Here is a 71,939-nt window from a genome sequence, read left to right as displayed (position 1 = left end):
TGTAATTTAAGAACTCAGACTCCTCCCAGGATGATGCCTGACTATTAATCCCAGGGCAGCCCAGTAACTACAGTCACTATACATTATCTGACACTCTGTTGAAAGAGACCACACTAAGGTTAACACAACTTCCCTTATAATAATAGTACCCAGAAGTTTAGGAGGAACAAGGCAGAAGGGATATTCATTTGAAGAACTTGGCTTCTCTCCAAAGAACTCCAGTTGCTAACTTACTGACAATGAGAAAAGCCACTTGATCTCACAAAATAGCCCAGTAAAACGAATCTCACTCAGAAGGACTAATCTCCTTTGATTTCATTTGTAGTTATGAACTCTGTGAAGTGATCATTTAAAACGTGAAATGTATTTCAATGCCAAAATTTTATTCTGACCTGCATTTTGGGGTCCGCCATTGAAATCTTCAAGCCTTGACTCCAGTGGCCCAATGATTCCTAGAGCAAAAAGGGGCAATGTAAATCACAAATGCGATAGTTAAATTTGTCAGTAGTTAATACTGGACGTCAGCAAAGTCCAACCAAACTTGGAAAGAAGGTCAGTCTTTAAGAATTAAACTATATCTCTTTACCTCAATCTTTTCCTTTATGAACCATAAGCCATCCCCATTTTCTTCCCATATTCAGAGCTGCATGTCTAGACAGAGGCTGGAAACACCAGAGTGTGAACTGCATCTTCTTTGCCCTCTCCCACTCCATCTACAACCTAAGTTTCCACTTTGACATCAGGATGTGAATCACATGATCTATGAAGAATGTTCCAATCTTAACCTTCTATAGATATACACTGACCCATTTTAGCAGCTCAGTGTTAAGCACACTGCCATTATCACCCTACCTTCAAGGGGCTTACCTCAGAAATTCAAGAGAAAAGTACATAAAGGGATATTCACCCAAGTGACTGGTGACACAAACAAGTGACTCTTTCATCATGGTTAATAACCCCTTAGGCATGTCTGGGCTTTACTGCGTACAAAACAATTAAGTAGTCATTACACCTCATTTAATCTCCACATCATCTATCAAGCACACTACCCTCACCTTTTTGGTGGATGCATCTTTCTCCTTTTTTGGGGGCACAGAGCACTGGCTAGGGTTGCTCCCAGGTTCTAGTCTTGTACTGGGCTCAGCTTCCTGGGCAGCATCCCTTTCTACAGAATCACTGTTGCCTGACCTCTTTCTCTTCCTGTGTGTTTCCAGGCCAGGGTTCTTTGTCTCTTCCTCAAACTCTATGATATATGGATAAAGTTCATTCACCAGGTGGAGGACCTGGCCAGGCTGCAGCTTCACCTCTTGGTCTTTCCCAATTATGAGTGAGTCAATGCTGGTGGGATTGACCCCTACCTATGGAATAATCAGAAAATAATTATAATAATAGCAATAACACCATTAGCAATATAGCTACTCCTATGTTCACCACTTACTATGTGCCAGGCACTGTGCTTAATATTCACTTCCGTTACTCTGCCACTTCCACACGTGACAGAGAACCCTTTATTGGCTGGCACAGACATTCTAAAGTCAACAGTGTAAGAAAATCATCAAGTATAACATGGAAATCCAAGTTACAAATAAGACATACCTGCTTTACCTTGACATATCCTTTGTTACACTCCGCTTTCAACTGTACTGAAAGAGATTGAAAAAAGTTAAACCCAAATGCCATGAAGAACCAGGCACTTGCTCCTGTTCTCCTTACAAGACAATGAAGCCTCACTCCAGGAGGCAATGTGACAAGGGTTTCCTCAAAGGCCTAAGAGCAAAATCATCCATTATTCAGGTGGCTAGGGCTCCAGGTCCTTCCATAAAATGCCCAACAGTGTACATACTCCCTTAGCTACTGCTAATATCTTTATAAGGCAGCTACACTGAATCCCCACAAGTCTCCCTATTCCAGAGCCCTTGGCCCACTCAAGATCACAGACTCTGCAGTCAGGAAAGGGGACCCATTTCTCTCACAAGCTCTTATATCTCAGGATTAAATCAAGACTTCCACTATTGTATGAAACCATCAGATGCCTTCAACAGAGAAAAAGGTAAAAGATACGTTCCTGGAAAACTGAAGTTCAGCTGGCCTTGGGTAGGAGGAGTAGAAAGAATATTCTAGAAAAAGGATTGCAGGGACAGAACAGTCTGAGCATGTGTGGGAAGAAGTAACACTAAATACTTGTGTTCAGATACGTGAATAAAAAGCTTCTGGACAGGCTGACATATACATCCCTACAGCTGCTGCTGTGACAAGGCAGACAGAGAGCAAGAAGCAGTGTCGGCTTCTGTATGTTTGGCTTAGCCAGCTCAAGCATGGCATTTTTCTTTTTCCCATTTAGATTAACTCATGTGGGAAAAACCATAATCAGTGCTGCAGACTCCAAGCCTTAGGAACCATGGCAAACACACTGCAGGGGGAGGCCTGGTAGCAGTGAGCATGTCTGGAGTTTACAAGTAAAAAATGAGGTACATGGTAAAGATTTTTCCTAAGGACTTTCATTTCATTAAATCCCACAAAAGACATTTCAAGAGCTAGATGTCATAGTCTTTTAAAGATACCACCCTCTGTGTGTGGCAAAATGTAAAGGACGAAACCATCCCATCACTTCTCAGACATGGTTCCAAACTGGAAATCCCAGAATTCAATTGTCTCACTGCCCAAAGAGGAATCTCCCTGGGCAAAGCAGAGTGCAGAACTCAGTTCCACCAACCCATAGTACAGGATAGAACCTGCCTGCTCCCAACACTGAATATTAACCACTTTCAGAGGGTGGAGTCAGGAGTGCATGGGGCCCTAGCACTGGCTAAAAGAGCTCAGTTCCTGAGTTTTGTTTATGGCACACAAAAGGTTTTCCATCAGTAGCATCCAGGAAATGTACATCTTTGATTATATCACCATCTGAGGGAACCAAACATGGTAATCTCCACAATCCTATGACCAGTTACCTTGCTGTCGAGAACATTTCTTGTCAGTGATCTTGGTCTCGGGGCTGCGCCCAACCATGACTGCTTCCAAATGTGGAAGTTTGATTCGCTGGTGCCGATTGTCCTGTCTCACCAACCAGCACACCCGCATCATTAGTCTGAGAGACAAAACACAAGAGAATCGCTGGAAAAACTAGCACAGGTCCTCCAGGACCACACCCCAGCACCACCACACATGCCATTTACCAGCTGTTCATCTTGAGGCAAGTGACTTCACCTCCCTAGTCTCAATTTCCTCACCTGTAAAATGTGATAATGACAGGACTCATGAAGGTGTTGTGAGGATTAAATAAAACAATATGGGTAAAGTATTTACTTCTGTTCCTCAGTCATGCTATGTAATCAAATATTTGTTATGTTTATTGATATACTCTATGTGCTGGACATTAAGCTACCTGCTGAGGATCAAAGAACGATGAAACATTGTCCCTAGCCTTCAGGGGCCTGGAGTACAATGGGGCAGACTCATATATCAATTATTACAACATAATGTAATATCTACTATAAGAAGGGAGTAGCCAAATATGGCCTTAGCCCAGGGAAAGGAAAGCCTAACTCTTGTAGGGAGCATCAAAAAGGGCTTCACGAGGAAGGGATATTCACACTCAGTTTTAAAGGGTGAGAAGCTTGCCTGGCAGAGAGCTAAGGACATAAGAACAGAGGATGTTCTCCATAGGCATCAAGGTTTCCATTCCTTAACTGTCAAAACATACTGATGTTAGAACAACACATTTTACTGCCATCTGCCAGAAGATAGTCATCATAAATATACAAACCTACAATTTCTAAAGTGTGAATGCAGCACCTTTGTGCAATACACAACCTGCACAACACTACTGGAGGGTCTGATATTCTTTTGTAAAACAACTTTTATGGTCATGTAGGATATCAGTAGAAGAGAAAGAGAAGAAATTCGGGAGAGGGACGAGGCCTGAAGAAAGAGGATGGAGAGGAAAAAGAGCCAGGAGAAACTGTGAAGGTAGACTTATTGCTGACTGCATTTGGGGAATGACAAGGGAGTGAAGGTTTCTAATTCGGAAATACTCATTACCCAAAATGAGGAATACACTGGAGACATAATTTAGGGATAAATGATAAGTGAAGAAGAGATGATTTCAGATTGAAACGCAATTAGATTAAGTTGCCTGCAGAAGATCCTAGAGTCACACTAGGATATATGGGTATGAAGCTCAAGGAGGGGAAGGGACTGAAGGTATATATATATATATATATATATGTGTGTGTGTGTGTGTGTGTGTGTGTGTATTTTTTGAGACTATAAAGTGCATTATTTGGAGTCTTGGGAATTGCAATTCAGGAGACACAGTTTTGAGTAAAACTGAAAGTGTTTCAGGGGAGAGAAAGAATCAGGGGCTTATAAAGGTAAATGCCACAAGGTTGTTAAAGTTGTAAGAATTATGACCAGTTCTGACACAAAACGGAAGTATTTGTCCTTAACTGAATGTATATATATGAGAGGCATCAACATGTCACAGAAGTTAGGGTAAAAAGAGAGGATGAGATCACCTAGGGGCAGAACAGGGAACTGTGGGAGGGACAGACTAGATCTTTGGGACACCTCCCTAGACTCCAGAACCCTACTAATGCTCAAGCCTCTAATACCCTCTCCTTGCGAAACACTCCTTGCAGGCAAGGCAACACTCAATCAGCCGCTCTGCACAAGCTTTGTATCCAAAGGGGAGAGAAAAGAAACCAGATTTTTCAAAATCAGAGTTTCACTACCATCTGCAAAGACAGAATAACACAAAGCAGAGTGAGCAAATGAGTGCTGAAGACGTGCAGTCACAGAAATAGGATCAGTCAGGAAAGGCTTTGGAAACTGCCCAGTAGAAAAAGCCAAGAGCCAAGGGGACTGATAAGAAAGAAAAGGAGTGGGAGTGGACATTCCACTTCAAAAAGCACAAGTGACGGTACAGATTTCAGCAATGACAAGCCATGGGTGAGGGGTGAGAAGCAGACCTTAGTTGGCCAACCCAGAGGAGCTGCCCCAGAGAGTCACCCAAAAAAGGCAAAGGTGTTGAAAGAACACTAGGCCAAAAAGTTGAGATTTAACAATCCATAGGAGACAACTGCCAGGGTCTGAGCTGCAGAGTGAGGTGAAATGATGCTGTATATAGGCAGGCTGGAGTGGAGAAATCTAGAGTCAGAGATGAGTCATTTAATAAATTAAATGTGGGCCAGAGTTAGGTCTAAAAGGCAACTCCTTTGTGAGGGAGCTGATGCAAGAGCATGAAGAGTCAGCTGTAAATCTAAAATCCTAAACCCAGAGCCTCAAATGATGATGGTGCTACAGGCAAGTCCCACTTCTAAACGCTATGTGTTCAGAGGGGCATGTTTGCTCTTGCTGGAAACTGATGAATGAGCAGGTAATGGACTGAGAAATGAAGTATGTCTTCATTAAGCATTGGGAAATAAGTCATCTGGTGACTGACTACTCACAGTAATAATAAAAGAAGCCTGAAGAGAGAACAGTTGGATAGCAGGGACAGGAGGGAATCCAGAGGACAGCTGAGAGCATGGCTGACTTTTGCAGGATAATAGGACCTACCCCTCCTGCCCCACACAAACATACATTCACATGCTTCATTCCCTCTAAAGTTCTGAAGTTGTAATGTTTCTGTTTACTACACCTTGAGAAACTGAAGCAGTGACTACAGGATGCTTATGTAACTAACCTTAAGCAATATCTTCGCCCATTTCAGCCTCCAATTCCAACTTCTAGGAATGAAGCATTTTAGAATATGGGGAGCACATAAGGATGGATGTTCCTGAATCTTTAATATAACTCATCCAGTAAAACTCCATAAACTGCAAGCTCTATGACAGCAGAAGTCAAGGCCATTTTTCCTTCCACTATACCCTTAGCACTTAATATCTAGCATACAGCAAGAATATAATAAATATTTGCAAGTGAATGACCAGATAATAATCCTATCCAGGTTCTCCTCCCTTCCTTCTCTCTCCCCTCCTCTAGCTCCTCTTAAGTGGGGTGCTTTGCTACTCTCTCTGAGCAACCCCATCTCCACATTTATGTGGGTAAATCCTAATTCTCTATTTTTCAGCCCCACACTTTTCACTCCAGAGTTGTAGGGACTGGTCAGAAAGAAATTCTGATTATTTCTTAAGGGACCCAAGGGATCTGATGGGCCGCACAAGGCCAGAAATCTGGTAACCTGGAACACGCTGTCCAGAAGAATGTTCTGCAATGATACAAGTGTTCTAAACACTAACGCAGCCACCATGTGACAATCAAGCAACTGAAATGTAGCTGGTGCAACAGAGGAACTAAATTTCTTACTTAGCTTTTTTAAAATTTACCTTAAAGTTATGATAGCTACACGTGGCTGAGGGCTACCATAATGTCCAGCACAGCCCTGATCAATCCCAAATCCCTCAGGCTTGAAGTTGAGACTCTCATACTTTAACCCCACAGAGGTTACTTATTTCACCTCCCACTTCTTTTCATAAAACTAGTCCCATTTACCCATCCCTCTCTCTCCTTCCTTCCCCTCACATACATCCTTCAGGTATAACGTACTACATCAGGTCTCCCAAGTAAGTCATTATGAGTATGCTCTCCTGGTACTGAATTATACTCTTCCCTTCCTCCTAAAAAAACAAAAAATTCTTTTCAACCTCCAAGTCCCACCTCCTCCCTGAGGCCTTCACAGAGCCTTCTCTCCTCTACATCTCCTCTTCTCTTCTCTACATCTTGTTATTGCGTGTGGTCGGATTTACCTTCTCTGAAAATGAAATATGGATGTAATCCCACTGGCCAAATGAGATTATAATCTCCTTGTAAACAGACTGCATCCATTCAAGGAACTCGGAGGAAGGATCTCTGGAAGTCACTGGCCTAGGCTAGGTCTGGTCTTGTACTTTTGGATCTGCTGGTCTTCAGCATACTTTTATCAAGTGCATACCATGTGCTAGGCACTTGCTAAATGTCTTACTTACATCATCTCATTTAATCTTCACAACTCTCATTCTAAGGAAAATTTAAGTCTTAGAGAAGAAAAGTAACACGTTCAAGTCACACAGCCAATGTGTGCCAGAGATAGGATTTGAATTATTCCAGAGAACGGGTTATTTTGTTGCTGTTGTTGTCTTGTTTTGGGTTTTTTTGACCACACTGCATGGCTTGCAGGATCTCAGTTCCCCGACCAGGGATTGAACCCAGGACACGGCAGTGAAAGGTCAGAATCCTAGTCACTAGACCACCAGGAAACTCCTGAGAATGGGTTCGTAATCACTACATCATATACTTTTTGTCTTCAGTCATTTGATCATTCAATCAAAATTACTGCATGTCTACCATGTACCTTATGCCACCCTGGTGCTGGGAATAAGGAGGTAACACATCTCACTTGTATTGTATGATGCAGGTATTATACATCATACCTGCCTTCAAAAGGCTCAGAGTCTTGTGGAGGAGAGACTCAAAAACAATTGTAACAAATGTGGAAAGTATAATGATTGGTCTATGCAAAGGGTGTTGTGGGAGCACAAAGCTGGAATATCCAACCTAGACTTGGAGAAAGGAGGTGTCAAGGAAGGTTTCCAATAAGAGGTGGGCCTAAAATGAGACCTATACATTAACTGGGTTAATTAGGTGAAAGTGGGCAGCCTAATTAGGTGAGGAGCAGGAAGAAGAGAAAGGAATCAGAGAGAAGATTCCAGTCAAAGGGAACAGCAAGGGCAGTGCACAAAGAAACAGCACAGTGCACATGAAGAAGCAGTTCAGGGCTGCTGCAACCTAAGTATGAGGTAAAAAAAGAGGACGGAGATGCAGGCTGGTCCAGATGAAGCAGAGCCCTGGGTGACCAGCTGCAAAGCTCAAACGTTAGAAGCTCTAATGGATTTTGCAATTTAGTAAACAATAAATATTTGCTGAATGAGAGAAAAGATTGTATGAATGAACAGACAGATCCTCTTAAATATTATTAGCAGGACTTTGACTCAGTCAGATGTGTTTTCAAAGATCATTTGGGGGAGGAGGGTAGGTTGTGTGGAGAACTGATAACGTCGGATACAGGACTAGAGTGGGGGATACCAGTTAGAAGGCCATCATATTTCAGATCAAAGAAGATAAGGTCCAAAGTAAGACAATAATAGAGATGGAAAAAAGAGCACAGATTTGAGAAATATTTAGGGGGCAAAATCAACAAGATTTAGTGATGGATGTGCTAAGAGTAAGTTCAGAGAAGACAGAATTTGAACAGTCTGTGGGACTCGCAGGCAGAGCTGTCCAGGGTAGTCAGAGGTGAGCACGAAACTCAGAGGAGATCTAAGCTGATACTTCGATTTGGGAGCATGCAGGAGGGAGTTAAAACCAAGCTAGTTGATGTGCTCACCTAGGCAGTGTGTACAGAATGAAAAGAACAATGGGCCAAAGTCACAAGCCTTGTAAACACCCAACATTTTAGGAGAGGAGGAAGAAGACTATCCACAGGAGAAATGACTGGTGAGAGAGGCACATGGAAAAACAGCTAGAATGTAAGCTCTTTAAAGGAAGGAGGCACTTTGACTTGTTCATCTCTATATCACAGTACATGTTTGTTGAATAAATCAGCTGAGTGTATTGTCCTGAGAAGCAAAGGAGTAGGGAGTGAAAGGTATCATCAAGTTTCAAAAGCAGCAAAGGAATCCAGTAATGACTGAAGAATGTCTATCTGGTTTGATAATCAATCACTAGTGACTACAGGATAAAATTTCAGGGGAATGACAGATCTGAAAGCTAGACTGCAGAAAGGAACAGGAGGTGGAGTTGGAGACAGAATTTAGAATACTCTTTTAAAAGTTTGGATGAGAGGGGAAGAGAGTTACTGCATGAGAGCGAAAGGAAGATGGATCACTAGGAACTTTTTCTTTCTTTCTGGCTTGGGAGCGTGGGGGGGCGGGGGGATGACACACACATGGATATGAGAAACCTGACCTTGTTTATACATAACTGGGACATAAACAAGGGCACAAAAGACAAATGAAAACAAGGTCTCATAGGTGAAAGTATAAAAGAAAGGTCAGAAGCAAAAATAAAGGAAATTGCTTTGATCAAGAGACAGCTCATTCTCTGATACTGAAGGAAAGGTAAAGATAGGGGTAAAGCTAGATGACTGTATGAAGGGAAGGCAGAGGCAGAAATTTGAGGGAAAGCTCACCTGATGACCTCAATTTTCTCCCTAAAATAGTACACAACAACAGAGTAAGGTGTTTGGGAACTTGATAAACAGTTGAGGAAAATCAATATAAAATAGTGGATAACATCCAAGCCTCTGAAATCCAACTGCTCAAGTTCAAATCTTGCCTCCACCACCTACGGACTGTGTGACTTGTGGCCAGTTATTTAAGCTAAGTCTTTTATTTCTTCAGCTGTAAAACGATATTAATTAGTGCTCTACACCACAGCGTTGTCACAAGGGCTAAATTAAGAAGAAAAAGTTCAGTATCTGGCAAAAAACAAGCATTCAACACTACTATCACTCTTGTTAATAGTAGGTAGGATGAAAGCAGGAGCTAAGGAAATGTAAAAAGATCATCCGAGAGCACTGTGCAACTATGGTGAAAGGGCACAAATCTGTTGTGTCTTCCCACGTGAAGAGTCCTGTCTCAAGTGTTCTAATGACGCTCAATATAAATCAAATTCTCAAAAGGCTCCAAACCTGGACCACATTAATTCCACATAGAAATTATATCCTTGCTTTGTTGAACCGCTATCACCGGTCTGCATGAGAAAAGGCTTGCTTCTTCTGGCCTTCCTGTAAGGCCTGTTGAGGACGCTGTGAAGGGCCCTCAAGTTCCTCTCATGGAGCGTTTCTGGAGAAAACAATGTCCTTCCTGACAGGCTGCGCCGCCTCCTTGGGTTGGACAGTGCCCATTCTCTAATCTTTCCTCTGCTTGTGTTCCAAGCTAGGTACAGGTACCAGGGGCACAGGTGAACGAACGTGAAGTGGGACGGAGGCCAACGTGAGCGCCACCAAAACACGGCAGACGGGAAATGGGCAGCCCAGAGCCCTAGCGCCCTGGAGCCGGAGGATGCTGCAACGCCTGCCGGGAAAGAAGCCGTGAGAGCGTTATTCAGGGCACATCACCTAACAGGCAATAGCGGACCCGGCCTGAGGCCCACTCCCACGGCTCTCAACCCGGCAGGCAGAAGAGGTAGGCCGATAACCGCCTTACCTAGAAACGGCGGAGGCTGACAAGCTCACGTTACTCCTCCACTTCCGGCGCTGTGGGATGACGTCACGAGACAGACTCGCGAGCAACCAGTGATTACCTGCTGACAGGATCTCGCCCGATGCCCGGATCCGGAAGTGCCCGCCCCACTTGGACCTGTATTGGGCCACGGTCCAAGTTTGGATCTTGGCAGTTATCCCAAAGAGGACGAGCTTTCTCAGCATCTGTCTATGCGAGAGCTGCTACCCCGTCACCACCTCTTAGTTTCTGAAATGGGAGAGACTTCAGGCTGCTCTCCTCTCGGTGGCCGTTTCTAGGCAGCCGTCCAGCCTCCGACATTCCCTTCATAAGGAAAAGCTCACTACTTTTAAGGCCACCTTTTGCGCTGTAGACAGTAGCTGCTTGTGGCCGCCCCCTTTCAAAGCTACAATCTGCTTTCTCCTATTCTGGGGTAGAAAGGACTGGAGGGGAGAAACCTTAGCGGAGAAACCTGCTAAGATTTTTTAATGCTGTCTTCACTAAATGAACTGGCTGAGGGGCAGTCAGGGAGGGGAAAAGCAGGATGTTGTAATGAGATGTGTTTACCGATTTTTACTGCAATTCCAAGATGTTCCCTAAGAGTCATATATTGCAATTATTCGAAGGCATTCTGGCAGATGGAAAAACTCCTCTCTCATTTGGAATATTGTTTCCTTCCAAAGAAAATCAGAGACTCAATGGTATGATGGCGATTATCAGAGCTATAAAAACAGAGTGGGAGGATCTTCCAGGAAACACGGAAGGGAGACTTGACAGTTGTTAGCAGAGAAGATGCAGGTTTATATTAGGGTCACACCAGTAAGTGGAGGAGCACAGGAAGCTTCTCAGCAGCCACACAGGCCTCATGGCAGTGGAATGTGGTTCACATTGCTCGAGGTAAAGAGAGGCTATTCTGGTGACCTGACCAGTTATTTCCTCAGAATTAAGCTTCTCTTAGCCTCTACTTCAACCTGACCTGCCTATGTTGTGTCTTGCATTCAAAACTGGACTGGATTATTCTAATTGGATTATTCAACATATATTGTGCAAAATTGGGCAGCCTATTAGGTCTAGTTGGATTATGCAACATATACTGTGCAAAAATGTCCAGCCTATTAGGTCTAGCCATTTCTCTATAGCATACTACCGGCCCAAGAAGCAGGGTCACATGGCATAATGCACGGCTTCGGGGCATGGCAGGCACAAAATTTTCAAGGACTCCAAAACCAAAGATTTATCACAAACACATATATAGAGATTAATAGAGAATAAGCCTGTGGTATTTATCTAATGCAGTAGCCCTCAAAATATAATCCTTAGATCAGTAGGAGTAGCCTCAAAACACTTGGGAACTTGTTAGAAATGCAAATTCTCAGTCCTCACCCCAGGCTTACTGATTCAGAAACTCTGGGGGGCGAGGCCCAGCAATATGTTTAACAAGCCCACCAGGTTATCCTAATATTGTACATGCTTAGATTTGAAATTCACTGATGGAAGGCAAAGGCTTCAAACCACACACTGTGATAAATGTGTTTTGTTAGTATACTCAGAGTTTTGGAGTTTTTTTGTTTGGTTTTTTTCAAATAAAAATTTTTTTTCAATTTTTAATTGTGGCAAAATACAAATAACATAAAACTTACCATCTTAACTGTTTTTAAGTGTATAGTTCAGTAGTGTTAAGAATATTCACATTGTAGTAAAATCTATCTCCAGAACTTTTTTTTTTTTTTTGGCTGCATTGGGTCTTCGTTGCAGCGCACGGGCTTTCTCTAGTTGCCGTGGGTGGGGGCTACTCTTCGTTGCAGTGCACGGGCTTCTTATTGCGGTGCCTTCTCTTTTTGCAGAGCACGGGCTCTAGGCACGCGGGCTCAGCAGTTGTGGAGCACGGGCTTAGTTTCTCCGCGGCATGTGGGATCTTCCCGGACCAGGGCTCGAACCCGTGTACCCTGCACTGGCAGGCGGATTCTTAACCACTGCACCACCAGGGAAGCCTCCCAGAACTTTTTAATCTTGCAAAACCAAAACTCAAACAACTCCCCATTTCCCCGCCCCCAATCCCTGGCAACCACCATTCTACTTTAAGTTACAGTGAGTTTGACCACTCCAGATACCTCATGTAAGTGAAATCATACAGTATTTGTCTCTTTGTGACTGGCTTATTTCACTTAGCATAATGTCCTCAAGGTTAATTCACTTGTAAGTGTCAAAACCTCTCTCCTTTTCAAGGCTAAAAAACATTCCACTGCATGTATACACCACACTATTCCACTGCTTCCACCTTTTGGCTATTATGAATAATGCTGCTGTGAACATCGTTGTACAAGTATCTCTTTGAGATCCTGCCTTCAATTATTTTGTATATATACCCAAACTTGGGATTGCTGATTCATAATTCTGTTTTTAATATTTTAAGGGACCACCTACTGTTTTCCATAGCGGCTGCACCATTTTACATTCACACCAGCAGTGTACAAGGGTTCCAATTTCTCCACATTCTTGCCAACATTTGTTATTTTCTTATTTGGGTTTTTTTTTCTTTTAACAGCAGTCATCCTAATGGGTGTGAGGTAAGGTGATATCTCACTGTGGCTTTGATGTGCATTTCTCTAATGATTAGCGATGTTGAGCATCTTTCCATATGTTTTTTGGCCATTTGTATATCTTCTTCAGAGAAATATCTATTCAAGTCCTTTACCCATTTTTTAATCATGTTATTTTATTGCTGTTGCATTGTAGAAGTTCTTTTAATCTTCTGGATATTAACCCCTTATCAGATATATGACTTGCAAATATTTTTTCCCATTTCATAGGTTGCCTTTTCACTCTGTCAACTGTGCCCTGCACAGAAGTTTTTAATTTATTATTATTTTTTTTTGGCTGCATTGGGTCTTCGTTGCAGTGCGCAGGCTTCTCATTGCGGTGGCTTCTCTTGTTGTGCAGCACAGGCTCTAGAAGGCAAGCTCAGTAGTTCTGGTGCACAGGCTTAGTTGCTCCGCGGCATGTGGGATCCTCCCAGACCAGGGCTCGAACCCGTGTCCCCTGCATTGGCAGGCAGATTCTTAACCACTGCACCACCAGGGAAGCCCCAGAAGTTTTTAATTTTGATGTAGTCCAATTTATCTATATTTACTCTTGCTGCCTATGCTTTTGGTATCATATCCAAGAAATCATTGGACGCTTTTCCCCTATGTGTTACAGTTTTAGGTCTCACATTTAGGTCTTTGATCCATTTTGAGTTTTTTTTTTTTTATATGGTATAAAGTAAGCATCCAACATCATCCTTTTGCATGTGGATATCCAGTTTTCCCAACACAATTTGTTGAAAACACTGTCTTGCCTCCATTGAATGGTCTTGGAATACTTGTTGAAAATCACTTGACTACATATGCAAGGGTTTACTTCTGGGCTTTCTATTCTATTCCATTGGTCCAGTACCACCCTGTTTTGCTTACTGTAGCTTTGTAATAACTTTTTAAATCAGGAGGTGAGAGACCTCCAACTTTGTTGGTTGTTTTTTTTTTTTTCCTTTTTCTAAGATTGTTTTGGCTATTTTGCTCGGGGGGGGTAATTTTTTTTTTAATTATAACAGTTAGAAATTAGAAAATCTTGCATGAAAATCAGGATTCTTGGTCTCTTGGGAAAAAAATCAAGAAATCCAGCAAATTCTGGCAACAAACAGCTGGAACTGGAGTGGCTGCCAAGTGCTCTCTAGTTGCCATTGTCTCCACCCACTCATTTACATAATCTGTCCCGTCCCTTAAAGGCCCTTCTTTCTTTGATACTTTGAGACTCCTGGTCTAAGGGTAAGGCTGTTGGAGCCAGAGGACCAACCTGGGGAGGCTGCAGTGGTCTGGTTCAGAGATTTTCTCAAAAGGAAAAATACAGAGTTCTGAGAGAAAATATAGCTAGGAAATTTTGTTTGTTTGTTGCAGGAGAGAGGGTAGAGTGGGAGGGGTTGGGGAGGGGTGTCAGGAAAGACCTATCTAAGGAAAGGACAATTAAACTGAGTCCAGAAAGATGAAAATGAAACAGATAAGACTTGGTAGAAGAATATTCTAGGTCTATAATCTAGACTGAGGAAAGGGCATGTACAAAAGCCCTACAGTAGGGCTTTTAGCATATTCTTTCAGGCATGACAGAAATCCAATGGAGCTCAAGAGTAGTTTGTAAGAGGAAAACGGTGATATATGAGCGAGGGTCAGATAGTAAACCATTCAGGAACTGTATGTAAGCTCATCCTATAGTCAATGAAAAAACCCTAAAGAGTTAGCCAGGGAGTGACATTATTTGATTCTCATTTTATGAAGATCACTGTGGCTGCTGTGAAGAAGAACGGATTGGAAGGGAGGATGAGAATAGAAAGGCTGAGAGCAGTTAGGAGTTTACTGATGTAGCACAAAGGATATTGGCAGCCTGGACAAGAATACAGAAGTGGACTGATTTAAGAGCTATTCTGGAGGCAGTAGCAACTGGATAAGACAAGACATATTCTTCTCTGTAGGCCAACCTAGGTCAGACGGCAAATAACAAAAGTCACTTAATGAGGATAGGACCAAAACCTAGTGAGCTATACATGTAGTTGCATCCTTCACATATCCAAAAACTTCTCACTGCGAGTACCTACGACTCTGCCTGAAAGCTTCCTCTGGCCCCAAGAGCCTACTCCGACTGCATACAGGCCAGAAGGGATGGGATTTACACTCCTGGGAGCAGTAGTGAAAATGATGTAAAGAAGTGAATGGGTGAACTTGTTTCCACACCCCTGGGGCGAAACAACTTTGAAGCATACACTACTCTGTCTCCCAGAGGCTCTCCAGCCCCAGTTGTCTAGAGGGGTAACCTGTGCATTAACCCACCAGTACTACTTCCCTCCCATCCCTGTCTCACTTCTCCACTCCCCTACTGATGCTTCCTGCTATCATCTCCTAAACAAACTAATTGCACTCAAATCCTTGCCTTGTGTATGCTTCTGGGGGAATACAACCTATACACTCCTGTTGAACATTTTCTTTTTTTTTAATTAATTTGTTTATTTATTTATTTATTTATTTATGGCTGCATTGGGTCTTCATTGCTACGTGCGGGCTTTTCTCTAGTTGCAGCGAGCAGGGGCTACTCTTTGTTGCGGTGCATGGGCTTCTCATTGCAGTGGCTTCTCTTGTTGCAGAGCACAGGCTCTAGGCGCACGGGCTTCAGTAGTTGTGGCACACGGGCTCAGTAGTTGTGGCTCACAGGCTCTAGAGCGCAGGCTCAGTAGTTGTGGTGCACGGGCTTAGTTGCTCCGCAGCATGTGGAATCTTCCCAGACCAGGGCTCGAACCCGTGTCCCCTGCATTGGCAGGTGGATTCTTAACCACTGTGCCACCAGGGAAGTCCCTAGATATTTTCTAATGATATTTTATTTCTCTTTTTTAGGTAAGTTAGTAACTCCTACTGCTTCCCAACTTTTTGATGTCATGGCACAAAGATAAAATTATATATGCAGATCATACTGGGGTCACCTTAAGGTCTATGAGGAACTTGGTTTAAAAAAATCATTATATTTTCTTTATAATTATATGTGATAAAAATTTTAAATAGACCATTTGAGAAAATAACATTGATTCTGGCTAAATATCCAAATAAAATATCTTAAAATTTTTCATAAGAAACTTGACCATGTTTCTGTGAATATTACCTTTTTGACATTAGGTTTCATGGTGAAATAGCTATGTCATTTCTGATTAAGTTTTTAATGATAATCTTTTAAAATTCTTAGAGTCACACCCATAATTGGCGTACCAGTAGAGAAGTTCTGTCCTATACATCCCAGAGTAAACATGCTAATGTATCCATAAACTATACCCTGCAATTTACTTTAAAATTTTCCACCTATAATTTACACTTTATTGTTTTCAACTCCTACTTTCAATACTAGTTAACCTCTCCCACTATGTGTTGATTTCATAGCTTAACTCTCTCAAGAATCTAACTTTGCAAGAGTTTAGGGGATCGTCACTGTAATCCCAAGGACTAACATTCATACCATTGATGGTTCCTGTTAGAACTTTCATTTCAATTAATCAATTCTTATTTGTGTAAATTGCAGATGTTGTGGTGGTCTCTTCTGAAATTTCTTATAAACATACTAATTCTAACTTATCCTGTTTACCTTCTACCATCTCTTCATTGCCAGCCTTGTACGAGCAATGCTGAACTTCTTACCCTTCCATCCCCTCCTCCTCAGTACTCTAGAGAGATAGATGAGCTATCCCTGCTAAGCCCTGGCACAGCTGTAATACTCTATTGCATTCCTTGATGTTCATGCTATTTCCTCTGGAATGTTCTTCCTTATTTTCTCCCTAATTCACTCCAGCCCCCTCCAATCCATTTACATGCAACTAGAGAAAATATTTCAAAACACAAATCTGACTAAACTCAGTAACTTTTAGTCTTACTTTTGAACGAGATGTTATCTATCCCTCTAATCCTATCTACCACTTTTTCCTTGCCTATCCACATACCCAACACAGGGGGTTTCTTTCAATTTATTGAACCCATTCAGTCAAGGTTCTCTGGTTGGAAGCTGGAAAAGTACTCTAGCTAACTTAAAGACTGATGCGGCTGCCCTTGGTACCATTCCCAAACCATATGAATCCTGTACTATCCAGGCCCTCAACCTCACAATTACACAGAGTTAACAGTAACTCCAGAACAGGAGGGCCTGGGCTCCTGGCACTGTCAAGATCAGTTCTTCCCTCTGGTCAAGTAGGAGGGACATGGATTTAGGAGCCCACATGGATACTTGCATCCCACTAGAGGCCAAGATTCTCCAGGGTCTTGGCCTCTAGCCAGATGAAATGAGAGAAGCTCTAGCTTTCCATTGCTTGGTACATTTTTTCATTCATTCAAGTATTTTTGAGCAGCTTCTACATGTCAGGCATTGTTTTAGGTGCCAGGGCCTATACCACAGTGAACAAAACAAAGCTCCTGCTTTCAAGGAGCTTACAATCTAGTGGGGAGAGGCAGACCATAAAAAAGAAATATATGGATAGGGACTTCCCTGGTAGCGCAGTAGTTAAGAATCCGCCTGCCAATGCATGGGACACGGTTCAATCCCTGGTCCAGGAAGATCCCTCAGGCACAGAGTAACTAAGCCCATGTGACACAACTACTGAGCCTGCCCTCTAGAATCCGTAAGCCACAACTACTGAGCCCACGTGCCACAACTACTGAAGCCCGCACACCTACAGCCTGTGTTCCGCAACAAGAGAAGCCACCGCAATGAGAAGCCCGCGCACCGCAACGAAGAGTAGCCCCCTCTCGCTGCAACTAGAGAAAGCCCACGTGCAGCAACGAAGACCCAACGCAGTCAAAAATAAATAAATTGTTTTAAAAAAGAAGAAATATACGGGTCATGTGGGGATAAATGTTATAAAGAAAAAGCAGGATAGAAAGTGATGAGGATACTTTGTTTATTGTTGAAGGCCTTTTTTTGAGTAGACCTGAAAGAAGGAAGGAAGCCATGTAGATATCTAGGTGGGAAGGGAAGCCATCAAAGGATTTTAATCAGAGGAGTGACTTTTTGAGCCCTGCCACCTCCAACCACCACAGAGTGACATTTTTTTTTTTTAATGCAGTACGCGGGCCTCTCACTGTTGTGGCCTCTCCCGCTGCGGAGCACAGGCTCCGGACGCACAGGCTCAGCGGCCATGGCTCACGGGCCTAGCCGCTCCACTGCATGTGGGATCTTGCCGGACCGGGACATGAACCCGTGTCCCCTGCATCGGCAGGCAGACTCTCAACCACTGCGCCACCAGGGAAGCCCTGAGTGACATATTTTTTAAAGGGTACATATTTTTTAAAGAGTCATTCTAATTATTTTATGGCACCAGGATCTTAAAGAGAGAGAATGGTTTACAACCTGCAGTTTCTTCAAACCTCAATGTCTATATCCATTCAACAACCGCTTAGAGTGCCTCCTCTGTATTTGGCAGTGAGCTAGGTGTTGAGGACAGAGAAGGCAACAAGCCAGACCCAGCCCCTCCCTTTAAGGAACTTTCAGTGCTGGGAGCTCAGTTCCAGCACACACTCAGCTTTCACAGACTCACTTTTGAGCTCTTCTACTCTCCTGAACTTGTCAGTGCCATTCAGATACTGACCTACCTGTGATTTCTCCCATTTGTCTTTCTCACTATACTTCAGACTGGATGCCCAGTGGCATTTTCCTGACCGTGGTTTGGCTCCTCTTGACAACCAATTTGTATGTCTATACTTTTACACTATTCAGACAACCCTGGGACCCTCCTACTTTGTCACTCTTTTCACTAGCAAAGATCCAGCTCTGCATATCAAATTAACACAGTTAAATTAAATTTACTTTCTTTCTTCACCATACTTTCAATGAGTAAAACATCTACTTAACACAGAATAATATTGGCCTAAATTATATGGCCTGTAACAGAAGTTTTTAACCACTCTCCAAAGGACTTTCGATACAGAAGAAACCTCACTTCCCACATATGTGGCTTCTCCCTGACATCTCAGAGATAGGGGATATGGCATATGTGATTAAGGAGAAAAAAGGACAAAAAAATTTTTTAGAAAATATAGATTTAGTCTTTCTCTCTATGGTAGTCTATTACTTTTCTAGACCCTATTGATTCTCCCCTCTCAGAATTCTTGCCCTTGTATAGTCCCCTCCCACACTGACTCTGGTCTTGGCCAAGGAACTGGCTTTGGCCAAAGGGACATTAAGAAGTAGGATGTGAGCAGAGCCTTGATAAGTGCTTGCACATTGTGGCCTATCTTTTCGGGGTGCTTCTCTTCAGAACCCAGCTGCCAGGCTGTGAGAAGCCCAACTTAGCCACATGAAGAGATCTTATGAAGGAGTACTGGGGTCCTGGTCAACAGCCCCAGATAAGCTCCCAGCCAACAGACAGTATGTGAGTGATCCAGCTTGGATGGACCCTCCAGCCCTAGCTGAGCAATCTCAGTAGTCACCACACAGAACAAACATGAGCTATCTCTGATGAACCTTGCTCTAACTGCAGAATTTTGAGCAAATAAATTACTGTTGTTATTTTAAGCCACCAATGTGGGGGGCATTTTCTCATACAGCATGGGATAACAAGAACACTCTTTTTTTAAAAAAAAAAAAAAAGAGGTGCTGTTTCTACTGTATGTTGGAATTCTTAAGACTAAAATGCTTGAACCCTGGGTCAAGGTTCAACTTCCGTAATAAGAGAGATGCCGGTGTACAATTATACTGGTGTAATTGTCAGTTTAACGTCTGTGGCCCCATTCATCTGTAAGCTCCATGAGGGTTATGTCTATCATGGTCAGCATTGTTTCAATGACCTAGAAAAGACCCTACCACATAGTAGGCACTCAATCAATATTTTAGTAAGTCAATATTATGTTGATTTACTAGCTATATTAGTTCTTCTGTTTGAATAGGACAGTAATACTTGTTATTTTATTATTATTATGAGCAAACATTATTATATAATGTTTACTATATGTAGACACTGTTCTAAGCAATTTATATGTATCATCAAATTTAGTCCTCACAATAACCCTATGAGCTTGGTACCATTATTATCCTTTTTTACAGATGAGGAAACTGAGGCACAGAAAGAATAAGTAACTTGTTTGTCACGAGGCCAGGATTCAAACCCAGGGAGTCAGCTTCCAGAGCCCATATTCTTTGCCACTGCACTGCCCCTCCCAGTTTCCTGTTCTAGGCCTGGCAGTGCCATTGCTGTTGGAGCAAGAACAAGGAAAGGTTTCACACCAGAAGATGAAGAGTTCCCTCATCATGATGAAGACACCCCTGTGATTATGCAGGTGGAAAGCTGCACAGAGGGACTGCGTTCCTGCCCTAAAACACCTTTACAACGTCAATGACAACAAGAAGATGACAGACAGGAATGAGAGATGGTGACACACACCAGGAAGAAAAACCCTTATACCTGGGCCTAACCCAAGCCTCTAACTCTGCCAGCTAAAGTGACTGAACTCCAACCCGTGAGCTCAGCTCAACCCCAGTCACCCTACAGGACTATAAGGAGCCCTGAGTCAGGAGCTGCTAACTCAGCGCTGAGTCTCTTTTAATGCCAGTGCCCCTGTGACTTGTTACTGGGTCTTCCTTATGCTCAGCACACAGACCAATGAGGCCCAATGTGGCACCATCACCAACTCTGCCTCTGCTCTGAAGAACAGCCTGGATGTGGGAGTCTGGATCTAAGCCAGTAGCACTGTGAAGGTCACTAGCAAACTGACCTCCCAGTCTGATGAGTACTTTCTTGACCCAAAACTACCACTACCACCACCAGCAAGGGTGTACACCCACACACAAATGGCCCAGCCTCACTCCCATATTTGGAGAAGACATGATAAGTTTAATATTAAAATTGAAATGGCAATTTACCCCAATAGTAGAAGAACTATTTCATAACTGTATCGCTTGATAGCTAAAAAGGGGTGCAGAGTTGGGGAGCAGGACGTTAGGTCTTGGTAATCAGTGGGGTCTTTTAGAGGGAGCCTTTGAACTATGTCTTCTCCATTTGACATTCACTCAACAAATACTTTTTGACACCTGCTATATGCCAATAACTGTACTAGGTGTGAGAAATAAAATGTTGTGAAGCCATGATCACCGAGAGTGCTCCACCTCAGAAACAGTGCTTTAGCCCATGAATCCCTTTTTGGTGTGCTGCCACCAGGCTGTAAGAGGCATCCTTGTGAACTAGACACCCTGTCAGGGATGCTGTCAAGGGCACTGCTCCTCATATAACACAATGTTCTCTTCATAAGCATCCCTGGGAGACAGTCCAATCTGATCTCAATTCTGGGAATAGTTTTCTCCAGAGTAACAGGTTTGTTTTTTACCTATGGACACCACGAATTGTAGGACCAATGAGGCTGTCAGCTTAGAGACAAATTCATGGCCCAGCTGTAGCAAATGTGAAAGTCATTCCTATCTGCATTTTTAGCTTTGTCCCTGGCTCTATTTTGTCTTTAGCCATGTTTTTATTTCTTCATTCTCTGCACTTTTAATTTATGGCAGCGTGTGTGTGTGTGTGTGTGTGTGTGTGAGTGTGTGTGTGTGTGATTTTTTTTGTTTCAGAGATTTTTCTTGTATCCTTGGAAATGTCTATGAACACTTTCTAAAAGAAGACATTGGCATCAATGTTTATAATACATTATATACATTTACATAAATGCTATGATAGAAGTGTATCTACAGGGTGATGTTAGCACACAAGAGGGCTTATAAATCAGTCAAAAGCATTAGAGGAGGGCTTCCCTGGTGGCGCAGTGGTTGAGAGTCCGCCTGCCGATGCTGGGGACATGGGTTCGTGCCCTGGACCGGCAAGATCCCACATGCCATGGAGCGGCTGGGCCCGTGAGCCATGGCCGCTGAGCCTGCGCGTCCGGAGCCTGTGCTCCGCAATGGGAGAGGCAATTGTTAAACAAAGTTAAGTTGTTATCTAGTGCAAGACAATAATAAAAATCTGGCAGAGTAAATTTTTTACATCATATCATGGGTTCATGGAACACCACAGAAATTTTTTACAATAGATTGAGGCTACTTCCACAAGAGTTTCATTTCATCTATTTTTTTCTGACAAAAAGATCATGGGCAAAAATAATTCATATCTACATCAGAATTTACATGCAGAGAAAGAAATTAAGGTGGAATATCAAACTTAAGTTAGAATATATTTGATAGCAAAGTGAGGTGAAGAAGTAAAATAGTTATTTAGAAGACATATATACACAAAATGTTATCAACTGGATTTTATTCAAATAAATGAGGACAAACAGGATTTGGGAGTTTAAGTTATCAAGATCAATAGTCTCCATGTGGAAGGGATATCAAAAATCATTTAGTTCAGTTCCATACCTGTGCAGCAGTGTTATTCCTTAATTCTTTATTCCATCTTGCAGGTATGCCCCCCAGCCTTGGACGGTCCATGGATTGTGCAGTTGCCTGTATGAGAACAGAGTGAGAGAAAGAATAGCTGCTGACACATTGTTTTATGTGTGCTGGGTGAGCAGATTATTTTTAAATACACTCAATTTGAGCTCTTTTTTCCCCTCTTTTCTTAAAAAAGAGTTCTAGCAATATAAAAACTCATATTGACCAACTGCATATAGAGGACCTGAAGAAATAGGTCAAGATCTCATGGATGAAGCATTTCACAATTTACAAAAAGACAGCAATAAACATGTTTACTGCACATCTTTTCATTTTCAATGGCATGAAAAATTACAACCATCTTTCTTCAGGTTAAAAAGAAAGAAAGAACGAAAAAGTAAACTAGCTACACTCCATGACCTCTTTCAACAATCTATAAGGCCCAGCGCTTTAAAGAGGATACTGTTCTGCCTTGCATTGGGGAAAATTGTTGACTTTTAACTTAGAATGACTAAAGAAAATGCATTGCTATTCCCCCCCCCTTCCTTTCTATCAGAATTTTTTTTAAGACTTAAAAGCAAAATTATCTGAAAATTGCTCACTGCTGAGCAGAAAGGCTACTCTGAACTCAGCAATTAGTCACTGACATTTCCTGCAGGAGGGCAGCACAAGCAGGCAGAAAAACCACTACAGTGCTAGGCTGGATGTTCCATGAGGGCAGGAACCATCTCTGCTTCTTCACAACTATCTACCTGGTGCCTGGCTTAAAGTCTGGCACAATGCATATTCATTCATTCACTCATTCCATAAACTTGTAGTGAGTACCTACTCTGTACCAGGCAGTGTTCTATATGCCTGGGATACATCATAAAACAAAACAGACAAAAATCTCTATCTAAATGAAATTTTACTTCTATTGGGAAGAGGGTATAGTGGGAAGAGACAATAGGTAAGTAATTTGTTATGTCATGAGTGTGAAGTTATATAAAAAAGTTAAGGGGGATTGGGAGTGCTAAAGAGGAAGAGCAGATTGTGATTTTGAATAGGGTAGACATTGTAGGCTTCATTGAGAAGGTGATATTTAAACAAAGCCTCAAGGGGGGTGAGATGCTCAATACACACTTGTTGATTACACAAATGAATGAGACCAAAGTTAAGGAAGCAGAAAAGTACAAGGGATGTTCAGGAGGTGGTGAGAAAACGAGTTGAGAAGGTAGGCTGCTGGAGATGAAACTGGGAAGGAGATGGGAGGCTCACTAAGAAGGCTGCAGAGCTAAAGGGTATGAATTTACAAAATTTAGAGTTTACAAAGAACTTTCCTATTTAATTCTCACATTCCCAGTAAAGTTAGTTTCGTCTCTACCAATAAAGAAACTATACTCAGAGTAGCTTGGTGATTTTCCTAAGATCATACAGAGATACAACTTAAGAGTAAAATTTTATGTAAATTTTTAAAATTATACACCCTGTAAAGCAACCAATAGATTGTGAGTGCTCAACAAAAAAATTAAAGAATAGTAAACTAACAGTCTATTTTGAATCATGTGTATGGTATTACTGGCAACAGAAAATATGCAGCTGCAAATCTATTTCTTTCATAAATGCCTCTCTTTTTACTAGTATAAACTTTTGCAAACTTTTGCTTTCAGATTCAATCCATTTCTCTTACAAACACAATAATACTTTGTGACTTGATTTTCATGAATAAAAATATTATTTCTCAGTTATACAAGAAATACATGGATACTTTTTTTAAAAGGTTAAAGTCGGGCTTCCCTGGTGGCGCAGTGGTTGAGAGTCCGCCTGCCAATGCAGGGGACACAGGTTCGTGTCCCGGTCTGGGAAGATCCCACATGCCACGGAGCGGCTAGGCCCGTGAGCCATGGCCGCTGAGCCTGCGCATCCAGAGCCTGTGCTCCGCAACGGGAGAGGCCACAACAGTGAGAAGCCCGCATACCGCAAAAAAAAAAAAAAAAAAGGTTAAAGTCCCCACCCAGTGGCCACCCTCCACCCTGGTCCTCAACATCAGAGATAAGTAAGTACTATCAGTTCTGATTGTATCCTCCTGCTCTTTTTCTATGAATACTTGTATATCCAAGTGTTGCCTGAATATCCACACTCGGTTAATATGTTTAAAACTGAACTCATTATTTTCCCCTCAGAGCTAATCTGGTCCTCTGATTTCCTGTATCAGTGAATAGTATTACCCCATCAGAAACTTTACATTCCATATTTTATCCACCCACTCACCTATCACATCTAATCATCAACAATCCCTGTAGGTATACCTCTTTAATATCTTGCGTTACCACTATTCTCCAATCCTACTTCCACAACTTTAATATTGGCCCTCTTTGCCTACTGCTTCTACGGCAAGGCCAGATTCATGGCCGTGTGATGTGCAGTCACACAGGGTCTCACGCTTAGAAGAGCCCCATGCTAGGTTTAATGCTCTGCTGTCACTGTCTCGAATTCCTCAATAATCTTTTTTTTGGCTGTGCTGCACGGCTTCCGGGATCTTAGTTCCCCAACCAGGGACTGAACCCGGGCCCTGGCAGTGAGAGCACCAAGACCTAATCACTGGACTGCCAGGGAATTCCCATCTCAATAATTTTTGACAAGGGACTCTATGTTTTCATTTTGCACTGAGTCTTACAAATTATATAGCCAGTCCCATACTACTGTAATAGCATCCTAACTGGTATCCATTTTCCCAGTATGGCCCTGCTGCAACCCACCCTCCACAATTCTGTAGGGAATTAAAAAGAAGACATTCCATTGGAATTGGATCAAGCAATACAGGGCACAGACGTCTCCCCTTTTCGAGGCTAAGAAGTCTAAAGTACAACTTTAAATTGAAAAGATGAATTATAGAAGAATGAAAGTTCCATATAACCAAGGATCTAACCACATTATCTATAGACACTTTTGTATTACAAGTACTTAGGGAAGATGGCCAAAGTAAATACAAGTCTCTGTGAAGCCAGAATGGTAAAGACCACAGGCTTTGCATTCAGAAAGACTGGGCTCAAATTCCAATTTGACCACTTAATGTGTGACTTTCGGGAAGTTACTCAAATTCACTAAGGTTTTTATTTCATATTGATAAAATAGAAAATTATCTGTCAGGACTTTAGTGAGACTCACAAAATAACAGGGAACCAGTTAAGTTCAACAAACACTACTCTGTGCCAGACCATGCCTTCATGCTGATGATATCAAGATGAATACGACTTCCTTCTGAAGCATACAGGATGGAAAAAGGTGGCGGGGGTGGGGGGAGAGTAACTTCACAATACAGAGAAATCTGGCAAATGCTACCTCAGCCAGGTGATCAAGGTCAACATCAACAGTGATGAGTCATGTTCACAGTATGTACCTTGGATATATGATGAAACTAGCACTTTACCTCTGTGGTCTTTCTCCCCAAAACCCATAAACCGAGCCTATCCATGAAAAAAACATGAGACAAACCCATATTGAAGGACAGTCTACAAAGCACCTGGCCAGTACTCCTTAAAACTGTCAAGATTATCCAAAATAAGGAAAATCTGAGAAGCTGTCACAGTCAAGAGAAGCCTAAAGAGACATGATGACTAAAAGTAATGTGGTATTCTGGATGGGGTCCTGGAACAGAAAAGGGACATTAAGTAAAAACTAAGGAAATCAGAATAAAGAAAGGACTTTAAAAAGGAAAAAAAATTGTAACTTTGTATGGTGATGAATGGTAACTATACTTACTGTGGTGATCATTTTTCAGTGTATACAAATATCAAATCATTCTGTTGTACACCTGAAACTAATATAATATTATATGTCAACTATACTCAATTTAAAAAAAGAATGGGCTTTTGATAATAATAATGTAACAATTTTAGTTCATCAGTTGTGACAACTGTACCATTTTTATTAAGAAGCTAACAACAAGGAAAACTGGGTGCCAGGTATACAGGAACTCCCTGTACTATCCTTGCAACATTTCTGTAAATGTAAAACTATTCTAAAATTAAAAGTTTACTTAAAAAATAACAGGGCTTCCCTGGTGGCGCAGTGGTTAAGAATCCACCTGCCAATGCAGGGGACACAGGTTCGAGCCCTGGTCCAGGAAAATCCCACATGCCACGTAGCAACTAAGCCTGTGCACCACAACTACTGACCCTGTGCTCCAGAGCCCACGAGCCACAACTACTGAGCCCACAAGTCACAACTACTGAAGCCCAGGGGCGCCTAGAGCCCATGCTCCGCAAGAAGCCACCACAATGGGAAACCCGCGCACCACAACCAAAAGTAGCCCCTGCTCACCGCAACTAGAGAAAGCCCGCACACAGCAACGAAGACCCAACGCAGCCAAAAATAAATAAATAAAATAAAGAAATTTTTAAAAATAAAATAAAATAAAAAATAACAACTGGGGGTTGGGAGTTGAAAGGGAGAACAGTTCATAAAGAAGACTGAGACAATGTGTAGTCACAGAGATAAGAGGAGAACCAGAACAAATTGGTGACACTCAAAATAAAAATATATATTCCAGCCCCACTAGGCCCCACAGTCAATTAAAAACTAAATGTTGCAAGAAATTTAAATTAATTCATTCAAGCATTTAAACTAGAATTTTAGCTAGAATTTACTTTCCATTTTGTACTTTCTAATAAAATTTTTCTTTCCTTTTTAAAGAAAAAAAGTATAGCAGTAATTCTACACACCCAAAACTCAACTCATCTTTCCTCCCCTCCAACTCTGCCCCCACCACAGCTTCCTCTTCCTCCTCTTTCAGGTCTCCCCATCTCAGGAAGGGCATCTCCAACCTCTTGCTCAGGCCAGAAAGCTGGAAGTCAGCCATGACTCCTTCTCCATCAACTCTGCATCCAGTCAATGCAACCTGTAGATTCCACCTCTATACTTATATTTCCCTCCCTCTCCATTTCTACTGTGTAGGCCTTACCAATTCTTTTTTTGTTTTGTTTTGGGGTTTTTTTTGTTTCTGTTTTTGTTTTTGTGTTTTTGGCCATGCTGTGCGGCTTGCGGGATCCTAGTTCCCGGACCAGGGATCAAACCTGTGCCCCCTGCAATGGAAGCATGGAGTCCTAACCACTGGACCACCAGGGAAGTCCTGGCCTTACCAATTCTAATCTAATCTCTCATCATAAAAGCTTCCTATGAATCCATCTTCCACATTAGCACCCAAATGGTTGTTCTAAAATGTAAATATGATCAAATCATCTGTAAAACAAGGTTGATATGATTAAAATATGACATTTATAGAGAGTACCTGACAGGCACTCCCCCCAAAAAAGTCAGCTGTTAGATGTTATATCACCCCATCCCTAAAATCTTCCAGGATCTCTCAAGAGCTTTCAAGATAAAATTCAAGCTTCTAGCATAATTCTCAAGCCCTTAAGAAATTGGCTTCTACCATGCCTCCAGTCATCTCCAGCTATCTCCATGGATACTTGTGATCTGGCAAGAGTTACAAAGCACACCACTGAAATAAAATATAATGGTAAGAAAAGAGACCATTCGTGATAGAAACAAAAAGACAATGTCTAATAACATCTTTAAGAAGAAATGATCAGGACCTGGTTTAAAACAAAAAGCATACAGTAATCAAAACAGTTTGGTATTGGTACAAAAACACAGATATGGATCAATGGAACAGAATAGGGAGCCCAGAAATAAATCCACACACCTACAGTCAACAATTCTTTGTTGAAGAATTAATCTTCAACAAAGGAGGCAAGAATATAAAGTGGGAAAAAGTCCCTTCAGCAAGTGGTGAGCTGCATGCAAACCAATGAAGCTAGAACACACCCTCACACCATGCACAAAAATAAACTCAAAATGGCTTAAAGACTTAAACATAAGACATGACACCATAAAACTCCTAGAAGAGAGCATAGGTAAAACATCCTCTGACATAAATCTTACAAACGTTTTCTTAGGTCAGTCTCCCAAGGCAATAGAAATAAAAACAAAAATAAACCAATGGGACCTAATCAAACTTACTAGCTTTTGCACAGCAAAGGAAGCCATTAAAAAAAAAAAAAAAAGACGACCTACAGAATGGGAGAAACTATTTGTAAATGATGAGACAGACAAGGGCTTAATCTCCAAAATATACAAACAGCTCATACAACTCAACAGCAAAAAAACAACCCAATTGAAAAATGGGCAGAAGACCTTAATAGACATTTCTCCAAAGAAGACATACAGATGGCTTGTAGGCACATGAAAAGATGCTCAACATCGGTCAGAATGGCCATCATTAAAAAATCTACAAATAACAAATGATGGAGAGGGTGAGGAGAAAAGGGAACACTTTCACACTGTTGGTGGGAATGTAAGTTGGTGCAGCCACTATGGAAAACATTATGGCGGTTCCTTAGAAAACTCAAAATAGAATTACCATATGATCCAGCAATCCCACTCCTGGGCATATACCCAGACAAAATCATAATTAAAAAAGATACATGCACCCCTATGTTCATAGCAGCACTATTCACAATAGCCAAAACATGGAAACAACCTAAATGTCCATCAACACATGAATGAATAAAGAAGACGTGGTACATAATATACAATGGAATACTAATCAGCCTTAAAAGAACAAAATAATGCTATTTGCAGCAACATGGACACAACTAGAGATTATCATACCAAATGAAGTCAGAAAGAGAAAGACAAATAGCATATGATATCACTCATATGTGGAATCTAAAATATGACACAAACTTATCTATAGAACAGAAACAGACTCACAGACATAGAGATCAGACTTGTGGTTGCCAAGAGGGGGGAGGGAGAGTGATGGACGGCGAATTTGTGTTGGTAAATGCAAAATATTACGTGTAGAACAGATAAACAACAAGGTCCTACTGTATAGCACAGGGAACTATATCCAATCTCCTGCAATAAACAGTAATAGAAAAGAAAATTATAAAAAGAATGTCTCTATGTGTATAACTGAGGCACTTTGCTGTACAGCAGCAATTGGCACAGCATTGTAAATCAACTATACTTCAACTTAAAAAAAAGCATAAAACACAATAAAGAAAATGAACATACAGTTATATGCACAATATAACTTGTTTACAGAGAGGAAGATTCAACATTATAAACATGCTAGTTCTTCCCAAACTGACTGATATATAAAAGCACTGTAATGACAATAAAAATCATGTTGGGATTTTGGGTAATCTGCCAGAAACATTCTTAAGCTCATCTGGAAGAAGAAAAATACTAGAAAATGCCAGGAAAATTGTAAAAAGAAGGAGCAATGAGGAGAAAGAGGCCTACCAGACATTAAATTTAAGTAAATTTAGTACACAATAAGAGTGGCATCTCACATGAGTTCGGAGTATTAAAATATTTAGACAAACTAGCTCACCATCTGCAGAAAGATAAAGCTCAGTTAATTACAAATAACCCTCAGTCCTTTCACCAAAAGAACTTCTAGGTGGAATAAAGATTTAAATATGAAAAATTAAACGATGAAAGTGCTAGAAGAACACCTGGGAGAATATATTTATAATGTTGGATTGGTGAAGTCTTTTAAACATAGCAAATGAAGGAGAAGTAGGAGGGAAAAAGAAGAGAGGAGAAGAAAAGAAATAAGAAGCCAAAAGAAAAAGTTGAAACTTATCTACATAAAAATTTGAAACTTTATATGGTCCAAATATATACACATATATAGTCAAAAGCTACAAAACACTAGAGAAAATAACTGCAACACATGACACATTAACACCTACTATCTATCACAGATAAAGGTGCTATTATATATCATTAAAACAGTGGAGGGACACCACAGAAAAATGGTCAAATGAGAGGAATAGACAGGGTGACAGAAGAGTCAGTAAACATTTAAAAGATGCTAACCACACAATTCAAGAAAGTCAAATTAAAACAATAGATATCACTTTTTAACCTTTAAGGTTAGACAAGACAAAAAAAAAAAGACAGAACTCACATTGGCAAGGTCCACTCATACACTGCTGACAGAGGTACAAGCTGATATGGAAAGTTATTTATTCAATTTTAAATTTGCATTCACATTGACACAGCAATTTCAGTTCCAGATGTCTGTCTTACAGAAATACTTTCATGAGTGCCCAAAGCTGTTATTTGAGAATATCTCAGCAACATTGTTCATGAAACAGTGGAAACTACCAAAATGCTCAATAGGGGAATGGTTAAATATAGTGCCTGCATGCTATACACTATAAACTCGTTAAAAATAACAAGCTAGGCTATTTATCCTAACATGGTAAGATGACAATAAATTAAGCCAAAAGGGTAAATTGCAAACAGCATGTATAATAATGATCTTATTTCTGCACCAAAAAAGATCACATTCTAAATTACTGCTAATCTTTTCGTATTTTACGTAAATAATGCTTCTTAAAAGTGTTAACTTCTATTACTGAAAAACCAGGATATTTAGCAGCACATATTTTCAGCACCACTGACATAAGCTTCTATGAAGGAAAAACCGTCAAACAGAACATACGTAATGATGTTTTGTTTTGTTTTGTTTTGTTTTTGCGGTACATGGGCCTCTCACCGCTGGGGCCTCTCCCATTGTGGAGCACAGGCTCCGGACGCGCAGGCTCAGCGGCCATGGCTCACGGGACCAGCCGCTCCGCGGCAAGTGGGATCCTCCCCAACCGGGGCACGAACCCGTGTCCCCTGCATTGGTAGGCGGACTCTCAACCACTGCGCCACCAGGGAAGCCCCCTAATGATGTTTTTTAAGGCAACTAAAAATCACCTAACTTGCTTCTGGAGTGATGAGTTACTAGTTCAAAGCTTGAATTGGGAGGAGGGAATTTTATACGTTTTTAAGTTTTTTAAATAAGTACTGCATTCAAATGGATTAAATATTCCAAAATTACAAACAGGTATATCGTGAAATTTCTTCCTCCCATCTGCCTCCCCCCAGCAGCTAGCTCTCTCCACAGGCAACCATATTACTAGTTTTGGGGTATCTTTCTGAAATATTCTACACACATACAAGCAAATGAGTACATAGTTTTCTTTTTTAACCAAATTTTATGCCCTTTATTTTATTCTTAATAAAGAATTAACTTGTAATAATATACTCGAAAATAATCTGAAATATATATATATAACTGGAAAAAAGGAATTAAGCTTAAAGAGCTTGCAGATTTTAAAAGTATTTTCAATATCATATTTCATAGTCTTAATGTTTCAGCCTCAAGACGGTATCTTCATGTTTGTATCACACTTTCACCTTTCTAAAACGTGTGGGAATTTCAGTTGGGTTTCTCAGGCAAAAAGAAACACTAAACATGGTAATACTTGAGAAACACTAGCCATGGTAATATTTATTGTGGAAACTCTCCGTTGAAGTGATTTGATATACACCATACTGATGCTTATTTCATATGCTTACCAATGTTAGACTCACAAACGCACAGTTCACGTTACACTAAAGTAGGGACTTGAGGACTTCAAAGCCTACATAACACATGGGTGATATTTATTAGCTGTTTGTTTATTGTTCTCTTTTAATTGTTCATGTTTTCACAACTGTTGGTCTCTCCGCCTGGGATACTCATCTGGATGGTGCAAGGTTCCCCCTACTTGGCACCCCAATACTTTTTTGTCAACATTTATCCTTGACAGCAAGGAAAACGACTTTCGTGATTTTTATATTATCAAGCCCTAGCTCGCTGCCTGGCAGCACTGGAGTTTTAGTGACTGAAGATTAAGAAAACAAAACAAAACCCTTTATACCTGAGGTGATAATTGAGAAGGTAACATCTAAGATTAGAAACATTAGGTGTGGACTTCCCTAGTGGCACAGTGGTTAAGAATTCACCTGCCAACTCAGGAGACCCAGTTTCGAGCCCCGAGTCCAGGAAGACCCCACATGCCACGGATCAACTAAGCCGGTGCACCACAACTACTGAGCCTGCGCTCTAGAGCCCACGAGCCACAACTACTGAAGCCTGCATGCCTAGAGCCCGGGCTCCGCAACAAACCACCGCAGTGAGCAGCCCCTGCTCACCACAAGTAAAGAAAGCCTGCGTGCAGCAATGAAGACCCGACGCAGCAAAAATACATAAATAAAATTAAATTTAAAAAAAAGTTAGGTGTTTCTCAGCCGTACCACAAGCACAAACAGGTGAAAAACTGCATTTGGGAAAATGCACAAAGCTACAATTTAAAGAGATAAGGCTGAACTGATAAGTATGGGATGCCTCCAGGGTAAAGTTCAAAATTCTTATTGTAGTAACATACACCAACAGGTGTTTGCCAACTAGCTCTGAAGCCTCACCTTCCGTCACTCCAGCTTTCAGCTCTGGCTATATTCAAGTACCTGCAATTTCCTAAAAACATCATATTCTTTCACACCTTAATCATAGCCTTCCCTTGCACTTTGTCCTTGCTGGGAATACTCTTCTTTCTTCACAACTCAGCTCAACTGCCACTTTCCCAGAGAAGCTTTCCCTGTTTCATCAGATTAACAGGGTTCCCCTACAGTTCTTTGGCTTGCCTGTCTCCCTACTAAAGTCTGAGTGAACCAGGCTTTTTCAGCTTTGCATGTCCATCTTCCCTGGTGCTAGGTCCTCCTGTGTTTGTTTTGTTATTGAATAAGGAAGACAGACCCCATCTTCCATTATGTCCTGAACTCAACATTTGAAAGCCTGAAGGACTCATTCTGCAGACTCTAGATCCAGATTCACAGACTAGTAGGACTTAAACGTTAGGTCAAATAATTAAAACTATTTGCCAGTTAGCCATTCTTGGTGTTACTGTGTCCCCCGCTAGCCAAACCCGGTGAACGCCTGGCCAGAGAGACTACTGGCCCACGGTTTGCACCACGGTAATACAAACGTTTTCCCATTGAGCACCGCCTGAGCCCGACGTATGGCAATGCCCAAAGCAAATAACGTGTGTATACGGGTGTGGACTTGCACTAAGAGCTCTTCCAACTTCGCAGTTTGGTGAATTGCGAGGCCTTGGACTGCATGGGTGATTGCTCTGGGGCCCAGGCCCGTCTTGCTCAGCATTTCGCGCTCGGCGGCTTCCCAGAATCTCAAGGCTAAAAAACTAAGCCGGGTAGAGACGCCAAAAGAGGTGAACGAGGCGCCGACGGGAAAAAGGTGCGGCAAAAGGCTTTGTTCTGAGAGGTTCCTCCTGTTCAGCGCACAGGCCCTGCCCGGGCCCAGTTCCCGAGTCTTCCGCGCTCCCGCAAGCGGCGGCGGCCCCACAGATTTGGGAATCCCTTGCCGACCCAAAATCGCAGCGCTCTTAGGTAACCCCAGTTCCCGCTCGAGACTTCTGCACTCTCGCACTCCCTGGGTGGAGGAAAGGGCTCCAGAAAGTTCCACAAACGCCAGACCCAAGATTGCGCACAGCCCCTCCCAAGCCGAGCGCCCCCGCGCCGTTGCCCAGGCAACCGCGGGCGGTGGCGGCGGCGGGAAGGGCGGGACTTCCGGCGGGTGACGCGCCTGCGCTCGGCTACAAAAGACAACGGCTGCGGCGCTTCAGGCGGAACTTTCCAGAACGCTCGGTGAAAAGGCAGAGGAGCGGTGGCTTCCCGAGCTGCGCACGGCAACGCGCTCCTTCCCGCTCCCCCACACCGGCATCGGCCCTCTCACCGGTGAGCTTCAGCCTTCGGGCTTCATCTCATCCCAAGGCCGGCACTGTTGGCTGCGCCGGGAAGCCGGATGGAGCCGCGGTCGTGAGGCGGTTGGCTCCGCGTGGGCGGGAGGGTTGTCGATTCCTGTACCCACGATTCTCCTTCTGGAGGGCTGGTGGGGATACCCCGGCAACTCTCGCCGGCGCGCAGCGAGTGGGCCCGAGACCCTTCCTGGAGCTTTCTCCATGCCCTATCTATCTAGCCAGGGTTCTCCGAGGACCTGCCGCCTCGGTCTTTCCCTCCGCCCGCCGCGGGCTGGGGGGGTGGGGGTGGGGGGCGACCTTTTGCGCACGCGCAGAAGGAGCTAGGGGGGCGAGGGGCTGCGGGAGGAGCCGGGCGGAGGCTGCGGCGTTCGCTTCTCGGGTCTCTCCTCCTCCGCTTTGTTGGGTGCTGGGCTTCTCCCACCCCTTTCATCCTGGGTGGGAGGGGAAAGGAAGGAACCCCTAACGGTCGGCATTGAGTGCAGGGCAAAACCTAACAGCGTGTAAACTACGCTGGCTTGTGGGGGCGAAAGAGGTTCGGCGGTCGAAGCAGAGGAGCTGTACGTCCTGTGACTGAGAAACAGCCTCAGGATTGAGGGGGAGGGGAGCTTGCTTTCTGGAGCTGGTGTTCTTAGTTTCATAAAACACTGCCTCCCCGCCTTGTGCCCAGATGTCTTTTCTAGGAAGTGTATGATTTATCAGATTTACTAAGAATAATGGTAGTGGATTGAACCTCTTAGTGCTCCTCTTCTTTACTGCCCTCTGTCGCTGGTTGGGAAGGGAAACAGGAAAAATCCAGACAATAGTCGCGTTATTATGGGAGCTTTCAGGTGGGAGAGTGGGAACCAGCTGCTATAGGAGGCTTTTGAATTATCTCCTGATAATTATTAACTTATATTTAGTTTTAGAATTGATGGCTAAATTACCAAAGGAATTGTTACCTTCTCTGTGAAATTTAGGGAAGGTGGTGTTCTTACAATCAGGTTTCTCAGAGAACAGATTTCTATGCCTAAATTTTATTAATTAAAACTACCAGTTGAAAGTCGGCTAAAATTGAACTTTCTTATTTTAGACTGTAGGAAATGGTGAAAGAAACCACTTATTATGATGTTTTGGGGGTCAAACCCAATGCCACCCAAGAAGAATTGAAAAAGGCTTACAGGAAACTGGCCTTGAAGTACCACCCTGATAAGAATCCAAATGAAGGAGAGAAGGCAAGTAGTACACTCATAACATAGCTGAATAGTTCTTGCCAGGTGTACGGTATTTCCATTACAACATGAAATTGAGTATGTCTAAGGTAGTGGCTGTGCTTTGTAACAGTTGAGTTTTTTGAGTGAAATTTATCCCCCCTTTTCTGAAACAGTTTAAACAGATTTCTCAAGCTTATGAAGTGCTCTCTGATGCAAAGAAAAGGGAATTATATGACAAAGGAGGAGAGCAGGCAATTAAAGAAGGTGGAGCAGGTGGCGGTTTTGGCTCCCCCATGGACATCTTCGATATGTTTTTTGGAGGAGGAGGCAGGATGCAGAGAGAAAGGAGAGGTAAGAATGACAGTTCACATGTGGCAAATTAAAATTAGCTGTTGGTCAAAGTAAATTCTTGAGAATTCACCTACTAAATGCTTGTTTACTTGTTAGCATAATGTTGTAAACTGATTTATGGTAAGAGTTTAAGAATGAGATTTGATGAGACTAAAAATAGCTAAGCCAATCGAGTGCTAACAAGTGAGTGCTTCTAAAGCTCTTGGGGTACATAGGATTTCTGTGATGTTATCAAGCATTAAAGGAATGAAGTATAGGAGCATAATTTTCAAAACCCTTTTCACAGATTTTATTTTATTCTCAATCTGCACACCCCCACCCCTCAGCCTCAATGGGAGGTACAGTGGCCTTACACAGGCGAAAGTGAATTACAGTTCAGAATGGTAAATTTTTGTCAAGGTCATATATTGCTATGCATCAGAGTCTTGATTGGAACACAGGTTCATTGCCTCCAAATAGCATGCTATCTGTTTAATCTTGTTTCAGTTTTATTATATCAAAATATGTGCCCTTAACATTTAATAGAAATGTGGTTTTCTGGGCTGTGGAAATACTGCTCGTAGAAGTACAGTGTTCTGATCAGAGTTTATCTTACTTTGTTCCCAGTGTAGTTCATATAAACAAGGACTAATGGGTAGAGCCCATTCTAGAAGGAATGGGCAAACCACTAAATTTTCTCTGAGCTTTTTTGGATTCAGAAGGACTGGAAATTGTTTATTCAGATTTTCTTAAAAGGAGAGGGGGGTGTGTTTTATTTATTTTTAAGAAATTTACCTTAAAACAATTTTCAGTCAAGGTCAGTTGATTGGCAAACTCTACTGTGTGGCTTAGATCAATGCAAGGTCATTTTTTTAGTGTGATATTGGAAAATATTTGCTTAAACTTTAGAAGCTTTATTTCTTCCCTATACTGTAAACTCTATAAGGCTAAAGTAAGAAGGGCAGTTTTCAGCGTTCCAGAACCAATTACATGGAACAGTATTAGTGATGCAGAACAGAAAAGTGGATCTAGGAACAGGTTATAGTTGAGGGCACTTCACGCTTGATTGGTAACTAAAAATGTTCATTAGACATGTTCTGCAGATAGGAAGTTCAAGAGCTTCTTTCACTTAAGCGTAAGGCAGTATTTCATGGTAGATAAAGTCCTGGGAGAATCACTAGCTAGGAACTTATTACCTATTGGCAGGTGACTACATTTCTGTAACCTCTGTTCTTAGATGATCTCCACCTTCCACTTCCCATTCCTAGCTAGATGAGATAGGTCACTCTTTTGTAGCCACTGGCCACATCAAATTTAGATTACTGCAAAGAAAAATAAAAATTTAGTTACTTAGTCTGCAGTAGCCATAATTATATGCTCGATAGCCATGTGTGACTGCTGGCTGTTGTGTTGGCTAGCACAAGATACAAAACATCTCCATCACTGCAGAAAGTTCTGTTGGACAGCACTATGGTAAAGGATGAGAAATCTAGCCTTTTTTGGGGGGGAGGCTGCGTTGGATCTTTGTTGCTGTGCGTGCAGGCTTTCTCTAGTTGCAGTGAGCGAGGGCTACTCAACGTTGTGGTGTGCGGCCTTCTCATTGTGGTGGCTTCTCTTCTTGTGGTGTGTGGGCTCAGTAGTTGTGGCTCACGGGCTCTAGAGCGCAGGCTCAGTAGTTGTGGCCCATGGGCTTAGTCATTCCACGGCATGTGGGATCTTCCTGGACCAGGGCTCGAACCTGTGTTCCCTGCATTGGTGGACGGATTCTTAACCACTGTGTCACCAGGGAAGCCCGAGAAATCTAGCCTTTAAACAGTTAGTGCTGAATAAATATGTCAGGTTCCCTGGGCAAACTTGATTAGTTTTTGGAATTTAATGTGCTGAAGAATTTTTGGATGATGTAATTGGTCATGTTACTCAATATAATAAGTGAACGATTCAAAGAATATATTAGGACAGAAAAGCAGTTTGGGTTAATTTACTGTGAAATGTGTCTATTTAAATAACATGAGATTTCTCAAGTGATTTTTGCAGTTAACATTTTTGATTGCCGTAAAATGTAGGATGGCCGTAACTACGTCCTTATACAAATTGCTTAAATCTCACTGGATGTTTGTTATTTGAAATTACACCACAGTTTTAGAGGATTATGTGTGTACCCTTGTAGGGCTCATCTTTCATTATCCTTTACCGTTTTTATAGTGTAGAACACAAGATTCAGCATCTTAGATTTTTAATGTGCAATGTTTTGTTCTAGGTAAAAATGTCGTGCATCAACTCACAGTAACCTTAGAAGATTTATATAATGGTGCAACAAGAAAACTAGCTCTGCAAAAGAATGTGATTTGTGACAAATGTGAAGGTATGTCTTAACATTCATAATATAATTGAAAATGGAACTGAAGCCGTCCTGGATATATAAAACTGACATATTGCACTACCTAATTCTGAAGAGTGCAAGTACAAAAACCACCTGAATCCACCTCCTAGAGAAATATTAGCAAATTATCAGCACTTTTATGTATTTATTTTGAATGCAGGTGGGACTGATCTAATTTGGTGTCTGTTTTTCTCAATACTGTTCAGAGATGAGTCTTTTCTATCCGCTCTAGAACTTCAGAGGCATTCCAGTGGCTTCATAATCTGTAATATGATTTGACAGTATCCTCTTTTGGGGTACCAGCAGCTGTCAAATTATTGGCTATGAACCTCTAAGGTGTTTTTCTAATAAATACAAGTTATTTGTTGGAAATATGGTATTTTCTAAAGAGAATAAACTCTAAAATGTTCTCATCTCACAGTTAAAGTAGCCTTTTAAGAATTGTGCTTTGGGGGCTTCCCTGGTGGCACAGTGGTTAAGAATCCACCTGCCAATGCAGGGGACATGGGTTCGAGCCCTGGTCCGGGAAGATCCCACATGCCACGGAGCAACTAAGCCCATGTGCCGCAACTACTGAAGCCCGTGCGCCTAGAGCCTGTGCTCTGCAACAAGAGAAGCTACTGCAATGAGGAGCCCGCGCACCGCAACAAAGACCCAACTCAGCCATGAATGAATGAATGAGTGAATGAATGAATTGTGCTTTGGGAGCACATGTTTAAAATCCAGAATTCTGAAATGACTCCTTGGGAAAATAGCAGTCAATATGTTTATAGATAAGCTGATTGTGGCAATATTTTATCAAATAAAAAGGCTGAATTATAGATTCTTATAGCGGCATGCCATCAGACCTTGAAAATATTAATGGAGTGTTTAGGAACTGTCTCATTAAAACATTCATCACCATGTCCAGTACTAAATTCAAACATAATTTCTTTTTGAACTATTTAGGCCGAGGTGGTAAGAAAGGAGCAGTAGAGTGCTGTCCCAATTGCCGAGGTACTGGAATGCAAATAAGAATTCATCAGATAGGACCTGGAATGGTTCAGCAAATTCAGTCTGTCTGCATGGAGTGCCAGGGCCATGGGGAGCGGATCAGTCCTAAAGATAGATGTAAAAGCTGCAATGGAAGGAAGATAGTTCGAGAGAAGAAAATTCTAGAAGTTCATATTGACAAAGGTGAGTTCTGAGCCACTTTCTATTTTCAATTCTTGAGTGCTATTGCAAATTATATTAATGTTACATTTTATAGTTGTTTAAAACTACTGTTGGAGTAAGGAATAGGTATATTTTGATTAACTTATTTGTAAGAACTTAGACTACGAATGTTACTTTCTAATAGTTTTTACAGATTATGTAAACATACGTCAGTTTCTGCCTCTTGGGTTATAACTTAAAATTTCCTTTAAATATTATTAGGATTTACTTTATTTTGCCAGTTCCTTAATTTTTTCAGTTTATTTAAAAATGCTTTAAAATGTATTACAGCAGTACAAACTCACTGTAGAAATTTTAGAAATGTGTATAGCCCCAGAATAAATGGTGCTGCTTACTCTGAAATAATCAGCATGGTTGGCTCTTTCAGACTTTGCTATTTTAAAATGAAACTGTTATTAGAAAATATACATCTACATTAACTTAAGCTCCTGAAATAGTATTCACCCATGTGAATCATGGTGCCTCCCCTCCCTCCATTTTTTCCCCTTAATTGGTCCCTGTTGAGTAGGGTTTGAATTTCTCTCTGGTAAGATTCCCCCCTTGTTACCAACAGTATGTACTCAGGAGGGCATTAGTAGTAAGTGAAGCCATTTATGAATGCTGCACTTGCCCGTTTTTTTGGCCACACTGCAGCCTATGGGATCTTAGTTCCCCAACCAGGGATTGAACCCGTGCCCCATGCAGTGGAAGCGTGGGGTTTTAACCACTGGACCTCCAGGGAAGTCCCTGCCCATACTCTTAACATTAATGGAACAACCAGCAAAACTTAGCTGAGTTTAATTGCTTCACTAGTGTAGTGAGATAGTTACTTTGCCTTGTGAATGATTAAAGACAGATTGTTGGGCTTCCCTGGTGGCACAGTGATTAAAAATCAGCCTGCCAATGCAGGGGGCACAGGTTTGAGCCCTGGTCCCGGAAGATCCCACATGCCACGGAGCAGCTAAGCTCGTGCGCCACGACTACTGAGACTGTGCTCTACAGCCTTCAAGCCACAACTACTGAAGCCCAATTGCCTTGAACCCGTGCTCCACAACAAGAGAAGCCACGCAATGAGAGGCCCGTGCGCCACAACTAGAGAAAGCCCGCGCACAGCAACAAAGACCCAATGCGGCCAAAAATAAAATAAATAAATTTTTTAAAAAATGTTTACTTTTGTCAATGTGTAATACTGATATTTTGGTTTAAGTCCTTCTCTTTTTAGAGGTATATATTGAAGTGTTTGGGTTAATTGGTATGTCTGGATTTTAATTGAAATATATGCAGGGAATGTGGATGGAGGTGTGTAATACATGAAATAGTAGTCATGACCTGGTAATTACTGGATCTATATTGATGGATATATAGGGACTTCTTGTACTGTTGGCTACTTTATGTAAGTTTAATACTTTCCGTAATAGAAAGTGTAACAAAGTTGCTCTTGTTGGGTGACCTCAGTGATCATTGGTTCAGGAAATCTGGCACTACTGCTGTAGAGAAATCATCTGCAAACACATGAGTTCTGTTTAAAGAGGTGTTAGTTGGCTTAAGTAAGCCTTTACTGAACTAAGGTGTATGGGCCAGAGGGAAGAAATCTCAGTAAAAGTGTTGGCCTAAGAAGCGTTTGCCTGTTGGATGGACTTCCCTGGTGGCGCAGTGGTTAAGAATCCGCCTGCCAATGCAGGGGACACGGGTTTAAGCCCTGGTCCAGGAAGATACCACCTGCTGCGGAGTAACTAGGCCCATACACCACAACTGCTGAGCCACAACTACTGAGCCTGCATGCTGCAACTACTGAAGCCTGTGCCCCTAGAGCCCGTGCTTCGCAACAAGAGAAGCCTGCGCACCGCAACAAAGAGTGGCCCTTGCTTGCCACAACTAGAGAAAGCCTGCACAGCAACAAAGGCCCAAAGCAGCCAAAAATAATAATTTTTTTAAAGCATTTGCCTACTGGAAAAACTTCTTTATTTTTGACACTGATAACCACATGGTCTGAAAGTACTCAACTATAATTATCCTCTTTAAAAAAAAAAAAAGACTAAAATCATTCAATATAAATATTACATATTTTTTAAATTTTTAGATTTTATATTACTGCTAATACAATAGAAGGAAGAAAATCTGACTTATGCTTCTGTTAGACTTAATAGAAATGATTTGACTTAAGTTTTTTTAAAGTGATGAAATAGTTAAAAACATTTATGGTTATAATGTTTGCCAGTCACTGATTTGGTGCCAGCATAGACCTTTTTCTTTAGTCCCCCACAAGAGCCCTGGTGGAGGACATAGGTCTCTGTGGGAAAGTTGATGCTTAGGAAGGTTATGCAATGCTTCCCTAGGGTAATCTGGCCTAGTAGTAAATAGCAGCTCTGAGATTCGAAGCCTGACTTGTTTGCCTCTAGAATCTGTGTTCTCCACTATGATAGCTTTCTTCAGTAAGAAATTGGACTGATCTAATAAGCATGTGGGCGTTTTTGGTAAATTCTGTAAAACTTTAGCATCCGCAAAGACTTGAACATTTTTTTCATGCACAAACATGCATTTGTGTTTCAGTAGAGATTCTGACCTTACTTAGATGTTAAGAGTATAAAATTAGCCTTTTGTTTTTAGGCATGAAAGATGGCCAGAAGATAACATTCCATGGTGAAGGAGACCAAGAACCAGGACTGGAGCCAGGAGATATTATCATCGTTTTAGATCAGAAGGACCATGCTGTTTTTACTCGGTAAAAATTTTTATCAAATACTCAAACCGACATCTTGCATATTTGGGTTTGGTTTTTTTTTCCTCAAATATAAGTGAGCTTTTTCATTACTTGTAGAATACATTTCCTAGAAATAACCTAGAAAAGTATAGCAGAAAAGTTAGACTATATATGTCTTTTATAAATGATTGTTAATCATTGTTTCAATTTTAGAAGAAGCTAAAGACAAAAATCATTGGTTTTTTTGGTCTAAATGTAGGTAAATTGTTGCCTAATTTGCATTTTGAAGGATATACTTCAGTTAGGAGATGTGTTGTATAAGTATAAATAGATAGAGTAGGGGAAACATCCCTAGACAAAACTTTGCCCCCAGTTTTTTTTTTTATAAGCAGTTGGTTTTGAAATAAGTACCCTAAAGCTTTCACCAGTTTCTTCAATCCTGAGTTCGTGGTAAGTTGGGTTGCTTTTAATTTTAAATAAAAGTCTAGAATCATCTGTGTAAGAAGCTGTAATATATTAATTCACGTCTATTAGGAAATAATCTTGTGTTTATGATAAATTTATAGTGACGCACAAGAAAGTTAACAGTGTTAAATAATGTATCAATGGGTAATTTTAAAACATTAGACTGGAGTAGGGTTCCAGTAAGTCTGTTGGGAATGACATCTCAAGGAACAGGTTTTAGATTAATAGTGTCTCAAGAATAATGGGAAATGCTATCGAGCTCAGAATTTTGATGCTATCATTTGAGGTGAATCCTCAACAAGAGTATTTCTGGAGAGTATTCTGCCTGATGAAAAGATGTCATTAATATGAATTGGAAAAGAAAGTAAGCATGAGGAGAAAGAAGTGGGTTGTTATTAAACATAAAAATAGTGTTCATACTGTGCCAGGCACTATATTAGTTAATTCATGTACATCAATAAATTACTTCCCCTTGAAATTGGCCTTATGCCTTTTATTTAATTTCATAGACCCTAACTTATCCAGGACCCAGCCTGAGGTTTGTTCCACTGCCTAGAGTGTGTGGAGGGATTCTGAAGCCTTGTCCAGGAAACTGTGCTGGCAGTTTCCATATGTTTGCTGTACCCAGTTCTCAGCTCTTAAGAATGGGGAAGAGGCCTTCCTCACCTTCTGAGATGGCCCACACTCTCGAGTGTGTTTCTCTCTAAATAAATCCACTTCGTACCTATCAAAGGAAACAAACAAAAAAGAATGGGGAAGAAAGGGCATCTTTTGAAAGATACCATTTGTTTTTAAGAGAACAGAATTGCCTACTTTGGTAGTTGTAATCATTGCTGGTTTGAAGATCTAAGTATATGCCGTACTTACATTGTACAGACGAGGAGAAGACCTTTTCATGTGTATGGACATACAGCTGGTTGAGGCATTGTGTGGCTTCCAAAAGCCAATATCTACTCTTGACAACCGAACCATAGTCATCACTTCTCATCCAGGTACAGTAACTAGATAAGCGTCTGTTTCTATTCTAGTGTTTTCATTGTCTGCTCGTAGCTAGTATAGCCACGGAGGAAAGTGGCATTTAAGTTGCTCAGTACATGTCTGTCCTTGAGCTGAGCTGAAATCATGCGTTCTTGGCTCTCTTGTAAGCCCCTAGAAAACCTGTAAATGAAAGGTATCAGCATCATTTCATATAAATTTACCTCTATCAATGAGCTAGGACATTGCTCTGTTCTTTATTTTCGCTGCCTCGTAAAAGTGTGACTGTATTTAAGGAATTTGGCTTCAATGTTTTTAGGTCAGATTGTCAAGCATGGAGATATCAAGTGTGTGCTAAATGAAGGCATGCCAATTTATCGTAGACCATATGAAAAGGGTCGCCTAATCATTGAATTTAAGGTAAGCTATACAGTACTGTAGAAATGTTTGAGAATGATTATTTTATTAAAATCCAGTAGCATTTAAGTTTCTGAATGGCCAGAAACCAAGTTTCTATTCTCCCTTGTCTAGCTCTAATGTTACTCTTGTTATGTTGAACATTTTTTGTTAACAAGTTGGTATTGGTTTGTTTGCATCATTATCAGCTATTTAAAGATGGGGGGTGGTGGCAGGTGGGTAATTTACTAATGAAAGGCTATAACTGGAATCTTAAAGTTCAACAGAAGCATGTTAGCTGGTGTGGATTTTTGGCAAAATACTGCAGTGCTCTGGTTCTTAAAGTAACCCAACCATTTCCCTCAATCTTAAATTTGAGTGGCCTCAGACCCACAAATTTAACATTTATTAAAAACATCTTTGGGTGGGACTGTCTTTGAGTAACAATATCTTTGTTTAAATTATCCATTAGAAGGAATGAGAATGTGTTTTAGGATGGGTTCTCCTATTAAAATGTATTTGCTGAATAGAAGTGATCATTACAGTGTAGTTTTATTAGGATCTTTTTTTAAGACCTTACCTTGAACTCTAGTTCAGAATAGTAGATGATATATGCCTTCTTAGAACATGTGTTCTAACCTGGGAGTGGCAGATTTACCAAAAGATTGTGTGGTTTCATGTTTTTTTCCTGGGGAAAATGGGTCAATGGTATTTGTCTAAGGAGCTAAGGATGAAGTGTCATTTAAACTTAAAGTAGAAATTTCTTATTATAGGTAAACTTTCCTGAGAATGGCTTTCTCTCCCCGGATAAACTCTCTTTGCTGGAAAAACTCCTACCTGAGAGGAAGGAAGTAGAAGAGACTGATGAAATGGACCAGGTAGAACTAGTGGACTTTGATCCAAATCAGGAAAGACGGCGCCATTACAATGGAGAAGCATATGAGGATGATGAACATCATCCTCGGGGTGGTGTTCAGTGTCAGACCTCCTAATGGGGCCAGTGAACAACACTCACTGCTGGCATTTTATTTGCAGTAGTGATTGAGTGAAGGACTATAATCATAACATGCTCACTACTTGCTATTGTTTGTTTTAATATTCAACTATAGTAGTGTTTTAAAAGTTAAATGAAGAATAAACTCGAATATAAAAGCTCTGACTTTGCCCTGTATGTATGATGACTTCAGTGTGCAAGATAAGTTTAATACTTGTAAAAACTACTTTTAAAAATTTCCCCTAGCAGTTGTTAGGCCGTACTTTGTAATTGATTTCAGCTATGTACATGGAATAGCTTAGACTGAAATGCCAGGTATATGTATTGGCTTCAGTGTATGACCCTTAATTGTTAAGCTATGAAGTTAAAATTGTATTTAACTGGCAGACGAAGAATTTGTAGAGAAGTGTTGGTCTGTATAGTGGTATTAAGTGGGATTCATTGTGATGCCTCTGCATTTATTCTATTGCCTCAACTGTTACTTGAAGATGGCATGCTATATAATTTAGCCTGTGGTATCAGTGATAGAAATGACACCTTTCTAAAGAAGGGGTTTATCATATAACATGCTGCTTCTTGAGGGCTTGCGCTTGTAGGATTGCATTCCCTTCTGCTGTGCCATCTTTTTTTAATATATCTAGCTATTGGTCCTGGTTACTTTTTTTTTTTCTTCCTTCTCTTTGGACCACAGTAAGCCATAGTTTAGTCACTTCTGGAGCAGGGTAACTAAGAAGTTAGAGTGATGAGAAGTACTTTGCATGTATGAGTTAGGAAGGCGTTTCGCAGGTATGTTACAGGCTTACTTTAAACCATTTAACTTATGCTCCAAAGTAACTGTAATTTAATGTTAGTAGAATAGCAAATTATGAATAGCTTTAATTGTATGTTTAAAGTCATATGTTCACAAGCTTAAATCTGGATATCAGAATTTAAGCAATTCTTGAAATGTATGAATGTCTCCTTAATATACTGATTCAAAAGCATGTCCAATGTGTCACCACAGGCTTTTTTTTCCCAGGTTGAAGTATTGGCTTTTCACTAATTAAGATACATAATTTTTCATTTAACTAAAGTGAGTAATACCAAAAAATACTATTTAACCATAGTTAAATGTTTAATATTAAACAAGGGTGGGGACTGAAAGTTGAGGGGTGAGTAATGAGCAAAAGAAGAGGGCTTTAAAATCTTCGCAAACGCTGAAGTGAGAATGTGAGAGCTTACTGTTTAATTCTGCTCAGATTCTGTATCTCATTGTAATCAGGAGGCTTAAAACATTTCTAACCTGGAAGTAACCCACAGCTTAAGTTCCCCTCAGAACACTTGAGTTAAAAAGAGACTGAAACTTGGTGTAAAGTGCATCATTTCCCAAACCTTCAGGTTTCTTGTCATAGTGACAGTTTTAATTGATAGCCTCTCCACATCATTCTTGGGTTCTTTTTAAATTTGTGGCCAGACAGCTACCGTCATATTTGGATAGTGAAGCAGGTGTCCAGGAAAGGAAAACAAATCAAAATACTAAACATAATGGTTCAACAAATTTTAGTTTTCACTGGATTTATATTGGGAGTCTAAATTCTACAATAAACTTATATTGTAAAACATTTAAGAATACTTTCAGACATTTTAAAAATTACAAAAATCCTTACATGAGGTTTTCAATATTATTAGTCATGAGGAAAATAAAATGAAAATCACAGTGAGATACAAAACTTCACACCTAGTAGTCCAAAATCTAATCCCAAATGGAAATGAGAATATGGAGAAACTAGAACCCTGTACCTTGTTGGTGAAAATGTAAAACGGTGCAGTTTCTGTAAGCAGCTCCTCAAAAAGCCAAACGTGGAATTCACCATATGACCCAGTAGTTCCATTCCTTGACTCAGGAACATTGTGTGCCAATGTTTATGGTATCATTATTCACAATACCAGAAGAGGAAACAAGCCATGTGTCTTAACAGGTGGATAAACAAAATGTGTTATATGTATGTATGACAGAAAAGGACTTCATTTATATGAAATATTGAGGCAAATTCATAGAGGCACAGATTACCAAGGGCTGGGAGGAAGAGGAATGGTAAGTTAGTGCGTGCTTAATTGTTTCTGTTTGGGGTGATGAAAGTTTTGAAAGTGATGGTTGTACAAGAGTTAATATAATTAATGCTACTGAATTGTATATTTAAATGGTTGAGAGTAAGCTTTACTTTTGTTTCACCACAGTAAAAAAAAAAAAAAAATCCTTAAGAAAGAAGATGAACATAGTTACAACCTGGAGAGGCAGAAACTGACAAGTTTGTATTCTGTATTAAAAAAAAAAATTGTTAGAACTATGGCCAAGGGCATCACAGAAATACAAGTGCATCCGTGGAAGTGTGTAGTTCCATCGCCCCAGCACTAATGCTTTCTTTGTGATGCCTCCCCTGTCTGTTCATACTTGGAGGGAATAAAAATAGAAGCTGATTATGTCCCATGAGGGTCCTAGTGGAACACGGTGGCAGATCTTCCCTTGTGAAATTAGCATCACATTTTTTCTCCATATAGTACTGCCTCTCAACCTTGGCTACAATTGAAGTTACCTCGGAAGCTTTAAAACATGATTTGAGTCTCACCCTCTGGGTATTTTGGTGTAGTTGAACTGAGTGTAGCATAAGCAAAAGGATGGTTACATATAGCCAAGGCTCTACACCAGCACCATGGGGACAGTTATATTGATCACCAGAACAGTAACGCCATTGTTAGAATTGGTGTGGAGGGTCAAACAATGGCAGCCCTTAACTATGGCAAGTTTGTTTCAGACCAAGGCTGCTTCCCATCTTAGATAGACACTATGGTAATTTCCTCTCTTTTGAAGTACTATGGGAAAATGAAGCATAGGCTCTAAAAGCACAGTGAATGAAAAATGGTAGCAAGTTATAGCAGTAAAGATGCTCTTTCAAGGGTTTCTGAAGTTTTGTGCGCCTTTATCACTTAATTTGGTTATCGCAGCAACCTTCTGAGACCAACAGAACAAGAATTGAAACACCTACCTTACAGTTGATGAAAATGACCTCTAGTCTACTTACTGGTTCTCAAATCTGAGCATGCTTGCTGAGCCCCACTGGACTTGGATTCTGTAGGCCTAGGGTAGGGCCTGAGAGATCTGCCATACAAACAAGTTACCAGGTGACTTGGCCCACGTAAAAGAAATGACAGCAAAGACTGGAATCCAGATTCTTGTAATTCGGTGCTCTTTCTACTCATGTCTGCCTTTGTGGGGTTTTGGTAAGTCTTAACAGAATGTGGAAAAACTTTCAAAGAGTCAAGAAATTGAGTTTTAGAATCCCACCTCAGTCAGTTGCGCTCCAGGAGCAAGGTATGGAATCTTGAAATCTATTTCATGTGATAGGACTCAGAATAGGCTAGAGCTCATAAAGCAGTTCTGAGAATTAAATAACACTGCTTACATAGTAAGGAAGGGGTCAATAAATGTTATTAATGGTAGTAATACAAGCTAAAAAATAACTAGTGGAGAACACACTGAGTTGTACCTGAGACTTGTACTTAAAAGAAAAATTTTTTTTTGGTGTGAAATACCAGGTCATTCAGTGTTTTCCAGAGCCATTCAGCAGCTCAGTGGGGGATGGGACAACTCACGGAGTTAACTTTAATGCCATGTATTTTGGGTTTTAAGTGCTAGAGGAGTATCAGTTAAATAGGTGGGCTGCAGCAACAGAGCAGCTGTCTTAAGAACCAAGGGGGGCAAGGGCCCAGGATGCCTGTCGCGTTCCCCTGCTGCACAGCCACACCCAACCGGGCGCACCCCACCCCAGAGTTTGGGCAGCACACCCTCCACCACCTCTCCTCCTGGAGTGGAAGTGTTGGGCAGTTGCCATGGTGTCCAGGAGCTAGACAGCCCTTCTCCCACCTCCGCCTCTTACCCAGGGGCTCCCCCTGCCTTTTGTACTGGAGATGGCCATGGGGGCTAAAAGAAAAAAAACTAGGCGCGGAGTAAGGGAAGCTCATTTCCACTTTTAAACAACACAATTTTTAGGTTTGTGCAAAATGAAGTTGTGGACCGATAAACATGGGTGACCTGGGAAAAGCAGAAAATTCATTTTTTTCCCCCATTTTTTGTTTACTTGTTACACCAAGGCACTACTTCATTAAAAAAGAAAATATACTTCATGGCTCTCAGTCCAGTCCTCTCCTCTTTGCCTGGTCTCCCCAGATCCTACCATATGTCTAGCACATGCCTTGCAGCTATGGCACACTGTAGTGCTCCTAGGATCACCAAAGCCCTTTACCTTCTGCTCCTGTTGGTCCTTTTATGGTCAACTCCAGAAAGGCTTTCCTAACCCATTAGGTCTGGATCATCAAAAAAACAACTCCAGATTTTCTGTTATCGCACTATTTTAATCCTGTTAACTTGTTTTTCTCCCCTATCCTGTGACAGAAACTAGTGTTTTTAACCATCCTGAGCACTAGGTGCAGGAGCAGAGGAGTTGTTTGCTAAAAATTCCTAGAATAAGTAAGTGTACATGTGCTGAAAAGATTCTTGCTCTCCATGAGCCTTGGCACAAAGTGTGCATCTCACAACTGCCAGTTCACAAGGTCATGGGCTAAATCAAAACTCCAGTTTCTTGAAGATTTTTCTAAGGAATTTTAGTATAAGCTCTTTGCACCTTAAAACTTTTTTTACTTAAGTGAAAGCCTCTTCACTGGGAGGAATGGCAGACTACATTCATATAGACTCACCGCTATTCAACTCTCAAATCGGCAGCAAATGACATTCTGTGAAAAAGCTGCAGGTTTTGTGGCAGCAAGATAGTTGGGAATATGACTGGGAAAGATGGATTTCATAGTGCTGCTAAGAATTATTCACCCGATATTAAGCATTTTTATGTGCTAGGCAACAGCTAGCTGATCCCAAATACAGGATCAGGCAAGGGACAAAGGTTTGTAAGACTATACAAAACTTTCCCCACTTGTTTGTACCTACTAATTGGGAAAATTAAAAGCGGGCATAAAAGGCCCACACAAGCAAACAAGCTCACTTTCTTGAAATGGTACCTAGCATAGTACCGTCACACGTCAACATAGGCATTCCATATACATCTTTGGTTGAAACAGAAAAGACACCCACATGCATTTCCAAATATGCCAAAACTGAATTCTCATATAATGTATCCTGCAACTAGTTCTATCCATAAAATGAAGACGATATTCCCTGGAAAAGTCACAGCTAAGAAAAATGAATGCCTGGGGGAGGGCAGTGAAATGAGAGATCCTATGTGACACCTGACTTTACATTCAGTCTGTCCTACCCAGGAATTGACTTCCGGCTGTACTTAAGATTCAGGAATAATAATGTAGTGTCCCACCCTCTTCATCTGATTCTAAGTAAATATGTTAACTAGGTGAGCACTTATTTACATTTAAAAACAAAGCCTCCAGAAAGGTGTAAAGTTTATTAACATCTTTTAAAAAAAAGATGGGACAGTAAACAGCTACTGAATTTGGGATAGTTCCTTATTTACAAGTTTTACTGCAGGAGGCCCGTTTTAATCAGCATTTCACATAATCAAAGGAGTACAGTTTTTCCCTAGAAATATCAGTATTTCACTCTCCAGGTAAAAGACTATTGAAAACATTGAGTGACTGCCCCAGTTAGAAACGGATAAGCGAATACCTTGAAAATATATAAAAAAGAGTAACTGCTACTTAAACATGAATTTTCACAAAATTATTCTTGTGCCTAATTCAATTTACTTAGAAAAGCTGGCCTAAAAAAAAAAAAGCAACACATGAATATGTCTTCATTTTAAGTACATGCTCTCAAGCTAGATTAAGAAGAAAAGTTGAATTAGGGTTTCCAGAGTTTTAGGAGTCCATCTTCACTGTAAGTAGCAATCAGGTTCTGATGAGGGTGATGTGCGATACCAATCACATCCTTCTCATGAACCTGGAATAGGTAAAGCACAGGATTAGGGTATACAGGTCTCTAACAAATCACTCTGAAGAAGCTTCCAGAGCTGAGTGGGAGGGAAGAAGAGTGAAGCTCCTACTTCTCACCAAAGGAATCAAGCCCAAGGCAGCCTCAAAGAGTGCTAACCAAACACACAAACCAAAAACTCAAACGAGGCTATCACATGGCTGTTGACATTTTCTGTACTTTTCTTCATAACACTTTGAGCCAAACCACTCCTGCACTACAGTGGGTCCTAGTCATCATCACCATTTTATAAATATTAAGCCAAGACAGTGGCTGAGACCAAACAATTCCTTCAACTCAGTGAACTTATTAGTATTTTCCTCAACTAGAGGACACCTTCCACCTCATCTTGTTTTGTTCACATCTTGGATCTATACTGGAGGCTTCACAAGGCAGACATGCCAACAGTTCACTCAAGAACAGTTTGAGATGAGGTTATTCTCTAACAGAGCTATGTGTATAATTTTTTATACATTCACCAGACCATTTCTTTTTCCTCGACTGCAGACGACTTCATTTTCCCTGCCCAACCACCCCTCTGCATTTGGGCTGTGGGCGGCATGTGACTAATTCTAATCAAAAAAGAATGACAAACAAAGTAATATAAACAAACCACTTCCAGATGTGGGTCTTTAAAACATCCAGTATACCCCTTCAACTATCTTTTCTCCTTCTAAGATCTCAGGGGCCACATATTCCAAATGGCACAGCTAAAAGACAGAGGAGGACGATGCAATTTATATCACACTGTGACATAGTAAGAAACTTTCACTGTGTTAGACCACTGACATTTAAAGATTGTTTGTTACAGCAGCTAGCATTAATTATTCCTTGTTACTGATTGAGCCCTCTTACAACACAAAGCTGCTTAAAAAACATAATCTGATAGGATAATATACAAGTAATTTGTCTTTGAAAGGACACGGAGAGGACTAGCTATATCTGCCACTCTCCAATCGCCCTGGATAAGGTCTAACCAATCTAGCTGGCTAGACAGGCGTGTTCCCTTCCTTCTTCTCTGCTTTATGTACACCCATCCTATCCACTTGAAGCTGAAGGCTCACTATAAAGGATGACTTTTCCTGATACAGGAGTTAATTCCATACAATTACTTATGGGCCTTTTTTTATTTAGTGATAACATTTTTACATTTTTTTATACCAAGGTTCACACAGATAGCAGTCTGGAAAAGGTTTACTTCAGAGTTCAGAAAGACATAAGCATTAACAATTTCTGTAGATGGCCGTAAGTCAGTAATACTTACTGTCAAAGTTCTCTCCAGTTTGCCAGTGACTGTGCTGAAACAGTAGAGCACAAAGTCCTCCCCTACACAGTAGATCCATTCACCACGGGGAGAGAGGGCACAGCAAACAAAGTCACCACCTTCTCTCTTACCAGAGCTGAAGCTTCTGACAATCTAGATCATTAACACAGCCCAAGGTAAAAATAAAACACCTGGATTAGCAACAGTTCTACTGCAGCAGTTTAAACTGACATCTTTATGTTACTTTGTACTTTGGTTTACTGTCATTTATAATTAGGTTACCAGTTCCATTCACCATGTCCTGAAATATTCAAAGGATAAGCTATCCTAAGTCAGTGGCAGACAGACATTTACAATTCACTTGTCCCAAGTCACCAATCCTACTCTTTAGTCTACTGAGCCATTTTACCCAGAAGCAAATTCGTTAGCATACACAATTTCCTAAATCAACATACTACTGGTTCTCAATGCTCTGTGGACCCATGCTCCCCAGTTTCCTCTTTCTAACAGAATGAGATGCCCTCTCCATTCATGATGGAACTCTGTCTCCAAGACCTTGCTTGCTCTATTTTACATACCATTAAGATCACCATAAATCAATGGAGAGAAACCAATCTCAAAAGGTTAAAAGGCTACATATTGTATGATTCCATTTAATTACTATTCTCAAAATGAAAAACTGTAATAATGGAAAACAGATTAGTGGCCGCCAGGGGCTAGAGCTGTGGGGGAAGGGTTTAACTATAAAAGTGTAGCACAAGGGAGTTTCTTTGGGAGTGATGAAACAGTTCTGTATCTTAATCGTGGTGGTTACATAAATCAACACGAGATGAAATTTCACAGAACTATTCATGTCCCACCTCAAAATGAATGCATGTAAAGACGTAAAATCTAAATAAGGTTTGTATGTGAGCTAACAGTGTTTTACCGATGTCAATTTCCTGGTTTTGATAACTGTACAATGTTTATGTAAGATGTTGTCATTGGGGGATGCAGGTCAAGGGTGTACAAGAACTTTTAAGTTTTTAAAAAGCCAAGCAGAAAACTAGGAAGTGGGCAACTATGGCTATTATGCAGTGTCCCAACAGGTACTGCAGACCAGCCATCTCAACCATAGGTTCGTCACTACCAATTTATCATTTACAGGGACTCAAGCAATGGAGAGAGAGTTCCATACACCAGCCCCTGCGTCTTCTCCATGCTCAGCAGGATCCCCAAGTGCCCAGCCCAACATTTCAGTAGCATCACAACACATTCCCAGGGCTTGAGACCTCAACCTTGATACTCCTAATGTCCCTGGTGCTATAAAAGTGAGGTTCCTTGGGAACCAGCAGGTGTTCTGATTATAAATACACATCATAAAGACACTGTTGCCCTTCTCCTATTCGAGTTCCACCTTAGATCACATAGTAGCTAGCAGATGTCCCAAGCTGGTAATCCATACACTGTATCTCCCTCACTCACACAGGGATTGTTATATCAAAATCTTCAGTGAGGTTCTGCAGGAGGCTTAAAGACAGATCAGGGTCTCATTTATCCAAAGGATGCAAAAGAAAGAGAACAGTATACAAACATCCTGGGGAAAGTAGATTAACTACTGAGATGCCAAAAAGATGTTTTGTAGACATAGAATTTAAAATATTAAATATGTGTCTGAAAAACAAATATAGTGTATATGGTTTTCCAAGTGGTGAACCCATATTTGGTTACTGAAAGTGCCAGGACCAAGACACGCTGATATGGGAACAGCCCACAGGGCTTGAGCAAAGGCACTTTCTGAGCACTCACCTGTCCCTGCATGTTCATGATGACCACTGTGTTTGATCTGTTGCAAACCACAAAGTGCTCTGGGTTTTTAGGAAGCAGTATCACACTGTTGACAGTGATGTCTGTCCCTGCAGTGCTGCCCAAGGATTTAAAGGTATTTGAACATTCTGTGGTCTTCATGTTCCAGATCTACAACACAAAAATATAAGGCATAAACATTTGGGGGGCGGAGGAGGAAGGTTAACAATTTCTAATGTTTTGCAGTTGAAAATTATATTACTAAAAAAGAAAAAAATTGACTCAGAAAAAAAAGCTTCTTACAGTCCAAATACCTAGCATTGCCATATACATAAGAGCTCCCCATTTGCTGATTAACTGGTATAAACAAAATAAAAATCAGAAAGTGAAATAATAAAACCCTTTTAAAACTTATGATCTTTTCCTACAAAATTTTCCTTGGCTGACAAGCTACATATCTTTAATATCAGCTATGTGTCAACACTGCTACTGTCATAAACAACCAGAAAGCTACCCCTCTCTGGACACCAAAATGAAATGAGGGTTTTTTAGATTTACATGCTCAGGACCCTGAGATTCAGACTTGGTAGGTCTGGAGTGGGATGTAGGTTTGTGCAATTTTTAAAATCTTTTTTTGTTTTTAATTAATTAATTATGTGGCTGCGTTGGGTCTTCGTTGCTGTGCGCGGGCTTTCTCTAGTTGTGGTGAGCAGGGGCTGCTCTTCATCCCGGTGTGATTGCAGTGGCTTACTGCAGTGGCTTCTCTTGTTGCAGAGCACGGGCTCTAGGCATGCAGGCTTCAGTAGCTGCAGCAGGCAGACCCTAGTGCGCACGGGCTTCAGTAGTTGTGGTGTGAGAGTTCAGTAGTTGTGGCTCGTGGACTCTAGAGCGAGCACGTGGGATCTTCCCGGACCAAGGATCGAACCCATGTCTCCTGCATCGTCAGGCGGATTCTTAACCACTGCACCACCAGGGAAGTCCCCGTGCATTTTTTAAAAGCTCCACAAGTGATTCTCAGCTTGTACTGAGAACCACTGCAGAAGTCACAATGTTAACAGACACACATGAGGATCCATGAAGCGGAAGCTACTCTTGGCCACTTGTGTGACCTCTCCCAGTCCAACATTTCTTCTGCTAATAGTTCTCCACCCTAATGCTTTTCACCTGGCCCTTCTGAGCTACTATGAACTGAAGTGGTTAAATCAGACATCACAGTTATTAAAATCTGAAATGTGCTTAAAGAAGGGATGGACCAACTATTGCCTGGCATCGTCTGGACAGCACTCACTTCATGAGGTATAAAAACTCCAAAGGCATGGACTATGTTGTGTTTCTTCTGTGCCTTCAAAGGAACCCAGCACAAAACAGATGTTGAATGAATACCTATAGAGAGGAGGAAATATTTGCCCCACTAGTTGTCCCAGTATTTATTTTCTTAATAAATACTGTATCATCTACCCCAATCTCCTCTCCAAAGCCCAGCAGCCTAGAAAAGAAATGAACATTTCAGGGATCAAGAGTTCTAAGACTTCTAGGGTTTTCTGTCCAAAAGGTCAGTGAGATGCTTTACCCCACTTATTGCAGAACTAAACGAAAAGACCACAAAACAAAGAGACCTACACAAGCCACCTCCCAATGGTATTTTTACAAGTTGTGAGGCCCATATATTGATACATAGCACAAAGAGGGCAAACCGCATGACTAAAGCACTAAGAGCTCTGTGTATTTCGCCACCTATCCTGAGGAAGAGTACATCTCCTACCTTCAGGTTTCTGGTTCAATTCCCAAGCCAGAAGAAGCCACTGCAGAAGGTGGTCTGACTGTTAGGGATTTGTGTTAGAATGTTTAGGTCTTCTGCCACGTAACACTCACTTACATAAGGCAATTTAAAAGCAGATCTAGAATGTAAATGGAGTGTCTCAAAGATCTCTAGCGATTTTCTATTTGGATTTCCCATCTTTTCTAGGAAATGAGGCCCTCTGTTGAAATAACTAAATCTCTCAAGGTACCGAAGAGCCACTACTTTCAGATGAGAGCTGAAGGCAATAAATAAGTATCTGAGAGGACTTGGTTCTACTCTACGCCCCTCCTGCTCCTCTTTAAACGCTATTAGAAAGGCCCCAATGTGGAGGCTCGGGGTGGGATGAGGCTGACCTATTTATTTAGCCACTGAGCTCTTCGTGAACTTGTTGCGGTGGACCGTACCTATGGCAAGATAGAATTTCACCACTGTAAATGGGGGTGGACTTAAGTTTAGAACTCCACACCTTTCCTCTTTTCCTACACATGATAGCGTCTGTAGGTTTGAGATTTGAGGTCCCTAGGCCAATACGAATTACCACAGAATACTACTACTGTCACAGACTCACCTCAATTATGGCTAAAATACTTAGTAAAGAGGTTTAACCACCACAATTATCACCATTATCACCACTGAAAACTCCTCAAAGGGCAAAAGTGGAACAGACACCCCAAAACAAACCGGTAGCAAATACTTAACCTTCACAGTGCCATCAGAGGATGCACTAATAATATAATGCCCATCCTGTGTAAATGTTGCTTCATTAACGAAGGAGGAATGGCCACGAAATTCCTTCAGGGTTTTTCCAGATTTTAAACCATGAATTCTATCACAAATAAAAGCAAATGAAAAGAACAATTAATATTCTATATATTATGGTTGGGACCAACTGTTGAAAGCATTTTAGATGAATTATAGAAGCTCACGTTAAAATATTAAATGAAGAATGAGGGCTATGCAATTATGTATGCAGTATTATTTTCATTATGTCAAACAAACAAAACCACAACAAAAGCTTTGCACAGAGACTGGAAGAAAATATGCCAATAATACCACAAGCTTCTGTTCAGCAACAAACTTCTAGGTCTCTGCCGGGTCCCAGGAATCTGTATTTGTCACATGTCCTCTAAGGTGACTCTGAGGCAGGTGGGTCCATAGACCACACTTTGAGAAATATGAAGTACTGCTATAATCCCTTTCTAATCTCTCTTCTAGGTAAAGACCCAAATGGACAACACAATAGCACTGTGTCAGCTGTACTTTGGGGAAATAAGGTCTCACATACCCTCACTCTCCATATAAAAGCATCCTGGTGAAAACATAAGGAATCACTAGTACCTCCCTGTAAGGCTTCACCATATTAAACCCAAGTGAGGGCAGTTTGGGGATTCTTTTTTTTTTTTTTTTTTTTTTTTTTTTGCTGTACGCGGGCCTCTCACTGTTGTGGCCTCAAGCACAGGCTCCGGACACGCAGGCTCAGAGGCCATGGCTCACGGGCCCAGCCGCTCTGTGGCATATGGGATCTTCCCGGACTAGGGCATGAACCCGTGTCCCCTGCATCAGCAGGTGGACTCTCAACCACTGAGCCACCAGGGAAGCCCCTGGGGATTCTTACTTACCTAATTGTCTGGTCAAATGAGGCACTAAGGATCTGACTGCTATCCTTAGAAAAGCTTAGACAGGTGACACCTTTACTGTGTGCTCTTTCAAATCTCCTTAAACACTGTCCACTCTGAATCTTCCACACCTTTATTAAAAAAAAAAGAATAGTGAAAACCTGTAAATACTGTCCCACTGTACTCTGCAGAGCCAAGCAAGATGCAGTGCTCACTAATATGCTAAAAACAGCGTTAAAAATGCATGCTAATAGCTGAATATGATATGTCTGGTTCACACAGTACAATGATAACTTGAATCCTTTGAAACTTAAGCCTCTTTCCTTTTAAATTATTAAAACAAAAATTCAGACTCTAAGTTCACTTAGCAGAGACCATTTCTGTATTTTATCCAGCCCAAGGGATTTTAACAGCAATTAAATACAAGCCACAGCTAATCAACTGCTAATCACCTGCAGACCACCCCATCCCCTAAGCACAACACACCATAAGGTGAGCCACAGTGGCACAGCAGAAAGGGCACAAGCAGATCTGGACTGAAGTCCCAGATCTGTCACTTACCAACTGTGTGACCTTAAATTACTGGACCTCCCTAGGCAGAGTTATTATTAGGATTAAACAAGAAAAACTAAAGTCACTGGCATAAAGCTGATGCTCCATAAAGAGTAGCTGTTATTAAGCAAAAAACCTATGTAGGACACTAACTCATTACAGAACTCTCAAAATGTCTACATACAAGAGTTCATGCCACTAATTCATACCTTGATTTTTCCATCTTGGGCACCAGTTGCTAACATTTCTGTATCTCTGCTGAAGCACATGCAGAGGACAGCATCATCCATCATCATAAAGTTATCCTGGGCCTGGTACTTAAGATCCTAAAGGAAACAATGATAAGCAGTTATCAAAATAACACAAAAACACCAGTTACCCCAGGTCTCTGCAAACTCACTAAAAGCAGGATAATTGGACTATGCCAACTCTAAATCTGCAAAGCAAATAGTGTCATGCACACTATTCTGATGAACAACTGGTAATACTGGGAAGAACATTTTTACACAATTCAAGTAACTATTATAAAAAATGCAAACATATTAGCCTACATCTTTTGCTTATGATCCTTTCTAAGCAAAATTTCCCTACAGTACATATTGTACATCTTTAATAAATCTGAATTTATTTGTTTTTAGGGTATGACATGAGAAATTAATGTTTTGTCCATACTGTCAGCTACCTTTCCTAAAACCATGTATTGATTAATCTATTTATTTGTTATTTTTCTTTTATCATCCATTACTGTTCATATTGAAATATATATCTATATATTTTTTTTTTTTACATCTTTATTGGAGTATAATTGCTTTACAATGGTGGGTTAGTTTCTGCTGAAATATATTTTTTCTAAAGTATAGAAAGAGACTGCTTCATGGTTAAAAAAAAAAGATAAATTATAAAGAAATATACAATGTAGAAGGTGAAAGTCACTTATAAATCCACTAAGCATGGAGTGGAACTTAGTACTCTATGATCAAGATTACATTTTAAATCAGGGGTTAGTCAACAAGTAGCTATTTGGGAAAAAGTTAAGTTGGATCTACACCAATTTTAGCACCCTAAACAAATGCCAGATGGATCAAAAATTAAACATAAAAAGAAACATAATGAAGGAAGTCCAAAGGTACAAACTTCCAGTTGTAAAATAAGTGCCATGGGGATGTAATGTACAGCATGGTGACTACAGTTAGTAATACTGTATGTATATTTGAAAGTTGCTAAAAGAGTAGATCTTAAAAGTTCTCATCACAATAAAAAAAAAAAGCTTCTAACTATGTGTGATGATGGATGTTAACTAGACTTACTGTGGTGATCATTTTGCAATATACACAAATATTGAATCAGAAGCAATCCAAAAGAGAAATGGGCAAAGGATATGAAAAGACTTCACAGAATAGGAAATACTGGTGGCTTTTCACATATAAAAAGATATTCCACTTCATTCAGAATGAAACACAATTAGTCCTACAATAAGGTTAGAGTGGAAACAATAAGCAACTGCTTACATATACACATAGAATATTCCAGAAAAGTTACATAAGAAACTGGTAACCCTGAGTGGACCAAGGAAGGAAGGGAACTGACTGGCTGAGGGACAAGGTGGGGAACAAGACTCTTTACTGAATAACAGTTCTATCTTATAAAATGTTTTATCAGATGTACATATTACCCATTCAAAAAGTAAATTTAAATTGCAAAATTAACAGATAATTTAAAAACAGTAACAGATAATTCTCCCACTAGAAAAATTAATGTATTTAAAATACTTTACCTTCCTGATTTTTCCAGTCGTAAAATTCCATACTTCAATGAATCCATCAACAGACCCAGTAACCAGATACTGACCATCTGGAGAAAATCGAGCACACTCCACATGTGATTTCTGACCAAACTGTTTCAAATGAAACAATGAAACAGATGCACTTTTACGTAGTGGCCTTAAAACAATTCCCATTTTAAACTTTTGAGAGCTCTGTCCTAGCATAAAGCCATAGCTAGCCTGTATCATGGAGTTTGGGAGGGGTGTTTCTGTACCCAGACACCAAGAGATGCTAGATATATTTTCTCCAAACAGTTTAGCGTCTAGGCTCTCCACTGAAACTAGTTTTTGTTCTTGTTTTTGTTGTTTCTTTTTTTTAAATGAAGCTGGTATTTCCAAAGAAAAGCAAAAAAACTATTTTAGCAAGGGACTTAGAACAAATAATCCTGTTAACTCAAGCAATAAAGTTTTACCAGAATCAGCCACTGTTGGCATGACTTTCACACTCAACTAAATATGGCATATGTTCCTATTTTTTTTTCATCTGGGGGAAAAAATTCTTTTTTCAAAATAAATGGCTATTTTCCTCCACTATTTTTTAAACGAATTTTCTATCACTGCTTCTTTTCATGACCTTCATTTAATCAAGTGATAATGTGTGGCTGACTAACTCTAGGAGAACTGATTAAAGCTGACAGATTGTTTGCCTGGGAAATGTATCCTGAGCATTTACCAGCAAAGATGCTTCCATTAACAGATAAAAACTACAGAACGTTAGACAGATGGGAACAGAGAAAAGCTCTATTATGAGTTTCATTTTAAATGCCAAAAAAGGAAGTGTTTATAACAGAAAATCTTAGTCCAGCAGCATAATTATAATGGATTTCTATTTGTCACAAGGTTTTAACCAGGGTAAATAAAAGTGCTGCCCCAAAATACCTTTACATGCAAATCAAAACATATAATCCAGAAAAGACAAATTCAAAACACTAAGCCAAAGTCAAAGATTTGAGGAATATGAATTACTTTTAAATCTATAAATTCAATCAGAGCACAAACCCAGAAAGAAACTAATAAAAAGGAGATGCTAGGGCTTCCCTGGTGGCGCAGTGGTTGAGAGTCTGCCTGCCGATGCAGGGGACGCAGGTTCGTGCCCCGGTCCAGGAAGATCTCACATGCCGCGGAGCGGCTGGGCCCCTGAGACATGGCCACTGAGCCTGCGCGTCTGGAGCCTGTGCTCCGCAACGGGAGAGGCCACAACAGTGAGAGGCCTGCATACCGCAAAAAAAAAGGAGATGCTAAAGTAGCAAATATGGTTGTAATTCTGAGGACTGCAACAATTATTTCATTATGCTTTTTCTTAGAAAAGTCAAAAAACAAAACAAAAAACACCAAGAGCCAGCCATCAAGGTGATAAAATTATTTTCCTCAAACACCACTCAAGCCCACTTTACAATCCATGCCTGGTACTTTGCCTAACATGTAGCAAGCAAAAACACAAATGTTGAACAGGACAAATATATAGAAATTTCATGGTTGTTAGTCCCAGGCTTAACCAAAGAGCTAAGCAGTCTTCCAAATGCAGGATTCCTTGGAGGAAGTCCAAGGGCAGATGATGGGCCAGATGTCCAATGTATGTCCACTCGGTAATACAGTTGAGGTGTGCCACTGCCTGGCTGCAGGGAGACCTCAGTGATCACCGGCAGCAACCATGAATGTTGTCAGAGCTGGAGAATGAGTTCTGCTCCCCAACCCAAGCTCCTGGCACAGGGCCTGGCTAAGCAAGCATACATTGAGTCCCCAACAAATGATTACCGACTAGCTGAGTGTCCAAGGATCCTACCTTAATATGCCTGCTCAGCTGCGTAGGAAACTTTTCTTCTTCCACATCTTTGACAGCTGCTTTGCCTCGGAACAAATCTATGGTCATACCAGGAGGAAGCAATCCCTGGTGCTGCTGCCACTTCAGTGCCTATGAGAAAAGAAATCTACTTGGGTGCTTTTAAGATCTGGTCCTGATTGTTCAGACAAAGCCTGAAACTGTGAGCCATCCAGACCCAACCATCTTTGGCCATCCAAACACAACATAAGCTTGGCTATTCTGTGTCCTAGGAACACAGGCTGATCTCAGGGTAGAAGAGGACTCTGAGAGACAACAGGGCCATGTTTTTACACCTATTTTCTTATAGGTGTCTCTTATTATAAATAAAATTTGAAAAACAGAAATCTCCCATAGTTCCAACATCCAAACACAGCTACTGTTAGCATTTCATATGTTACCTTGTAGTATTTTTCCCCTGACATATATGTTTAATTTATATAGCTGTAATTATACCATATGTAAAATTTTATATTGTTTTCACCTATCATTAGATCATGCTATGACATGACCAACATTTCAATGGCTGTACAATTTATCCTATGTAGTGGATGTTTCACAGTTTATTTAATATATTAATGGACATTTATACTGCTTCTAATTTTTGCACTCATCTAAATAATGCTGCAGTGAACACCTTTGGACATAAGGCTTTTTCTATTATGAGCATATTCCCCACTTGCAATAGGTTCCTAGAAGAGGACTTACTGAATCAAGAAAAGAACACAAATGGTTAAGGCTCTTTATATACACTGCCAAAGTGTTTTCCCCAAAAGACACAACTTCAATAGCATTCACGACTGCATTATGGGGAGTGGAAAAACCATGGACTTTGAAGACAAATGGTCCTAGTTTGTCAACTATGCTATTCTGACTCCCAATTTCACCAACTAAATTCAGGGGAAAAGCCTAATTCCTAGAGCTGATGAAAGGATAAAATAAAATAATATATGTAAAGTCTATATAACACAGGGACATGATCAATGTTGATTCCTTTTTCCCTTTACTATATCAAGAAAACAATAATTTTGGATGTCATTTAAAAACTCTAATGAGTGGAAAGTTACGCCCTACTTTAGTCAATTCTCTGATTAGAGTTTGAGCTTTTCTGCATGTTTATTAACTACATATATTTCTTCTGTTAGCTGTTTATTCATGTTCTTCGCTCACTCATCTATTGTGGTCTTACTATTTTTCTTATCAATTTGTGAGCTTTTAATGTGATCAAGACATTGTATTTGTTGTTTATGTTCACCAAAAAGAATTTTTTTCCCAATCTACCCATTTTTTTTATTATAGTTTTAAAGCGTTCTTTTTATCTTAAGTTAAACTCTCAAGTAATGAAATTTGTTGACCTTTACCTTGGTGTTTACTCCCTACTCACAGGAAATCCTTCTCTATCAAGAGGTTTGATACATTATATCACCACCTAAGTTTTTCTATATTCTTAAAATACATAACTTTCACTCTATCTGAAATTATGCTTATAAAATATGAGAGAAGGCTCTAATCTGACATTTCTCCCCCATTCTAAAGTAGGTGCCCCAACACCATACACTTAATAATTCCTCCCTGTTCCTAGGTTCTGTGACATTCCCACTAACATCTATTGAATTCTTATAAATAACAGGATCAATTTCTTGCACTGCTTTTGCACTGGATGCCAAGTACCAAAATGATTCAAACTATAAACCTGTTAAAAGCTTCACTACTTCTAGGGCTAGTGTGCTCTCAACATTCTTCCTTTCCAAAATTTCTTTGATGAATATACTTCCAAGTTTATTTTTTCAAGTGAACGCTAGAATTCTTCTGTGAAACAGTTCTAATCCTATTGTGATCTTTATTATAAACTGCCTTAAATCTAAGAAGAACTGGCATCAACACCAGTCTTATCCAGGAAAATCAATGTTTCACCATCTACTCAAATCTTCTTTCATTTCTCTTGAAAGCTTTGAAAGGCTTTTGCTTTTTTAAAAAGTGGAAATAAATCATGTATTACCCACAAAAGTTAATGCTAGAATTCTTATATTGTATGCTGTTGCTATAAACAAAAGCTCTTTTTTTCACTGATTATTCGAACTGGCCAGTGCTGATAGGTAGAAATGTAATCAACTTTTGTATATTTTATATCTCACAACTTTACCAAACTTTTAAATTAATTCTATGATTATAGTTGAACTATTTAATGTTTATAAATACTATTAATTTTGTTTATTTCTTTCCAAAATTCATATGTTGCTTATTTTTCATATTTTACTTTAATGACTGGAGAACTTGACCTGTCTCCAATCAACAGGTACTCTCTATAGGCTCTTTACCCTTAGTCTACAGTAGCTTCAAATCACTCCCAACTTTAAAAGGAAAAAACAAAAACGAAAACCCCTCTCTACATCACCCCTATCTCCTTCCTTTAACAACCAAGAAAGGAACAACTTGAGAGATGAAAAGGGAAGCCAAGAAGAAAAGGGTTAGAAAAACTAAGAGAGGAGTTTCATGAAGACGAGTGGTTATCATGGTTGAGAGCAACCAAGAGCATGGGGAAGATGAGGTCAGAAAGGAGTCTGTACTCTAGGTCGCATTAAAATTGGAACGACAATGCTAGTAATACTACTACTAAAAAAAAAAAAAAGAAAAGAAAAGAAAAAGAAAAAAGAAACACCACCAGCAGCTACCAGTTACTGTGTGTTTACAAGGTGCCAGGCAAAATACAATTGTTTTAAGTACATTTTATCTCATTTAATCCTTACTACAACACCAAGATGAGTAACTGGGATCAAAAAAGTTAGGTAATATGCCCAAGACCGCATAGCTGGTAAGTGAGAGAGCTCAGATTCTAACTATGGTAAACATTTTTTCCAATTTGTTTCAGACAGTGTTCTGGCACGATGATCAACAATTCCCTCAAGATTGGATGATAAATTCTATTGTTACTCTAATTCTGTCTCTAGAGCGTATGCCCTTAACCACTAATCTATACTGCCACTCCCAGGAAAGGTGAATGTGGCATGGCACAGCTGTTGGTACAAGCAGCTCTACAGGTATTTCCCAGTTCTTAGGATGTCTGATTTCTTTAGCTCATACATAGACTTTATATGGTACAGGAAACACTACCAGGAGTTCAGAGTCATTTCACTTCCACAGACTGTAATTACCTGACCCAGCAATGCCATGAGACGAGACGGAGGCACCACGCTGACTTCCCCAGCTAAGGCCTGGGCAATCGCTGCTCTTCTCTTCTCTTTGCTACTTCCATCGGGGTATGCCTGAAAAAGGAGCGGCAGTAGCATCATTTCCAAGAAATGGCAAAAGACATAAATGTGCTTATTTTTTAAAAAGTAACAGTAATCAAGCAGAAACAGTCAAAAAGGAAAACATAAAAAGTTAAACAGAAGATTGATCAAACCATTTAGTTTTTAAAAACAACTTCTCAATTCTACCCACTTGCATTTCAAAAGTATGAGCTGAGAGAGAACTAAGGTCAGCCAATCCACACTATTATTTCTGAAAAGAGCCTAAGTAAACTATGTCAAAGCCAGAGTTGTTTTTCCAATTTTTGAAAAATCTGCAGAGCCAAGGATTCTTTTATATTCTTTAATAATTTTGTTCAGTCAAATGACTCCCAGCCCAGAAGTTCTTCACCACCTCTAACTTAAATCCTGTCCTGGCAATCCAAACTCCTTCCTTTATCCTCACGGTTTCTGTGAGTTTACTCTAACAACTTCCCATTATCCAGTGCCTATTAAATTCTTCTTCCTCCTATTTAGACAAGCTTCTAGTAAAAGGCTGGGTGAAAAAGAATGAAACTATACATATATGGTTTTGGAATAAAAGAATAACAATCATCATGCTCCAGTAAGCATAATCAGCTGAGAAGCAAAAACACAAGCTTTTAAGAACTAAAAGAACCAGGACTTCCCTGGTTGTCCAGTGGTTAAGACTCTGCACTTCCAAAGGGACACACAAATGCACAGTGAACATACCAGCAGTAGAGCAGCACTTCTGGGCCAGTTAAGTACGTGGGCTAATGTGGAAATGATACCAGAATAAACTGTCTACTTTTTTACTAATCAACACACAATCCTATATGATGAGGTGTGGGGGGGAGGGAAGGTCCTCAAATACTAAACTAGATTATTCTCTTTAACATATGCAAATTTCAACCAATGTAAATAAACAAAAAAGTATCATTTTCAAAAATTAAATCAAAAATACGAAAAGTATCCAATAAAATGTTTTTAAAAGATCACATTATTGCTCAAAGTTAACAACAGTTTCTTTTCATTACCACAGTCATACCTCTCGAGGATCGAAATAAGACCTGGCCAAGAGGTTTTCCAGATGAATATACCGTTCTGGCTGTGTTTGTTTTAACATAATCATGGGATCAGTCTGTCTCAGAAGAGATCTGGCAGCACCCAATTCACGGAGCTCTATTAATTCCAAAACAACCTGTATAATTGAAAGAAAATGGCTGTCAATGCATTCGCTTATTAATTTTTCTTTTTCAGTACTATTTCTGACATAGAAATGGCCTATCAAAATGATCTCCAAATCACAAATCAGGAAATGCCCCTTCTCCTTTTCACAAGCAATTTCAGGCAGACAACTACAGTAATTATAAAGTAATAACTTCAGTCCTTCATTTTTATCTACCAATCTCCTCTCCTCTACCAATCTCCTCTCCTCTTAGGTCTCTTACTCAGAATGTAGATGCTAGAGAAAACTAAAGATGGAAATATCTCTATAGGCTCCAGAGAAACCTTTCTCCAATTACCAAAATTTTCTTTAGGGAATTAACTAAACTCACGTGGACTGTAAAGAAACAAACCCATTTCCCTATTTTTACTTCAAACCACACGACATTCTTATTTCCAGAAAATCCACTCTGTTCTGTTATATAATAAGTAATTTTACGATCTATGTCCTGGTTTCCTGGCACACATCTTCTAAAAACCTTGGCATTTCCCCAGTGATAGAAATATCTTTGTTATTCATAAGCCCTCTGCATCACACCTGAGTTAGTGCTAAGGAGATGGCTCAGGACAAGGGCTGGCTATCAAAAGGACCAACCATATGATTAGAGGGTTGATGCTCTGAGCCAGCCCAACCCTGCAGAGGGTCAAGGAACTAGAATTTGAATGAAAAATCTCAATGGAGCTTCCTGGTTGGTGAATACTTTAATGTGCCAGGTAAGAGACAAACCCTAACTCCATGGGGGGAAGGCACTGGAAATTCTGGTTCAGTACCCTCCCAAACTTCACCCTATATGTCTCTTCATTCAGCTGGTACTGATCTTTCCCCTTGATAATAAAACTGCAATCATCAGTATGTCACTTTCCTGAGGTCTGTGTCATTCTAGTGAATTATCAACTCTGAGGGGGTCGTGGGGACCCTCAAATTTGTAGCCAGTTGGTCAGAAGTATAGATGGCCCAAAACCCCAAAGTGTGGCTGGTGCGTGAAGTAAAGACAGTCTTGTAGAGGACCGAGCCCTTAACTAGTGGGGTCTGCACTAACTCTGGGTGGTTAGTGTCAGAACTAAATTGCAGCACACTATTTGGTGTCAGAACGGTTGGTGTTAGAATAGATCATTCAATGGTCACTTAAGAAAGAATTTCAATTTGGGAAAATCTTGGCTTTTCCAAGAAGAGAGATAAAAATACAGAGTAGTTGGGCTTCCCTGGTGGCGCAGTGGTTGAGAGTCCGCCTGCTGATGCAGGGGACACGGGTTCGTGCCCCAGTCCGGGAAGGTCCCACATGCCGCGGAGCGGCTGGGCCCATGAGCCATGGCCGCTGAGCCTGTGCATCCGGAGCCTGTGCTCCGCAACGGGAGAGGCCACAACAGTGAGAGGCCCGTGTACCGCAAAAAAAAAAAAAAAAAAAAAAAAATAGAGTGGCACTCAAGCTTTGACAGTGTAAATTTTAGGGCTGTTAAAGCCCCATAATGCTTGAAGAAATGTTCACGGATGCTTTCCAGTCAGGGGGCCCACAATAAACCAACATACAGGGATCAGCATCACCCCCACTCTTACCTGTTCATAGAGGTCAATGAGGGTTTTGTCTGGCAATTTCAGAGACTGTATAGCCTGCAAAACAGTGTCCCAATGGCCGCTATTAATGTCAGCCACAAAACTCTCAATGCTGTCCACAGTATTCAGAGACACAGTAGTCTCTTCCTGCAAGGTGGCTAATGCCCGATGTAAACTGTTCTCCTTTAGGTACTGCATGATAAGACGGATCACACTGAAAGAAGAAAGCAAGTCATTCAGCTCATGGATCCTCACTCACCAAAGAGGTCACAAAATAAATCCCACCCCAGTTTATTTTTCTACACAACCATCCTCCTTTCACTACCTACTTTCCGTTTATCGTGTGAGTAAAACTTTCCAAAAAAATCACAGAACCTAAGTTACAAGATATCATCCAGTCCTACTTCCAACTCAGAAATAGGAGAACTGGGGTTCAGTGAAGGGAAATAATTTGCCCAATGTCTCACAGTCAGCTAGAGAGCAAGTTAGTACCAAGAAGACTCTCTTACTTCCAAGGTCAGAGATCTTTTTATTATGCCAAGTTTCTTATTAATTCATATGATTACACTGTTGCACACTATAGTAAAATACTTTAAACCAAGTCTAGTCACTGACACAAAATAAATGATTGGATGATTTGGTCCATTTTTCAAATGACAACAAAAAATATGAATTGAGACCTTCTTAAAAGGGATTTGTTGAACACAAATAAGTAGAGCTATACTGTATGTAAAAGCAAAACAAAGCTATGTGTCCTCACTTGCAAAAATAACACCTACCCACTGCCTTTATTACCAAATGTTCAGGACAAGTGAAATAAAAACATGTGGACTCAGTTTCCCAAGGAAAAGAGGACCCAGACAATCTCCAAATACTCAGAGAACAAGCAACGGTTTTCAGCATGTGACACGTCATTTCGAGTTAAATATATATAATTAAAGCTTCTTTTTTGTTGTTGTTGTTGTTGTTGTTGTTTTGTTTTTTTTGAGGTACGCGGGCCTCTCACTGTTGTGGCCTCTCCCGTTGCAGAGCACAGGCTCCGGACGCGCAGGCTCAGCGGCCATGGCTCAGGGGCCCAGCCGCTCCGCGGCATGTGGGATCCTCCCGGACCGGGGCACGAACCCGTGTCCCCTGCACCGGCAGGCGGACTCTCAACCACTGCGCCACCAGGGAAGCCCGATATAATTAAAGCTTCTTGATCTTCGGCTTAGTGTTAAGGAGTCTAGTGAAGAATGTGGTTCACATAGGCAGTAAAAGTTCACTTTACAGGCTATACTACACTGTTCTTCTCTTGCCTTAAAAGTAAATATGTGGCACACAAGATATTTCTACTGGACAGCACTAGTATCAGGGGTCACACTGTCCTGGTTGGAAGGGATTTCAGACTGGAATTTAGTCAATTCTCTTTCCCAGGAGAGAAATAATAATCAAAAAATAATAACCAATGTTTTCTATGTGTTCACTATATATCAGGTACTGTTCTAAGCATTTTGGATTCATTTACTCCTCAAAACAACCCTATGAGGAAGGCATTACTCTTACATCCATTTTACAGATGAGAATTTGACCAGGTAACAGAGATAAGTGGAAAAATGAAGATTCAAACTGGCAGCGTGGCAGGTGAACATACACCCTGGACAGGAAAGCAAACACCCTCTTCTTAAAAAGGGTTCCCTTCCTGCAGAAGGGAACTGATTACTGCTACTTACAGTAGTCTTTTCTCTCATGGCCCCTTTAAGAGATACCTGCTGTTCCAGTATCACACTGTCTTCCATAGCACGCTTCCATTTACATTCCCCAAATGAAACACCACGCTTGAAAAGAACTCATATTTGACATAGCCAAAATCAAATTCACATCCTTCAAACACAGTGTAATACATAAAGAGCTAAAAGCTTTGGAGATAGGCTGGGATTTGAGTCAGAGTTCTGTCACTTACTGTGACTATGGACAAGTCAGTTAACATCTCTTTGCCTGTTTCCTCATCTGTTAAGAAAAATAACTACTCTGTAGGGGTTGGTCAAAGAGTTGACTACACTGCTTATAGTGTGACTAGCATGGAAAATACTTAGTAAAAAGCAGCAATTATTGATAATGAAAACATGCAGCTGGGAGAATGGTTAGCTCCCACTTTGATTCAGGCTCAAAGCATGGAATCCTTTCCAACTCCTGCCCTGACTTAGGTGTCTTCATCGCCAGCACTCTCCATCACCCTTCTTTGCTTTACTTTTTCTCCAAAGCACTTACCACCATTTGCTAAGCCTATTTTACTTACTGCTTTTGCCTGCTGTTTGCCTTCCTCAATAACAATGTACTTTCTATAAGGGCACGGATTTTTGTTTGCTTCGTTCACTACTATATTCTCAGGGTCTAAAACAAGTACACAGCAGACTTCAATATTTGTTGAATGAATAAACCTCCCTTCTTCCTATGGCAGACCTTGAGGACAAGTCCTCTCTCCCTTACACTCAGGACACAAATGATACGTCTGCTGATTTAATTATTAAGTGTTGGCAAGAGCAAGGTAGAGGATGGAATCCTGGAAAAGTTCACTAAAGACCCTCAGTCACTCATTAGCCCCCCTCTCCCCCAAGTCTATCATTCTCCTGGCCCAATTGCCACATTCTGTCCCTCCTTTGGGCTACACAGAGCTCACAGACTAACCAAAATTCAGCGCCACATGTAACTTCATAAAATAGCTAGTCGCTCATTCATTCCAAAGACAATCATTCATTCCAAAGACAATCATTGAGCCTCGACGATGTGCTAGGAATTGGGACTGTAATGAAAAGGAGCCCCTAAACGCCTACACAGGCTAGTAGGGAGGGCAAACGGTGACAATACTGGATTAAGTGCTGGGCAGAAAAAGCAGAGGGCCCTGTAAGCACAGGGGAGGAAACAAACAACACTGCTCACGGGGGGCGGGAAGAGAAAGAAGGCCGCGAGTGCGGCCCCCCTGTGCAGATTAGACCGGAGTCCAGATTGGATGGCTAATTTGCTCAGTCACAGAGACCAGGAGTCGGCGAGGGCTAGAACTCAGGTCTTCCAGGCATGTCTTACCCCCAACCCCGCGCCGCCTCCCACCGGGCTTTGGGCTTCCCGTCCGCTACTTTCTTGTGGGCCCGCCTCCGAGGTAGCCAGATCCAAGAAGCTTCTTTGAGGGAAAGGAAATGCCCCTCCACTCCCCAGCCTCTCGAACGCCTCCCCCGAGCAGCTCCTACGACCCCACCCTTCGCCTCCCGGCCCCCGCAACCTCGCGAACATCCACCACCACGGGACTCACTCGGAGGACTCGATTTCGATCGACATAGCGCTATCTTCCCTGGCGCAGGGGCCACGCCACTCTCAGGCCCAGTAGCGGAACGCACCAGCGACACCTCCGGCGGCCCCCGTACGTCACTTCCGCTCGACGTCCGACGCCCGCTCTGGAGGCGGTCTGTATGGGAGAGGGGCGTGGAGTGCGTGAGGAGCGGGGTTTTGAGAGGCGGAGCTTCGAGGGACTGTCAAAAGTCGGAACCTGGGCGCCTGCTGCAGACAATTTTCCGTTCTCCTCCCTAGAGGAAGAGTTGCCTTTAAAGGACTAGTTTTTTTGTTTGTTTTTTCTGCGGTGCGCGGGCTTCTCACTGTTGTGGCCTTTCCGTTGCGGAGCACAGGCTCCGGACGCGCAGGCCCAACGGCCATGGCTCACGGGCCCAGCCGCTCCGCGGCATGTGCGATCTTCTCGGACCGCGGCACGAACCTGTGTCCCCTGCATCGGCAGGCGGACTCTCAACCACTGCGCCACCAGGGAAGCCCTAAATTTTGCTTTTTAAATTTTTAATTAGTTGACTAGATTTAAAGGTAGGGTTGATTAATACATTGGAAACCAGTGGGCCACTAGGCAACATTTGCAGGAAAATTCCTTGAGTGTTAAATAAATAAAGATTTTGAAGCCAAAACACAGTTTAATTAATCTAATTATGAAAAGTTGGGGACTCAGGATTTGCATACTCAATTCTTGGAACGAGCTAAATTATTTGTAACGTTACCAACTAAGTATTTAGTTGAAAATGGTTTCACAGCAGTGGTACAATTACTGGAAAAACAATGAAACCAAATGCAAATGTGTAAAGGGCAATTTGAGACGTCCTTTAATAGACTTTAAACCATACGTTATTAAATTAGTAGAGACAAATGTAAAGATATCAATGAATTTCATAAAGATTATTTTTAAAAAATATTTTATTGCCATCCTATATAAATTTTAAAAAATATTTGCAGCACAATGATAAGAAATCTCTGCTGTGAAAATTACATATTGAAATGACTTATTTGGAGAGTTCCTATTGGCTGTCAGTCTTACCTGATGCCACCAGAGACCCTGGGGACAAGTTTTGTGTTTCACCTTGTGAGCTGAACTTTGTGTTCTTGCAGCTTCAGTCCAGGTGATAAAGCAGACGGAAGAAGGAAAAGCAAGAGACTGTCATACAGGGTGAAGTAAGTCAGAAAGAGAAAAACGAATACTGTATGCTAACACACATATATGGAATCTAAAAAAAAAAAGGTAGGGGCAGGACAGGTATAAAGACCCAGATGTAGAGAATGGACTTGAGGACACGGGGAGGGGGAAGGGTAAGCTGGGACGAAGTGAGAGAGTGGCATTGACATATATACACTACCAAATGTAAAACAGATAGCTAGTGGGAAGAAAAAATAGCTATAAAAAAGAAAAAGCTAGCTATTTTTTTTTTTTTAACTTTTGGCTGTGTTGGGTCTTTGTTGCTGCACTAGGGCTTTTACAGCGAGCAGGGGCTACTCTTCGTTGCGGTGGCTTTTCGTTGTGGTGGCTTTTCTTGTTGCGGACCGCGGGCTCTAGGCACGCAGGCTCAGTAGTTGTGGCTCATGGGCAGGCTCAGTAGTTGTGGCT

At 40.9% G+C, this 71,939-nt stretch overlaps 3 protein-coding genes across 7 annotated transcripts in view; 1 reads left to right on the top strand and 2 right to left on the bottom strand.

The window, feature by feature from the left end:
* APTX (aprataxin) overlaps positions 1-10,222 on the bottom strand; it is a 58,889-nt gene extending 48,667 nt beyond the window's left edge. For 3 of the 5 annotated variants that reach the window (XM_029202455.1, XM_029202452.1, XM_029202453.1), the window contains exons 1-5: positions 9,668-10,100; positions 2,949-3,085; positions 1,597-1,643; positions 1,056-1,358; positions 393-452 (exon numbers count right to left, since the gene is read on the bottom strand). In XM_029202455.1, the coding sequence (XP_029058288.1) occupies positions 393-452; positions 1,056-1,358; positions 1,597-1,643; positions 2,949-3,085; positions 9,668-9,735 (615 nt within the window). In that variant the 5' untranslated portion in view covers positions 9,736-10,100. Of the gene's footprint in view, positions 1-392; positions 453-1,055; positions 1,359-1,596; positions 1,644-2,948; positions 3,086-9,667 lie in introns of all 5 variants that reach the window. The other 2 variants (XM_029202454.1, XM_029202451.1) reach the window with 2 other exon arrangements.
* Positions 10,223-33,588: 23,366 nt separating this feature from the next.
* On the top strand, positions 33,589-46,635 carry DNAJA1 (DnaJ heat shock protein family (Hsp40) member A1). Its single transcript, XM_029202450.1, has 9 exons — positions 33,589-33,731; positions 34,824-34,965; positions 35,118-35,295; positions 37,532-37,636; positions 38,603-38,830; positions 41,456-41,570; positions 42,891-43,006; positions 43,309-43,409; positions 44,159-46,635. Exons 2-9 carry the CDS (start codon positions 34,834-34,836, stop codon positions 44,375-44,377), a joined length of 1,194 nt encoding a protein of 397 aa, XP_029058283.1. The 5' UTR covers positions 33,589-33,731; positions 34,824-34,833; the 3' UTR covers positions 44,378-46,635.
* A 3,169-nt stretch (positions 46,636-49,804) lies between these two features.
* On the bottom strand, positions 49,805-70,759 carry SMU1 (SMU1 DNA replication regulator and spliceosomal factor). Its single transcript, XM_029203908.1, has 12 exons — positions 70,317-70,759; positions 67,037-67,247; positions 65,303-65,455; positions 64,159-64,269; positions 60,971-61,099; positions 59,140-59,259; positions 57,575-57,691; positions 56,817-56,944; positions 55,897-56,023; positions 53,400-53,567; positions 51,612-51,764; positions 49,805-50,317 (listed from the first exon to the last, which is right to left on the bottom strand). The coding sequence occupies exons 1-12, from the start codon at positions 70,340-70,342 to the stop codon at positions 50,219-50,221; spliced, it is 1,542 nt and encodes a 513-aa protein (XP_029059741.1). The 5' UTR covers positions 70,343-70,759; the 3' UTR covers positions 49,805-50,218.
* Positions 70,760-71,939: the final 1,180 nt, after the last annotated feature.

The sequence above is a fragment of the Monodon monoceros genome, unplaced genomic scaffold (assembly GCF_005190385.1).
Source record: "Monodon monoceros isolate NGI ecotype Baffin Bay Population unplaced genomic scaffold, NGI_Narwhal_1 Super_Scaffold_5, whole genome shotgun sequence".
NCBI lineage: Eukaryota > Metazoa > Chordata > Mammalia > Artiodactyla > Monodontidae > Monodon > Monodon monoceros.
The sequence above is the reverse complement of the archived record's forward strand: the minus strand, read 5'-3'. Positions and strand labels throughout refer to the sequence as shown.

Bases quoted from the DNA above. Each gene is read 5' to 3' on its own strand.
- DNAJA1 (XM_029202450.1), top strand. From the start codon at position 34,834: ATGGTGAAAGAAACCACTTATTATGATGTTTTGGGGGTCAAACCCAAT. The intron at 38,831-41,455 runs GTGAGTTCTGAG...TTTTGTTTTTAG, and splicing joins AGAAGTTCATATTGACAAAG to GCATGAAAGATGGCCAGAAG. The intron at 43,410-44,158 runs GTAAGCTATACA...TTCTTATTATAG, and splicing joins GCCTAATCATTGAATTTAAG to GTAAACTTTCCTGAGAATGG.
- SMU1 (XM_029203908.1), bottom strand. From the start codon at position 70,342: ATGTCGATCGAAATCGAGTCCTCCGA. The intron at 53,568-55,896 runs GTTAAGTATTTG...TTTGTGTTGTAG, and splicing joins CCTCTGATGGCACTGTGAAG to ATCTGGAACATGAAGACCAC. The intron at 51,765-53,399 runs GTGAGTGCTCAG...TTAATGATCTAG, and splicing joins TCATGAACATGCAGGGACAG to ATTGTCAGAAGCTTCAGCTC.